Genomic DNA, 72,089 nt, shown 5'->3' on the forward strand with positions numbered 1-72,089 from the left:
GTCCTTCCGCCTAACTCCGTCCGCTTTTTGCCGTTAAATGAGGGGCGTTTTCGTCATTTCAATACGAGGGACCATTTATGAGGTTGTCTCTATTAAAAAAAAGAAAAATATATATTATTTAATAAAAGGGCCCCACCCACCCACCCACCCTCTCTCTCTATCTCTCTCTCTCTCTCTCTCTCTCTCTCTCTCTTAACATCCAATTGTTCAACCATCTCGGTAAACCCGTTTGAATCAACGAGTCAAGCGAGCTTCTCATATAATGAAAGTCAATCGACTCAGCCCTATAATGCGATTCCAACCCTATCCCTACTTTGATCTCGCTATTCCTCTGAAACAACTGAATCTTCTTCATCCCTCTCAAGTATTTCACAGGAGGAGCGGAAAAGATGCGAACGGAAGAAATTGACGGGAACGGAAAAGATGCGCATGGAAGAAATTGACGGGACCTCCAGCGATGGTTGAGCCAATCACAAAGGGAGGGAGAGACACCAATTTGTGGCGACAGGAAAACGGAAGGGCCCAAGTGGCAACGGTTTCCGATCAAGGGGGTGTACCACCGATGCTTGATCGGAATGAAGAGTGAAGAAGAATGGAAGTGACAGCTATCGTTGATTTCTTCATTGACTTGGGCTACTCCGGTAGTGAAACTCGAAGGGAGGGGGCAGCTGCAGTCGCCGATCAAAGTAGGGTGTTTGGGGGTTGAGCTTTGACGGGAAAGGTGGAGAGGGGGTTAGATCGGAGGCGGAAGTCCCCATTCTTCTGCTTCGTTTTTCCGGTGAACCAAGGTTGGAAGGGGTGATGGCGAACAACATCGATCGATTCTGCTTAAAAGAGTTGTTAATTTCTCTCCCTAACAATTTCTTTTCTTCCTTGTTCGAAGATTATTGGAGAGACCTGCTCTCGCCAGACCGTCGCCACCACCACCGAAGGAGCTGCCTCTCTATCATAAATTTGTAATGCTATCCTCCCTTGGAATCAGCTAAATTCGATTATGCTAGTATCATACAATAAACCATTTCCTATGAATAGAAAAGGGAATGGATGATTCTAGTGTCATGGGGTTTTTCAGTACAGATTGTAAATGGAAAATGGAATCCTCTGAACGATTTGATACTATTGTGGTGTTAAAGAAGGAAGATAGTATTAACCTGATAAATCCTTGTGAACCCATCAAAGTTTTTGATTAAGATGATGAAATATGAAACAGATTGAATAAGGATTTGAAAGAATGGTAATCAGATTATGTTTTTTTTACTTGATACCCAATTGGAGATTATGTCACACCCCCAAACCAAGGATGGCGGAAACGTCTGGGGGTGGAGGACTTCATGTACAGTATCACAACAACGTGTATAATAGTGCTCAAAGTAAAAACAACCACCATAAATATAATTGCAAAAGTTACACCAAAGTATATGTTTACATGTTTCAAAAGCAATTACATTATGATGACAAAATAATTTGTTGACGGTTTAGCGTCCCATCCTCAAAGCGATGAAGTTTTCCTGTTTCACTGATTTCCTGAGAATACAAGTAGTTTTAAAAGAGTGTCAACACAAAGGTTGGTGAGTTCATAAGAGTTTTGTTTGAAGTAGAAACCGTTTTTCCTTGTAAAATCGATTTAGTTTGATTTCCAGAAAATCCAATATTTTCTTAGTTAAGTATGAATAGAAATAATCCTACATGATGCTGTAATGAACCCTAGAGTAATCCGTAGAGTTCCTCTATAATCGTCCAACATATAAAGTTATATAAGGCTTAACTTAGATAAAACGTTGAATATAGTGGGTCTGCCCTAGGTCCACAACCCAACGAGGAACAGGAGATGAGGCGGGCACCACCAATTCTAGGCCAATCAAGACTAAATTCTTATATGACTCAACATATACGCTCAGCGACTATAGTTGAAGTCTAACAATTTTAGAGGATGTGTAGTTTTAATATCATAATAGCTTTGTATAGAGACCCGGCACTTTGTATTTGTACCCCTTTTTGTATAGAGACCCGGTACTTTGTATTTGTACCCCTTTTTGTATAGAGACCCGGTACTTTGTATTTGTACCCCTTTTTGTATAGAGACCCGGTACTTTGTATTTGTACCCCTTTCTGTATAGAGACCCGGTACTTTGTATTTGTACCCCTTTTTGTATAGAGACCCGGTACTTTGTATTTGTACCCCTTTTTGTATAGAGACCCGGTACTTTGTATTTGTACCCCTTTTTGTATAGAGACCCGGTACTTTGTATTTGTACCCCTTTATGTATAGAGACCCGGTACTTTGTATTTGTACCCCTTTTTGTATAGAGACCCGGTACTTTGTATTTGTACCCCTTTTTGTATAGAGACCCGGTACTTTGTATTTGTACCCCTTTTTGTACGAGTGCGTTGAGTGATGTATCATAAACTATACCTATTATAGTTTATCTAAAATGTATGTAATATGTATGAATTCTTTTATGGAAATGTATTAGTATTGTGAATTTATCAAACTATACATTTTATAGTCTAATAATACGTGTTCCAAAATGAATGAATAATATTTAATATTTAATATGAATGTCTTAATTCCAGTTCATAATGATAAACTAACACGGAAACACATTCAAATATTAGAACTTATGATTATACACTTTGCTCAACATAATACAAAGTGTTACGATATTTACATGCTGTTGGCTAACTTTAGCCATTCTGCCCTGTATTTGGAAAAATCATAGAAAAATCATACGAAGTCGAAAACTAGATCCGTAAAGTCTGAGAGTTCACAAAATGTGTCTAGTTTGCTCATAAATTTTATCTCAATTTATAATGACCTCTAACTTGGGTGAAAAAGTCCAAGATCACAGACTGGTCCGGATTGTTGTTTGAAATGATAGGCAGTTTTGTAAAAATCGCCATAAATTGTAGAAAAATCGTATGGAGATGTGCAAGTAGCCATTTTAAAGCTAAAAACTTGAACTATTTGCACCTTGTACAGTTTTGAAAACAAAAATGTGTAAGATGCCCAAAACAGTCCGTGAATGGAGTTGAACTTTTCTGATGAAGGCTGTTAGAAAACTTTTGATAGGTTCTTAGTGTTTTAACTTGTATTCACCCCCTGAAAACTTGAGAAATCATGAAAATGTAGGGGTATGAACTCACCTTGAGTGATTTCAGTAGATGATTGTTGAAGAATGGAAGTGTTTAATTCAAGAACACTTGGAGATGCCTTGAAGGTTTTCGAGAATCTAACATCATAGTTAGGGAGTTTGTGTAAGCAACCAAAGATTTGAGTAGAATGAAGTGAAATAATAATAGGGAGGATGAATTTTTACTTACTAAGTGTGGAAGAACACTTGAATCCAGCCTTGGATCTCGAAAATTTGTGTAGAAGAGTTTGAGAGAAAAAGTGATGTTTGTTACTTAGTGGAATGAGAGAAATGAGAGAAAATGAGGAGTGTGGTTGATTGTTCCAGCTCAAAAACGTGGGGGTGAGTGAAATTTGAGTGTAAGGGAACATTGAAGTGACATAAGTAAGGTGGGGAGGTATGGCTGGTCATAGAGTGGGTGTGGGGTGGTTGATTGTGACTTTGATTTTTTTATTTTTATTTTTTTATTTTTTTAACTTGCAGGGCACAATGGAATATATTACTCCTATAAAGGAAATTGACTCAATCAAGGACGATTTCACAATTAAAGTTCGGATCATACGTCTTTGGACTCAAAAGTCAAGAACGATGTCTTATAATTGTCTATATCCCATTTTTTAGTTTAATTTTCTAAATATATGTGTGGTTGTCTATGTATGTGTATCTCTTTAAAATTCTGCAATTTCATCATTTTATGACCCCCATTTGCGAAGTTGAGTATTTATTTCCAAAAATGCGAAACTCCAGGGACAATATTTGAAATCTTCTGTTTTCTTCCCCAATTCGCATTCTACTGTGAAATACTTCGCATCTTCATTCTTACACCCTTCGCATCCCTTCGCATTAATCACCTTCGCATTTTCATTCTTACACCCTTCGCATCCTTTCGCATTAATCACCTTCGCATTTTCATTCTTACACCCTTCGCATCCCTTCGCATTAATCACCTTCGCATTTTCATTCTTACACCCTTCGCATCCCTTCGCATTAATCACCTTCGCATTTTCATTCTTACACCCTTCGCATCCCTTCGCATCCCTTCGCATTTTAACCTAATTAATCAAATGCGATTCACAAAATTTTTCATTCCAGATGCGAACACAGTTTAGTTCTTGAACTCTAACTTGCGAAATCAAAATTTTCATATGTTGAACCCATATGCGAATATTAACCCAATTGACTTCAATTTGATTCATAGATGCGAACACTCGATTGTTTTACTTTCGCAAAATGAGCATCAACAACTCCACAATCGAGTTTTTAAATTCTTGCAACCAACAATTTCATAGTCCTTGACTTCGCGTTTTTCTTCACGAATCATCCCTCAATCATCAATCCAAATGCGAATCAAAAACTCATATGTTCTTGCTTTATCGATTCATCGACTACACTCATACAAATGCGAACATAACACTAACCCTAATACACAAGGTTTAATAGAGTTGACCGGCTTGACTTGATGACTTGACTTGACTCAAGATTGACGATTGTCACAAATTGACCCGAAAATGACGGTTGTCACATCATCCCCCCGTTAAAGGGAATTTCGTCCCGAAATTTGCACTTCGAATGGGGATCCAGGAATTTAGAGGAAAGATGGGGATGACTTTTCGTAGTACCAGAATTTGATTATGGCGAGGAATAACTCGCCCGATGTCACATGATTACTACTATGCATGCTTTAATCGATGCTAGATTTATCATATAAAGAAATTCGGGATTTAAATGTCGATGTTAGAAACACGTACTGATATTTGCGGGCAGTTCCGGAGTGGTTTCTCCCTCGGTGATTGCAAACACCCTCCCGCCACCACCAGCATCTCTTGTTCTTGGGCATTCCCTTTTAAAGTGCCCTGTTTCTCCACACTCGTAACAGGTTGGGCTTACTCTAGAGCCGGGTACCTGGTTGATAGGTCGTGCTGGTGCCTTACAGAAACGAGCAGTGTGCCCCTCTCTGTCGCAGTTTTTGCAATGCATCTTTCGGCAAGCCCCAGTGTGATGGAAGTTACACTTGTTGCATTTTGGAAGTGTTCCAGCGTATGGTTTCATGGGAGTTGGTGTGGTGAGGGTTGTGGCAGCATGAACAGCAAGGATCTGTTGCTTCCTAGCGAGGCCTTGGGTTGATTGGTCCTTCTTGTTGTCCCAAAACTTTCTTTCGTTGTTCCCTCCTCTTGCTTGGGTAAGGGTGGTTGTCATAGTGTCATGGTGGGCATGATGGTCAATGAGTTGTTGTGCTAACTCCTTGGCGCTGTCGAAGGTAGTTGGTCTTGAGGCGAGCACGCTATCTTGAATTTCGGGGGACAATCCCCAGAGGTAACGCTCCAACTTTTTGTCTTCCGGGGTGACCATAGCGGGACAAAGGAGTGCTAGATCACAAAATCGGTTGGTGTAAGTTGTAAGGTCGGAGCCTGCCATTCGGAGATTCCATAGTTCTTGCTCCAGCTTTTGCACTTCACCTCTTGGGCAATATTCCTTCAACATCATCTTCTTTAAGTCCTCCCAACTTAACGAGTTAGCCACTGCAAGCGTAAGCGACTTAACTTTGCCGTTCCACCAAGTGAGAGCTCTTCCGATGAAGGTGAATGTCGCGTACTTGACTTTGCTCGCTTCGGGGCAAGCACAAATCTCAAAGATTGCTTCGGTCCTTTCGAACCATTGAATTAGTGCGAGGACACCCCCTCTTCCATCAAAGGAATCGGGTTTGCCATTTGTGAAGTCCTTGTAAGTGCATTCCCTTGTGCGTCCTGCACTATCCCCGTGGTTAGGGTTTGTGGCTCCAGATCCAGCACCACCATTGCTATTTGTGCCAATTTGTGACATTGCAGCTACCACGGCTGCTGTCACTGCAGCTTGGAACATTTCAGGATCAAACTGGGGAGGTGGCGTCGGAGGTGGTGGCGTTGTGCTGCCCGAAGGTCTGGGTCTTTTCCTTGGTGGCATCGTTCTGTCATGAGTTTGCAAAAAGGAAAACTGATCAGATGGTAAGTTCCTACTAGTAAAGACAAGTCAGTTGTTATAGAATTTGATTTTTCCTGCGTTATTCTTCGATTTAAGAATTCCTTATATATAATTCATAAAGGAAGTCCATATTAATGAACTTCACGAGTTAGTGGGTTTTGTGGTCTCTCTTAGATTTTTCGCGAGTGTGCTCAAGGCGATTGGTGCGGATCGTATGTATTCTCGTTATTTGCATCAACCTCTGCGATACTATGGAGAGTTGTTCTACCCTGAATCTCGTTTCGGGCAACTCTATAGACTAGGATTGGAAAAATTTTATCTGCTGAGTTTCCTTCGTTTATGTTGTAGAAGCTTCGTTCTCTATTAAACGACATATGTTGGTCTTGTTCTTTGCTCCAGGTTTCCAAGCACTCTACCCAAGGAGGCATCGGGCCTTGAAAGCCGGTCAAGGGTTGGGATTCGGAACAAGAGTCATCGGGGTTAAGTTCTCCACTTCAGGGTCGGAGTCAGAACCATCAGCATAGCCTTCAGCTTGGTGACCATCTACAGGGGTTGGGTAATCATTCTCTGGCTCCTCTCCGAGCCATTTGGTATTGTAGTGGTTAGGGTAGTACGGGTCGTCGTGTGGGTGGAATCCAGCCATGATATCTTCGCGAGAAATGGGGATATAAGAAATGATTAAGCAAACGTACTAATTTGCTAATTATACGATGATCTTTATCAGGTACTTCAACAAATTGTTTAGTGCATACTAATTATACGTATTCGGGACAGGATAGACCTTCGAATAAGCGACCCTAACTCTAAATCCCCAATCCAACGAGAACAGGAAGTAGAGCAAAGATCCACAGATTCTAAGTCTATGACGTCCTGGATACATAAAATTTTAATGTATCCACTAAGCAACTATTGACCTATTGATAAAGATCTACTTAGTTCTTGCAGATGTAATTTTTTTAATAATGCCAAAATACCCCTATGGTATTTCATTGTGGTAGTGTTGGTAAGTTTTTAGACTTGTTGCCACATCACAACCATTCTTGGGCATATGCTAATCACTCCTCGGACCAGCATAGTTGATCAGGCTATGCTATTCCCAAGACTGATCATACATCCCCAGGCTTAACTGTGATATCCAACAATCATTACTTTTGTTTTGTCCTAAAATGATGCTGACCTTAGTATGTATGCGTGCATGTATACTTTTAACAAAAGTTATTTATTCTTAAAGGTATAGTGGTTTTGAAATCTTAAAATCAGAGACCTTAGTCCCAATGCATTTATAGTTTGTATATCTTATGTGGTTCGATATACTTAGTTCACTATAAACAATGCTCTGATACCAATCTGTCACACCCCCAAACCAAGGATGGCGGAAACGTCTGGGGGTGGAGGACTTCATGTACAGTATCACAACAACGTGTATAATAGTGCTCAAAGTAAAAACAACCACCATAAATATAATTGCAAAAGTTACACCAAAGTATATGTTTACATGTTTCAAAAGCAATTACATTATGATGACAAAATAATTTGTTGACGGTTTAGCGTCCCATCCTCAAAGCGATGAAGTTTTCCTGTTTCACTGATTTCCTGAGAATACAAGTAGTTTTAAAAGAGTGTCAACACAAAGGTTGGTGAGTTCATAAGAGTTTTGTTTGAAGTAGAAACCGTTTTTCCTTGTAAAATCGATTTAGTTTGATTTCCAGAAAATCCAATATTTTCTTAGTTAAGTATGAATAGAAATAATCCTACATGATGCTGTAATGAACCCTAGAGTAATCCGTAGAGTTCCTCTATAATCTTCCAACATATAAAGTTATACAAGGCTTAACTTAGATAAAACGTTGAATATAGTGGGTCTGCCCTAGGTCCACAACCCAACGAGGAACAGGAGATGAGGCGGGCACCACCAATTCTAGGCCAATCAAGACTAAATTCTTATATGACTCAACATATACGCTCAGCGACTATAGTTGAAGTCTAACAATTTTAGAGGATGTGTAGTTTTAATATCATAATAGCTTTGTATAGAGACCCGGCACTTTGTATTTGTACCCCTTTTTGTATAGAGACCCGGTACTTTGTATTTGTACCCCTTTTTGTATAGAGACCCGGTACTTTGTATTTGTACCCCTTTTTGTATAGAGACCCGGTACTTTGTATTTGTACCCCTTTCTGTATAGAGACCCGGTACTTTGTATTTGTACCCCTTTTTGTATAGAGACCCGGTACTTTGTATTTGTACCCCTTTTTGTATAGAGACCCGGTACTTTGTATTTGTACCCCTTTTTGTATAGAGACCCGGTACTTTGTATTTGTACCCCTTTATGTATAGAGACCCGGTACTTTGTATTTGTACCCATTTTTGTATAGAGACCCGGTACTTTGTATTTGTACCCCTTTTTGTATAAAGACCCGGTACTTTGTATTTGTACCCCTTTTTGTATAGAGACCCGGTACTTTGTATTTGTACCCCTTTTTGTACGAGTGCGTTGAGTGATGTATCATAAACTATACCTATTATAGTTTATCTAAAATGTATGTAATATGTATGAATTCTTTTATGGAAATGTATTAGTATTGTGAATTTATCAAACTATACATTTTATAGTCTAATAATACGTGTTCCAAAATGAATGAATAATATTTAATATTTAATATGAATGTCTTAATTCCAGTTCATAATGATAAACTAACACGGAAACACATTCAAATATTAGAACTTATGATTATACACTTTGCTCAACATAATACAAAGTGTTACGATATTTACATGCTGTTGGCTAACTTTAGCCATTCTGCCCTGTATTTGGAAAAATCATAGAAAAATCATACGAAGACGAAAACTAGATCCGTAAATTCTGAGAGTTCACAAAATGTGTCTAGTTAGCTCATAAATTTTATCTCAGTTTATAATGACCTCTAACTTGGGTGAAAAAGTCCAAGATCACAGACTGGTCCGGATTGTTGTTTGAAATGATAGGCAGTTTTGTAAAAATCGCCATAAATTGTAGAAAAATCGTATGGAGATGTGCAAGTAGCCATTTTAAAGCTAAAAACTTGAACTATTTGCACCTTGTACAGTTTTGAAAACAAAAATGTGTAAGATGCCCAAAACAGTCCGTGAATGGAGTTGAACTTTTCTGATGAAGGCTGTTAGAAAACTTTTGATAGGTTCTTAGTGTTTTAACTTGTATTCACCCCCTGAAAACTTGAGAAATCATGAAAATGTAGGGGTATGAACTCACCTTGAGTGATTTCAGTAGATGATTGTTGAAGAATGGAAGTGTTTAATTCAAGAACACTTGGAGATGCCTTGAAGGTTTTCGAGAATCTAACATCATAGTTAGGGAGTTTGTGTAAGCAACCAAAAATTTGAGTAGAATGAAGTGAAATAATAATAGGGAGGATGAATTTTTACTTATTAAGTGTGGAAGAACACTTGAATCCAGCCTTGGATCTCGAAAATTTGTGTAGAAGAGTTTGAGAGAAAAAGTGATGTTTGTTACTTAGTGGAATGAGAGAAATGAGAGAAAATGAGGAGTGTGGTTGATTGTTCCAGCTCAAAAACGTGGGGGTGAGTGAAATTTGAGTGTAAGGGAACATTGAAGTGACATAGGTAAGGTGGGGAGGTATGACTGGTCATAGAGTGGGTGTGGGGTGGTTGATTGTGACTTTGATTTTTTTATTTTTTTTTTTTATTTTTTTAACTTGCAGGGCACAATGGAATATATTACTCCTATAAAGGAAATTGACTCAATCAAGGACGATTTCACAATTAAAGTTCGGATCATACGTCTTTGGACTCAAAAGTCAAGAACGATGTCTTATAATTGTCTATATCCCATTTTTAGTTTAATTTTCTAAATATATGTGTGGTTGTCTATGTGTGTGTATCTCTTTAAAATTCTGCAATTTCATCATTTTATGACCCCCATTTGCGAAGTTGAGTATTTATTTCCAAAAATGCGAAACTCCAGGGACAATATTTGAAATCTTCTGTTTTCTTCCCCAATTCGCATTCTACTGTGAAATACTTCGCATCTTCATTCTTACACCCTTCGCATCCCTTCGCATTAATCACCTTCGCATTTTCATTCTTACACCCTTCGCATCCTTTCGCATTAATCACCTTCGCATTTTCATTCTTACACCCTTCGCATCCCTTCGCATTAATCACCTTCGCATTTTCATTCTTACACCCTTCGCATCCCTTCGCATCCCTTCGCATTTTAACCTAATTAATCAAATGCGATTCACAAAATTTTTCATTCCAGATGCGAACACAGTTTAGTTCTTGAACTCTAACTTGCGAAATCAAAATTTTCATATGTTGAACCCATATGCGAATATTAACCCAATTGACTTCAATTTGATTCATAGATGCGAACACTCGATTGTTTTACTTTCGCAAAATGAGCATCAACAACTCCACAATCGAGTTTTTAAATTCTTGCAACCAACAATTTCATAGTCCTTGACTTCGCGTTTTTCTTCACGAATCATCCCTCAATCATCAATCCAAATGCGAATCAAAAACTCATATGTTCTTGCTTTATCGATTCATGGACTACACTCATACAAATACGAACATAACACTAACCCTAATACACAAGGTTTAATAGAGTTGACCGGCTTGACTTGATGACTTGACTTGACTCAAGATTGACGATTGTCACAAATTGACCCGAAAATGACGGTTGTCACAGATTAAGCATCTCGATCTAATTCTATGGCATCCTTGTACAACATTTATCGAGATTCCAATTTTGTTCAAAGTGTGTTTGTTGGTGTGAAATGTATCTGAGTTTTTTTTACAAAGAAGATGATCGTGTGTATGAGAGAGAGGGTGGGTGGGGCCCTTTTATTAAATAATATATATATATATATATATATATATATATATATATATATATATATATATATATATATATATTTAATAGAGATAACCTCATAAATGGTCCCTCGTATTGAAATGACGAAAATGCCCCTCACTTAACGGCAGAAAGCTGACGGAGTTAGGCGGATGGACTAAACATTAAAAGTTTTGAAACCACATGGACGATTCGTGAGGTTTTTTAAGCTTAGGAACTAAACTTGATATTTTTAAAAACCACATGGATAGTTTTTGAAGTTTTATCTTATTATTATTACCATCTCAATCATCTCCAAGATAATCTCATTAATTAATAGAAGGTGAAATTTGGTCGGAGATATGGTAAGATGGTGAGATATTGTCGAAACACCTAGTTTTGGAGTTCCACTTAACTTGGGAAAAAAAAAAAGAAAAATAGATAGAAACGAAAAGAAACTAAAAAAAAATGGTGTGCATAGATTTCATCAAATGAATAAAATAGAAAAAAAATTGATGGATCGTTTTTCCTTATAATTTTTCTTCCAAATTAGAAGGATTTGAAAGGAAATAAATAAAATGTTAAATTTTTTTTTCACTTCTCTCTAACTTAATAACAAAAAATACAAATTTATTTTTATTTTCTTTCTTTTTTTTTCGCTCCTTACTTTCATTACCCATTTCCTTTCATTGCAAAAACTTAGGAACTAGGTGTAAGGACATCCACACTAAGAGTTTAATAGGAGTTGAATAAATGTTTATTAGGATTGAATAGAATGTGGATGATGATATTAAGGATGATTGAATAGAAGAGTTATATGTGATTGAGTGGTTGAAAGAAATAAATTTTTTATTTTTAATTAAATTTGAAACCAAATATATATGTAATCATATTCTTTTATCAATCTATGTTTGATTTTTATATTTTTTTTAATTAAACCGTAAATAAAATTAACAATATTTTTAGGTATTATATTATTTACTGTATCAATTATTAGGTCTTATTTTTTTCAAATAAATAATACAAATGAAGTATTAAAAAATAAAAACTCACTTAAAAAGAAATATACCCATTACAAATCTAATACAAACTAATTTCGATAAAATATCATATTAATCGAACTATTATACATTAATTTCGACTGTCATGGATCTGAGTAGCATGTTGGAGGAGGGACAACAAATTTGAATTAGTCGTTGTGAAGAGGTCAAGATAAAATATAATTTGTAGGTGTCAGTTTTTTTTATTAATGTATTTTTAGGTTCGGTTTTTTAAATTAATGTATTTTTAGGTATTAAATGCTTTAGGTTTCGTAATTTTTAATTAATGTATTTTAAAGTAGTGTACTCTTTTTTATTTATTATATCTTTTTGTAATATCTATAAAAATTGAGCCAATTAATAAAAATTATTTAAAACCATTCAATTATTACAATTTGTTTTCAAAATAGTTTAAACATCAGAGTTCCTAGAAATCATAATCATCAATCGAGGAAGTGTACGGTCACGCCTTCGCCTTCCCGTGGTCATCCGCTGAACCTGAAACAATAAACTGAAACAGTAAGCTCGAAGGCTTAGTGAGTTACCCCAAAAATAACAACGTCATACCGATATAGTCATAACATATAACATATAAGTAAACAGAACAACTATGCATCTCGAGTCTATAGTGTGACTGGTCCGCCCGCACCAGGTCTTCAGTCCACCTGGTCTACTCTTTGAGTCTACAGTATGCATAATGAGCATTCAGTCTGATTGGACCACCTTGCAGGCCTTCAGTCTATCTAGATCGCTTTACGAGCCTTCGGTACGTATGGACCGCCTCGCAATGCCTTTAGCCTATATGGAACGCTCGTTGGGCCTTCGGCCTGACTTGTGCCCTTCTAGGCGTGCAGTCTATCCGGTCCGCGCTAGGTATGTTGGCCTTCAGCACAAAGCGGGATCGCCTCAACCCAACCCCCAATCAAAAAACCATGTGCACATATAACAGATAATCACATAACAGTCTATAGATAACAAACCGATCTAACAAATCATATAGTAAAGTAACATCCTATAATTAGGATACCGACCTAACCGGTCATGAACATAACATCATCCTATATAACAGGATACCGACCTAAACCAGGTCACTAAACATAATACCATCCTAACTACTAGGATGTAGATCTCACAGATCAATAAACATATCAAGCAAATACTCGGATACAAATCAGATAAAGGGTCGGCCTTGGTGCCTTAGACCCTATTGATATAGTGAGGATAACTTACCTCGCACTGCCGATCTAAACTGAAGAATCGAACTCCTGAATCACTGTCTCACCAAAAACCCTGATCTGTTGATCTCTCGACTCCTAAAGCTATCAATACCAAAATATCACTTAGTCAAGAACAATAATCCTCCTTAGGGTAAAATGACCATTTTAACCCTAGTCCAACTTGGCCCATATCTAAGGCTCAAAATCATAATATAAAAAGCCCAACACTAGATGGGCTTCCCAAACCCACTAGTGGCCGACTAATGGCCTAATTTGCTAAATTAGGCCCAGTCCCTCTTATGGGCCTTAACCTAATCCCAAACATCTTCTTAGCCCACATTATCTAACTCTTGATGGCCCACTAAGGCCCAAAGGACCAAAATCCCCCTGCATGGCCCAAACCGAGGCCCAAAATCCATAAGGCCCATAACTGATGAGTACGCTGGGCGTAGTCCTATGTATGCTAAGCGTACTAGCCAAATGGTGCGTACATTGGGAGCACCTGCTTGTACGCTTAACGTACTCCCCTGTTAAGTCATTTTCCCATTAAGTGCTTAATACTTAGATTCAGAAGCTACAATCTCAGATCCATTTCCTTTCCAACGTCTTAATCCATAAATTCACTAACTTAATGACTTTGCATTCCCCAAACAAGTCCAAACTCCAAAAAATGATATTCTACTTCCATGAAAGTGGTCTTAACTCTTGCATGAACCAATTAAGACCACCAAGATGAAAACTTTCTGTCCTAGGGAGTCATTTAGCACTAAGGGTGGCAACCCTTAGCCTAGAAGCTGGATTTGGACTAAAAAGCTTCAACCTTTGGACCAAAATGACTTCAAAACTAAACCACACTAGATCTAAGCACTCTTAGATAAAGTTTATAGCTTTATACCTCAAAGTGATCTGAAATGGAACCCCAAATTCGGATCTACTGCTTCCCTTTTGATCCACCACCTTGTTATACTCTTCACTTGCTTGGAAATGGCTTCACAATCACAAAAATGCTCTCTGATGACCTCCAAAGCTCCAAGAACACTCAAGGGAGGGTTAGGGTTTTGTGGTGGCTGTATGAAGATGGGAGGGAGGCTGATAATTGGGGTGTTATGTTTTTTATATAGCGACATGCTCTAAAAATTAGGGTTTAGGGTCTCTGAGAGTACACTGGGCGTACCTCTTGTATGTTGGGCGTACTCCTCCCCATACTCGCGATCATTTACTCCACTACGTTGGGCGTACACCAGCTTACGTTGGGCGTACCCAGCCGGACACCCGCATGCTTCCCTTGCATGCATGGGACTTGCTTGCCAAACATTTCCATTAGGGACCATTTATGCCAAATGTTTTAAAGTGCTATAACTTCTTCATTCTAAGTCTGTTTCCGACGAACTTTATATCCACGAAAAGGTGGCGAGAAGCACTACGCTCCTGACTACACACCCAAGCCTTAAACCTTCCGAATAAATCCTGGGACCTTAAAAGACCGAATTGCTCATACCCTGGGCCCCCGAGACCGCTACAAAGTTCTTTTCAAAACGGGGTGTTACACTTTTATTTTTAAATTTATAATTATGTTAAAAAAATATAATGATAATGATGTGAAATTTCATTAAACTGTATAAGGTTTAGCGGAATATGGATGTTAATGAGTAAAGCGAATAAAAAGTAATATACTGATGTGGGAATCATTGAACTTCTTAAAGTTCAATGGACTTTGAATGCCCTAAGTAGTTGCCGGCATAAGTCGAGGTTTCAACTAAGAGTTAATCTTATACAGGAACCATAGTAAATGATAAATAATAGGATAAAGATAGAAGGATGGGGGTGTGGTTGGGTAGGATGGGGGTGGAAAGAGTATGGAAGATAAAATTAATTATAAAAGTATAAGATAGTCGTTGGAACCAAAACAAAAAGATATGGAAACCATATGAATGAGATCTATCAACTTTTTAAAAAATGTTGTATTGAAACGGCCAAGTTGACCAAAATATAAAATTTTACAATTTACTCTTACATAAGATAAGCAATCACAAACAACTCTAATCGATGATTAGATAGTTTTAAAATATATACATTTTTTTTAAGTAATTTCTACTCGTAACTAAATTTGATGGTGGTGTATGTATATATTATTATTATTATTATTATTATCTGACTAATAAAATTTTAAATAAATATTCGAAAGCATTATTATAATTGATTGGTTTAATGAAAAGCCGAGTTTTGACGTTCCAACTTACAAAAATAACTTGATATTTTTACATGGATTATAATTGATGGGTTTTATGAAAAATCGAGTTTTGGGGTTCCAACTTTCAAATAACATCATATTTTTATATGGATTATAGACGTGTTCGGTACAAGAGTGTTTAAGAACTTCTACTTCCGGATATTTGACAAAACGTTCTGTTGTTTTTTAACAGAAAACCTCATTTGACACTACAAGTTTCTAGCGTTTAGTTTAATCAAATTGTGCCAAATCCAAATGCTACTTCATATAACATTTAATTGCCATGTTTTTTTCCAACTATTAATAAACTTGTAAGGATATATATATATATATATATATATATATATATATATATATATATATATATATATATATATATATATTAAAGAAATAATTATGGTAAAATTTTCATAAATTTTTATAACTGTTTGTTGTTTATTCTTAATTTCTTGATTATTTTAAACATAAATTAAAAATAAATGTTATATAAGTAATCAAAAATTAAAGATTTTTTAGTTTCCAACTATTAATAAACTTGTAAGGATAATCAAACTTTTTTCAATTGTATGCATTAAGCTATTTCTTGCACACATTAACAAATAAACTCATGGAAATTTTTCAAAAAACCATGATCTATTTAAATATCTCTAAACTTCAATTCACCAATGTTATTATATCAATAGGGAACCATCCACTACAAGAAATAATAGTATTATACATTTAGTTACGACAAGTTGTTTCCGCGTTACTTGTCGCCACTAAATGCGTTGCCGCTAATACATTTGTATTGTGATCTGCGTCAAAGGCCATCTACAAACACTGTTCGTTCGATCTACATTTAATCCAACGGTTTTCGTCGCCGAAAAAAAACCGCAGTGATTTTTCCCTCCAGGGGTGTCGCCGCTATAGCCTTCTTGTTGCCGCTAAAACGTTGTTGTCACCGCTATTACTTGTCGCTACTAAAACCATATTGCAGATAAGCCCCCCACTTCACCTCTTTCATGTTCTTCCTCATTTTCTCTTTTGATTTTTTGGCGATTTCCTTCCGACCAACTACGTTTTGAACGATATAAGTGTATTTTAATATATTAATTTATATATATATATATATATATATATATATATATATATGTATTATGTACAAGTCTATACATATATGTATGTATGTATAAGTGTATGTATATGTATGATCACCTAACTTGTGTATTTGTATGTAGTTTCGAAAATATAATGCTATAAAGGAAAGTTTATTTGTATGTATATGTAATATGTGTATTTATATGTATGTAGTGTATGCAATTTGGAAACTACAATCTAAAATGAAAAAAAAAGTAAGATGCTATAATGGAAAGTATTATTTTTTATATGTGTATTTGTACGTATAGTAAATTATATACATAGTTTGTGTATTTGTATGCCATTTAGAAACTATAATGTTATAGATGAAAAAAAAAAAAAAAAAAAACAAAGTAGGATGCTATAATATAAAGTGTATTATTTTTGTATATGCAATTGTGGAACTTTTATTCATATTGTAATTTTACAGGTTATATATAGGGTTTAGATTGATGATACTCTTCTATGTGACGACAGATGTTATGGGCTCGGACATGGAGGTGATGGAGTCGGGGATCCACCGCCTTCAGTAGGCTTTGGTCGTGGACAACACGAACAAGATGGTAAGTCTTATTATGATATATTTATTAGCTAGTTTTATCCATTTATTATAATTGATCGTGACTAATATTTTTAATTATATTTTTCAACTGAGCTTCCCAAAAAAGAAGAGGCATAGCAAAAAACATCAAACTATAAAAGCTGATACGGGTAAACAAGGGAAAGCCCGTGGATTTGGATTTCGACAGAGATCTCACATATACCCATGTCGATGAACATCCTTTGAACCTATATGGTTGGTGTGACAACCGTCAAATTCTGGTCAATTCAAAGTCAAATAAAGTCAACGAGTCAAACCGGTCAGCTCAACTAACCTTATGTATTAGGGTAAGTGTTATGTTCGTATTGTATAACTTGTTATGATAATGGGAAAACATCACAGGAGAAAAGTTTGTGTTAAAAAAATTTCCTAAGCCTTCGCATTTTAACCAAATAAATCAAATGCGATTCACAAAATTTTCATTCCAAAAATGCGAAACTCCAGGGACAATAATTGAAATCTTCTGTTTTCTTCCCCAATTCGCATTCTACTGAGAAATACTTCGCATTTTCATTTTTACACCTTTCGCATCCCTTCGCATTAATCACCTTCGCATTTTAACCAAATAAATCAAATGCGATTCACAAAATTTTCATTCCAAAAATGCGAAACTCCAGGGACAATAATTGAAATCTTCTGTTTTCTTCCCCAATTCGCATTCTACTGAGAAATACTTCGCATTTTCATTTTTACACCTTTCGCATCCCTTCGCATTAATCACCTTCGCATTTTAACCAAATAAATCAAATGCGATTCACAAAATTTTCATTCCAAAAATGCGAAACTCCAGGGACAATAATTGAAATCTTCTGTTTTCTTCCCCAATTCGCATTCTACTGTGAAATACTTCGCATTTTCATTTTTACACCTTTCGCATCCCTTCGCATTAATCACCTTCGCATTTTAACCAAATAAATCAAATGCGATTCACAAAATTTTCATTCCAAAAAAAAAAAAAATGCGAACACAGTTTAGTTCATGAACTCTAAACTTGCGAAATCAAAAATTCATATGTCGAACCCATATGCGAATATTAACCCAATTGACTTCAAATTGATTCATAGATGCGAACACTCGATTGTTTTACTTTCGCAAAATGAGCATCAACAACTTCACAATCGAGTTTTTAAATTCTTGCAAACAACAGTTTCATAGTCCTTGACTTCGCGTTTTTTCTTCACGAATCATCCCTCAATCATCAATCCAATTGCGAATCAAAACTCATATGTTCTTGCTTTATCGATTCATCGACTACACTCATACAAATGCGAACAATACTCAATTTCAAAATCGATTGAAACTTATAGCAAAGCTAAATCCAACTTCGCATTCAAAGCAGTGTCATTGATCCGCAGTCACAAGCAACCACCCCACACCCACTCTATGACCAGCCATACCTCCCCACCTTACCTATGTCACTTCAATGTTCCCTTACACTCAAATTTCACTCACTCCCACGTTTTTGAGCTAGAACAATCAACCACACTCCTCATTTTCTCTCATTTCTCTCATCCCACTAGGTAACAAACATCACTCTTTCTCTCAAACTCTTCTACACAAATTTTCGAGATCCAAGGCTGGATTCAAGTGTTCTTCCACACTTAGTAAGTAAAAATTCATCCTCCCTATTATTATTTCGCTTCATTCTACTCAAATCTTTGGTTGCTTACACAAACTCCCTAACTATGATGTTAGATTCTCGAAAACCTTCAAGGCATCTCCAAGTGTTCTTGAATTAAACACTTCCATTCTTCAACAATCATCTACTGAAATCACTCAAGGTGAGTTCATACCCCTACATTTTCATGATTTCTCAAGTTTTCAGGGGGTGAATACAAGTTAAAACACTAAGAACCTATCAAAAGTTTTCTAACAGCCTTCATCAGAAAAGTTCAACTCCATTCACGGACTGTTTTGGGCATCTTACACATTTTTGTTTTCAAAACTGTACAAGGTGCAAATAGTTCAAGTTTTTAGCTTTAAAATGGCTACTTGCACATCTCCATACGATTTTTCTACAATTTATGGCGATTTTTACAAAACTGCCTATCACTTCAAACAACAATCCGGACCAGTCTGTGATTATGGACTTTTTCACCCAAGTTAGATGTCATTATAAATTGTGATAAAAATTATGAGCAAACTAGACACATTTTGTGAACTCTCAGAATTTACGGATCTAGTTTTCGACTTCGTATGACTTTTCTATGATTTTTCCAAAACAGGGCAGAATTGCTAAATTTTACCAACAACATGTAAATATCATAACACTTTGTATTATGTTGAGCAAAGTGTATAATCATAAGTTTTAATGTTTGAATGTGTTTCCTAGTTAGTTTATCATTATGAACTGAAACTAAGACATTCATATTAAATATTATCCATTCATTTTGGAACACGTATTATTTAACTATAAAAAGTATAGTTTGAATATATTTATAACACTAATACATTTCCATAAAAGGGTTCATACATATTATACACATTTTAGATAAACTGTAATAGGTATAGTTTATGATACATCACTCTACGCACTCGTACCAGAAGTGTACATTCATATAAGAAAGATTTCTATTCGCACACATTTCACGTAAGTTAATCTATGGTTTGATAAATTCACAACACTAATACATTTCCATAAAAGGATTCATACATATTACATACATTTTAGATAAACTATAATAGGTATAGTTTATGATACATCACTCTGCGCAGTCGTACAAGAAGGGTACATTCATACAAGAAATATTTATATTCACACACATTTAACGTAAACTTGTTATCCTATATTGTGAGTTTCTCTATTTCTCTCTCTCTCTCTCTCTCTCTCTCTCTCTCTCTCTCTCCCCGTACGTCCGAGTGCGGGAATATAATTCCTGGTAGTTATAATCAGAATCTCCTTGAGGGAGAACGTGATACTTGTATATAGATCTATATTGGGATTGACACCCCACACCTTGCTGCTAGCTACAGTTGGACCTGCAGGTCTACGGGTGACAAATGTCATTTTATTTTTCGCGACACTGAGAACGTCGTGGCAGGTTCACATAGTCATAGTATGATTATAACGGCTCACATAGGGAACAATCCATAAGTTTACGGGATTTTATTTTTAAAACCTAAATGAGTTTTATGTCGATTCAAAATCACCTTTTTATCTCTATGAGTACAGATATTACTGTACACTTTTGGTTTTGGTAGTTACGACTACACATCATTCGAAACCACATTTACACTTTTAAGTATGGTCAATACTTGTTATTACTCGGTCCTCTAATTTAGGACTACGTATATATAATGTATTAACAAACCTGAGAACATATAGAAATTTCATTTAGTTCAAACATGTCCATGTCCATTTAAATACATAACATTTTCTATTAATAAGAAAGATTACTTATACATTTTGGTCTTCAGTCATAAGACTACCTTACACAGATTTTACAGAAAATATAGGATTTTCTGGATACATATTCTGACGCTTTTACAAGGAAAACGATTTACTTTTCTAACGAAATCTCTTATGAACTCACCAACCTTTGTGTTGACACTTTTCAAAACTACTTGTATTCTCAGGAATTCAGTGAAAACAGGAAATCAACAACGTTTTGAGGATGGGACGATAAATCGTCAAACAGTTCATTTTGTATTATAATGTAATTGATGTGAATCATGTAAACATGTGCTTTGATGTAACGTTTTCAATTATATTTGTGTTGGTTGTATTTACTTTGAGCACTATTATACTCATTGTTGTGATACTCTACATGAAGTCCTCCACCCCCGGACGTTTCCGCCATCCTTGGTTTGGGGGTGTGACAGATTGGTATCAGAGCATTGTTTATAGTGAACTCAGTATATCAAACCACATAAGATATACAAACTATAAATGCATTGGGACTAAGTCTCTGATTTAAAGTTTCAAAACAACTATACTTTTAGAAACAAAAAGTTTCTTATTAAAGGTATACATGCATACATACATACTAAGGTCAGCACCACTCTAGAACAAAACAAAAGTAATGATTGTCGAATATCACAGGTAAGCTCGGGGATGTATGGTCAGTCTTGGGAGTGGCATAGCCTGATCAACTATGCTGGTCCGAGGAGTGATTAGCACATGCCCAAGAATAGTTGTGATATGTCGACAAGTCTAAAAACTTACCAACACTACCACAATAAGAACAGTAGAACAGAACATGAGTTTAAAATACTATAGGAGTATTTTGTAATATCATAACTTATATGAAAACTAAATAGATCCTTAATAATAGGTCTATAGTCCCTAAGTGGATACTTTAAGGTTATATAACTTAGAAATTATAGACATAGAATTTGTGGTCATTACTTTACTTCCTTTTCCTTGTTTGGATGTGGACTTAGAGTGGGATCACTTATTCAAAGGTCTATCGTATCTTGTTATATGTAATTAGTATGCACTACGTCATTATAGAAGTAACTAATAAGGATCACCCCTCTAAGTAATTGATAATAGAGTTAGACGCATAGTACTTATCTCCTCCCCTCCTATTCTCGCAAATACGGCATAGCAAAATCCTACTTACCGGACGACCCTTACTTTTCTAATCCGAACTCGAGGAATGGTGAACGATTATGAGAAGAATCATAAGCGGGACCGGAGGTAATCAATCCTCCATGCATAGCAAGGGTTCCGTGAACCGTTTCGACTATAATGAACCTGTGACCCGTTGGGAAATCGTGATCGAGAGTTGAATGTCGACAACAATGACAACAACCACCATGTGGAGACCAACGAGGGTGCTATGACCTCAACCACGGGGGACTGACGGACAGAGCCCTCCCGGCAAAGACCCGGCAGATCACGATCATCGGGGATCAAAACAGGAAGACTACAATCTGAGTTCAGAAAACTGCGCGCCACTATAAACCCCATCATCTCATGTACCGGTGACTCAGAATTATACTACTATTCCCGAGACCAACTCTCTTTCCAGAACCTTATCACCACTCGTGAAGAGGAAAGAGAGAAAAAGGGTAGGACACACAGCATTCAAAGAAAGGATGATTGTAGCCAAGCGCTGATTGGCAAAGCTACAAAACTACATCGACCTTGCCTCAGGCATCACAAGGGATGGATCATCGTAAGTAGAGTTCGTACCGCTCACCAGACCTGGTAAATTAACTTCATAAGTATGTGTTGGTGCTACTCTATTGTAAGTGAAATCGCGACACAACAAATTAAGTGGTCATTCTAATCGAGAAATCTATCCTCTATCAAAACCCGCCCATGCACGAATGTGAAGTAGACCTGCATTGAGGTCAAAAATTTTCACTGAAACCATGATTTCTAGAGTCATATTAACAAGATGGGCTTAGGATGTACCTATCAGACTCGAAGGACTAACTAGCCTTAATTATATAACTAAGCACACATCAATAGGTCGTGATAAGGACTTAGCTTGGGTCAAGTATAAGGTTTCACTTGAATACCGAACTACTAAAATACATGAGTTTATTATACAAAGAATCTCATTATAATTGTTTTCAGAACACCCTAAACAACCGAACTTTGATACAAATCGATATGAGATAAACTTAGTTAGAAAACTCGCGACATATAGCCATTCTATAAACTCATTATCGTCTCACCCTTTTAACATTAGTTGAGAAGTTTCTTCTTCATAGACCTATGGGTGCTATCATACCAGCACTAATGCACCGGAATCCCATCGAAATTCCTCAGCCAAGGTGTTCGGACGAACATGATTCTAAGAGGAGTAAAGCTTAACGTCCGTATGAAACCTACTCCTACCTACTGCCATAACTCTATCTCGGGAGCGTTAGCAGAGACACTAAGGATAGTACAGTAATGTGCAAAAATTTATATGCGTAAATATAAATTGTAAAGATGCACTTAAGACAATCATTTCCACTAACGAAGTCGTTTTTCGTCATGAAACAGAGCTATGTCTCCACCAAGAGGCAACAAACCAACTAGCAAGACACCAACACTTCAGATAGACGTTGCTACATTTCAAGCTGCAGTCACGGCAGCCGTGGCAGCCGTCATGGTGCATTTCAATACTAACAACATCAACAAGGGTGGAAGCGATACTTGCAATACAAATTGTGGTAACAATCAGGGACACCAATGGGTACCTACCATCAAAAATTCATCAGGCCACGAACCTTCGAACAAGAAGAGAAAGTTTTGGGACATGAAAAAGCGCCACCAATCAAAGGGATACACTAAAAGACAACAGCCTAAGGCCGCCTCTACCATTACAACAACAGTCATGACAAATGCCTCGACACTAGCCTCGGGGTCTGCCACCCAAATGCCTGCCAGACCATATAAGGGATCACTCCCAAAGTGCAACAAATGTGGTTTTCATCACCATGGGGCTTGCCGGGAGATGCACTGTAAAAACTGCAACAGGAAAGGGCATACCGTTCGTTTCTGTAGGGCCTCGGCCCATCACCTCCCTTCAATCAACTGCACCAAGGTAGGCCCAGTATGCTACCTATGCGGTGAAACGGGACACTTCAAGAGAGAATGTCCAACTGAGAAGAACGACGAAGGAACAGTAGGAATGTGATGGACACACCAACAGGAGCAGCAAGGGAACCATGTTAGGACTTTTGTAATGTTCCCAACGATAAAACGTTTAAGTACTATATGTTTGTAATGAATTTGGTACACTTACTAAAGTAACCTTCTTTCTAAAAAGTAGCTAAAATATTTTCTCTCTCATACAAATCAAACCAAAGACATTTATATGTGACCTTAGGAGCATTACCTGTAAGTTGTAATGACTTTGTCCATACATCGGGGATAATTTAAAATCAAAATACTTAAGTCTTGAAATAGATAATTCCATCCTGACTCCGATTCCATGTCTAGTATTAGGGGTTGAGTGGGGTCACCCACTCGACAAATTTCACGATGTCAATTTACATACGACAATCATATACCGCTCGATCGTAAGGAGACCTTTCAGGAGTCATGATATCAAGTATCATTACTGGCTATCGAAAACACACCCACTACCAGTGCTAGACACTGTAGTAGGAATCATCTACGATAATCATAACATCAAACAAAACGGAACACACAGAAAAGAAATACAGGACACTCTATCACTCTATTGATCTCTTCCTTTGTATACAACTTATCTCATGTTATCTAAAAAGATAGTGTTGTCGTTATTCAATTTTGATTTATATAGCCCTCGTCTTCCCGATTTAACGACTACAAAAGGGCCTTTCGCCTAACCCCCTGAATATCGAAACCATCGTCTCTCATAAATATCCAGCACGGACCCTTGGGTCATCTCTCGCTGTGGAACTCCAAAACACGCACCAGAGGAGTGTTATACTTCATAAAGCCCTATCACAAGTATTTACAGGAGACCTTTCGGGAAGGTCATGCATACAACAGACAAAGTTCAAGCAAGGAAGCTTGGGATGGATACAACCAGGTACGAATCTTGCCATGAACTTCAGGCCAAGGTTGCCCAGAAGGACGAGTAAATGTCCTACCATTCAAAAAGGCCTAGTCGTGTAAACCAAACCCACATACTTCCTACCGAGCTACAAGAGCTGTCAGGTCAAACCTGTCGAACTACTCAACAGTGAAATTGAAGAACCAAGTTTCTCACCATGAAAAGCTCTCGTCTTATTCTACAATTAGAAAGACAAATTGCTCACAATCCCATCGATTTCAGAGGCCCCGACAACATCTCTAATAGAAACCTTTACTATCTGCCTCGCATTGACGAATAGGCCGACCAACCTCAAGAAACGAGGTACCCTTCAGGAATTGGGCCTGAGATCTGAATATCACCAGTCACGAGTATGGAAGAAGGATATCCAAGAATAATCCTCCAATTTCGATAAAGATGTCGAAGGTTCGTTGTGATAACCCTCGGATAGGACCAGACCCACTCGTTGGATTCATGAACGTAATAAATAGGATATACCCTTCTTGCTAGGATCAGTTCATCATCGTCATTACAAATGACTTACTTATCTACCCTCGTAGTAAGAAGGAAACCAAGGAGAGCAGCTACAACAAACCACGGAAGAAATACGATAAGAGAAGTATTACCCGAAGTTCTCCAGATACGAGTTTAGGAATTGAGGAGTTCAATTCTCAAGACACATCGTTACCCAGGGTGGAAATTCATAAGGAACCTTTCAATTGATCAAAACCATTGAGAAACAGTCAGCACCGAAGGTGTTAGCAGAAATACGCCAAGATTTTGGGTCTTGCTGACCTACTGTCTTAGTTCCTTTGGAACTTCTCGAAAAATACGAAACCCCTCCCAACTTTGACCCAAAAGGAAGCAACCCTTGACAGGAAGAGAAGCAAGAGGAAGAAACCTTTAGAACGCCGGTATAACTGATCAAATTCCTCTAGAGACACTCACTCTGGGAAGGCTTAGTACGCTTCGGAAAGCATGGAAAGCCAACACCCCGAATAATTGTGTCTTTCGAGATTCTTGTCAGAATCAGCCCTGTAACTCGCTCCTTCAATCTACTCCCGCGAGTTTGGTAAAGTACACTCTACCCAACACGTCCCAAATTTACAAGAAGTACCTATCCGACGAGACTCTTGCAATTCCCCTCGACGAGATCGAGTTCCACAAGAGCCTCACCTTCTTAGAAGAACCATGGTGACCATGGATCGAGTTCAAGCGGATGAAACAACGCCACTTCCCATTAGTGAAAGTTCGCTGGAATATTAACCACGGACCTAGAGTCACATGGGAGCGCATGAGTCAGTCGATTAGGAAGTATCCTCACTTCTCGGCTTGATTATTCATGCCTACCCCCTTGCCTAACTTCAAATTTCGGGACGAAATTCCCTTTAACGGGGGGATGATGTGACAACCATCAAATTCTGGTCAATTCAAAGTCAAATAAAGTCAACGAGTCAAACCGGTCAGCTCAACTAACCTTATGTATTAGGGTAAGTGTTATGTTCGTATTGTATAACTTGTTATGATAATGGGAAAACATCACAGGAGAAAAGTTTGTGTTAAAAAAATTTCCTAAGCCTTCGCATTTTAACCAAATAAATCAAATGCGATTCACAAAATTTTCATTCCAAAAATGCGAAACTCCAGGGACAATAATTGAAATCTTCTGTTTTCTTCCCCAATTCGCATTCTACTGAGAAATACTTCGCATTTTCATTTTTACACCTTTCGCATCCCTTCGCATTAATCACCTTCGCATTTTAACCAAATAAATCAAATGCGATTCACAAAATTTTCATTCCAAAAATGCGAAACTCCAGGGACAATAATTGAAATCTTCTGTTTTCTTCCCCAATTCGCATTCTACTGAGAAATACTTCGCATTTTCATTTTTACACCTTTCGCATCCCTTCGCATTAATCACCTTCGCATTTTAACCAAATAAATCAAATGCGATTCACAAAATTTTCATTCCAAAAATGCGAAACTCCAGGGACAATAATTGAAATCTTCTGTTTTCTTCCCCAATTCGCATTCTACTGTGAAATACTTCGCATTTTCATTTTTACACCTTTCGCATCCCTTCGCATTAATCACCTTCGCATTTTAACCAAATAAATCAAATGCGATTCACAAAATTTTCATTCCAAAAAAAAAAAAAATGCGAACACAGTTTAGTTCATGAACTCTAAACTTGCGAAATCAAAAATTCATATGTCGAACCCATATGCGAATATTAACCCAATTGACTTCAAATTGATTCATAGATGCGAACACTCGATTGTTTTACTTTCGCAAAATGAGCATCAACAACTCCACAATCGAGTTTTTAAATTCTTGCAAACAACAGTTTCATAGTCCTTGACTTCGTGTTTTTTCTTCACGAATCATCCCTCAATCATCAATCCAATTGCGAATCAAAACTCATATGTTCTTGCTTTATCGATTCATCGACTACACTCATACAAATGCGAACAATACTCAATTTCAAAATCGATTGAAACTTATAGCAAAGCTAAATCCAACTTCGCATTCAAAGCAGTGTCATTGATCCGCAGTCACAAGCAACCACCCCACACCCACTCTATGACCAGCCATACCTCCCCACCTTACCTATGTCACTTCAATGTTCCCTTACACTCAAATTTCACTCACTCCCACGTTTTTGAGCTGGAACAATCAACCACACTCCTCATTTTCTCTCATTTCTCTCATCCCACTAGGTAACAAACATCACTCTTTCTCTCAAACTCTTCTACACAAATTTTCGAGATCCAAGGCTGGATTCAAGTGTTCTTCCACACTTAGTAAGTAAAAATTCATCCTCCCTATTATTATTTCGCTTCATTTTACTCAAATCTTTGGTTGCTTACACAAACTCCCTAACTATGATGTTAGATTCTCGAAAACCTTCAAGGCATCTCCAAGTGTTCTTGAATTAAACACTTCCATTCTTCAACAATCATCTACTGAAATCACTCAAGGTGAGTTCATACCCCTACATTTTCATGATTTCTCAAGTTTTCAGGGGGTGAATACAAGTTAAAACACTAAGAACCTATCAAAAGTTTTCTAACAGCCTTCATCAGAAAAGTTCAACTCCATTCACGGACTGTTTTGGGCATCTTACACATTTTTGTTTTCAAAACTGTACAAGGTGCAAATAGTTCAAGTTTTTAGCTTTAAAATGGCTACTTGCACATCTCCATACGATTTTTCTACAATTTATGGCGATTTTTACAAAACTGCCTATCACTTCAAACAACAATCCGGACCAGTCTGTGATTATGGACTTTTTCACCTAAGTTAGAGGTCATTATAAATTGTGATAAAAATTATGAGCAAACTAGACACATTTTGTGAACTCTCAGAATTTACGGATCTAGTTTTCGACTTCGTATGATTTTTCTATGATTTTTCCAAAACAGGGCAGAATTGCTAAATTTTACCAACAACATGTAAATATCATAACACTTTGTATTATGTTGAGCAAAGTGTATAATCATAAGTTTTAATGTTTGAATGTGTTTCCTAGTTAGTTTATCATTATGAACTTAAACTAAGACATTCATATTAAATATTATCCATTCATTTTGGAACACGTATTATTTAACTATAAAAAGTATAGTTTGAATATATTTATAACACTAATACATTTCCATAAAAGGGTTCATACATATTATACACATTTTAGATAAACTGTAATAGGTATAGTTTATGATACATCACTCTACGCACTCGTACCAGAAGTGTACATTCATATAAGAAAGATTTCTATTCGCACACATTTCACGTAAGTTAATCTATGGTTTGATAAATTCACAACACTAATACATTTCCATAAAAGGATTCATACATATTACATACATTTTAGATAAACTATAATAGGTATAGTTTATGATACATCACTCTGCGCACTCGTACAAGAAGGGTACATTCATACAAGAAATATTTATATTCACACACATTTAACGTAAACTTGTTATCCTATATTGTGAGTTTCTCTATTTCTCTCTCTCTCTCTCTCTCTCTCTCTCTCCCCGTACGTCCGAGTGCGGGAATATAATTCCTGGTAGTTATAATCAGAATCTCCTTGAGGGAGAACGTGATACTTGTATATAGATCTATATTGGGATTGACACCCCACACCTTGCTGCTAGCTACAGTTGGACCTGCAGGTCTACGGGTGACAAATGTCATTTTATTTTTCGCGACACTGAGAACGTCGTGGCAGGTTCACATAGTCATAGTATGATTATAACGGCTCACATAGGGAACAATCCATAAGTTTACGGGATTTTATTTTTAAAACCTAAATGAGTTTTATGTCGATTCAAAATCACCTTTTTATCTCTATGAGTACAGATATTACTGTACACTTTTGGTTTTGGTAGTTACGACTACACATCATTCGAAACCACATTTACACTTTTAAGTATGGTCAATACTTGTTATTACTCGGTCCTCTAATTTAGGACTACGTATATATAATGTATTAACAAACCTGAGAACATATAGAAATTTCATTTAGTTCAAACATGTCCATGTCCATTTAAATACATAACATTTTCTATTAATAAGAAAGATTACTTATACATTTTGGTCTTCAGTCATAAGACTACCTTACACAGATTTTACAGAAAATATAGGATTTTCTGGATACATATTCTGACGCTTTTACAAGGAAAACGATTTACTTTTCTAACGAAATCTCTTATGAACTCACCAACCTTTGTGTTGACACTTTTCAAAACTACTTGTATTCTCAGGAATTCAGTGAAAACAGGAAATCAACAACGTTTTGAGGATGGGACGATAAATCGTCAAACAGTTCATTTTGTATTATAATGTAATTGATGTGAATCATGTAAACATGTGCTTTGATGTAACGTTTTCAATTATATTTGTGTTGGTTGTATTTACTTTGAGCACTATTATACTCATTGTTGTGATACTCTACATGAAGTCCTCCACCCCCGGACGTTTCCGCCATCCTTGGTTTGGGGGTGTGACAGTTGGGGGAATGTTTCTCCCGGTTTAAGGAATGTCATAGTCATGCATCTAAAGGTAACTTAGATAATATTTTAAGTTTAGTTGTGATTGATATTTAATTAACTAATTTTTTTATATTTGCAGAATAAGTTTGATTTGGATAAGGTTAACTTGGATCCCAAACGTGCTCAGTTGTTGCAGAGCACTGATGCGACTTTACAAAGAGTTTAGAGAGGCCGAAAAAATAAAGTGCGTACTTATTTTCTAAATGCCGGGGGGCTTACAGATATCCCAAGGGCATTAGCACCCCCCCCCCCCCCGATGGTATGTCACGTGAAATTAGGCGCAAGCAATCGAACATTTTCAAACGTCCAAATTTTTAATGTGTTCGGCGTAAAACAAAGGAGTTCGTGCCCAACAACAAATTGTAAACAAAGGGGGATCGTACTTGTATAGCAATGCATGTTTCAAAGAAATAAGCTATGATATATTTAACTATTTAATTAAATTATAATTAATCTAATTTTTAATGTTATATAGGACATCACTCGAATCGAAGCATTTTGCAAGGCTAATACTAATCGTCAAGGGGTATTTAGTAGTCATGCAGTTGAGCAACAATATGTAATTGGTTGATTTGTATTTTCATATAAGTTTTTATATTGTCAAGGATTATTTAGTAATCTAATTTTTATGATAATTATCATTTTTTGAAAATACAGAATGCTTGACTCCTTGAGATCTGTCAACAAACTCAAGCTTCTTCTGAAGTCAGCGGTCTAACATCAAAGAATACACAAAATTGTTTTGAAAGAATATTGGGTGTTCGACGAGGCCATATCAGAGGCATCGGACGTAAACCTTCTACGGTGGTGTCGATGTACGATCAGGAACAACCACTTACACAGCCACCACCACAATCACAGGTGAAACAACTATTTAATTTTGGTAATTGTTCCAAATGTTGGTAATTGTTGGTTTAGTAATAGTTTCAAATGTCGGTAATTGTTAGATTGATAATAGTTTATATGTTTGGTAATTGTTAATTTATGAAAATACAATGCTATAATTGAAAAAAAAAAAAGTACAGTGTATAATGTGTTATATGCAATATGTGTAGTTTGGTAATTGTAAGTTTATGAAAGTACAATGCTATAATGGTATTTTGTAGTTTGGTAATTGTTAGTTATAGTACAATGTTATAATGTGTTATATGCAATATGTGTAATTTGGTAATTGTTGGTTTATGAAAATACAATGCTATAATGATATTTTGTAATTTGGTAATTGTTAGCTATTGCACAATGCAATATTTTATACTTAGCATGTATGTTTTGTATATAGAATGTTATAATGTTGGTTTAACTTATAATGTTATGTTGTTTTATTTGTAGTTGTAAATGTTTTAAACAATATTAAAAGATTTGGCATGTCGTGCCGCACTTGAAGATTGGTTTCGTTCGTTGCCATAACGAACTGAAACCGAAGGAAACAATGAGAGTGATGATGACGAGTAGCTAGTTGTAGGATTTTTGTATGTTTTGTTTGTGTAAGTATTTTATACTAGTATTTTTGATATTTTGTATTATATTAAATTGGATGAGTATTTTAAACGGATGTTGGATTTATATTTTGGAATGGAAGGATGTAAGATTAATTTATTTAATATCATGGCTGTTTTTATACTTTATATACAGTTATTTCTAAGGTGAAATAAAAAAAATACCAATACCGGCGACGCCTTTAATGGCAACAAATGGGTATTAGCGACGACAACACTTTAGTAGCAACGTGAAGCATTAGCGGCGACAATTCTTTAGTGGCGACATGAAGCATTAGCGGCGACAGACTAATTATTAGCGACAAAGAATCTGTGGCGACCTTTTAGCTAGTGGCGGAGCCAGAGTCAAAGTAAAGGGGAATCCCAATTTTTTTTTCCGAGGTACTTGGGTTTCCCCGGTTTGGTTTTAAACCTAAACCTTAATCGAATCCTTAGGTAATCTCAAGTCTTGTTATATAAACATAAAATTGAAGTATCTTTTAATACTTGAATCGATGTGGGAATCAAAGCAGATATCAGATGAAGAATGAGGATATCAGGTTAATATAATGGATGAAAATGACTGAATTTACATGTATTTAACGATTTGGGATATAATAGTTGGGAAAATAAAAATAAAATGTAAACAAAGAACACATGAGGGAGATTTGATCATAATTTGGGATATAATAGTTGGGAAAATAAAAATAAAAGGTAAACAAAGAACACATGAGGGAGATTTGATCATAAGACCTCTGCTTCTAGATACTAGAAGCCATCCAGCATACCACATGTTGGATAAAGCTTCTAGATACTCTAAGACTTCTAGATACTAGATGCCTTATCCAGCATGCCACATGTTTATTTGTGTTTATAAATGAAAGGAAACGTATATATACACGATATAAAACGAAATTTTCCTAGAAAAATTACACTACCGAAATTTTTTTGAGGGGTATCCTGGGCTACTACAGGCTCTACGTAGGATCCACTCATGCTTTTAGCGACGACACGTCGGCGCTAATAGTATTAGCGATGACACATGCTACTTTTAGTGGCGACGCATGTTGCCGGTAATACATTAATTTTTTGTAGTGATCCATGAAAATTTATCCTAAAATTGATTATTGTGAAATGCTATAACCATTTTTTTATAATTCTAGACACATTTCGATATGTTTTACGAATTTGGCCGGAACATATTTTATAAATTTGCTTCAATTTTTTACATTTTTATTTATACAAGTTCATTTTTTAAAGAAAAACTACGGTGTAGAAAAAAATGGTGCAAATAGTTGTAAAAGTTATAAAATTAGTAACTTTCTAAAAAAATGTAAAAACAGTTTTTGTAAAAAGTTGTAAACAAGAAAATTTATAGGAAAAAAAAAAAAAAAAAAAAAAAAAAAAAAACAGTTTTTAAAAACATGTGAGTTGAAAGTTATAAAAAATTGAAGAAATTTGCAACATAGCTTAAAATTTTAGTCAAAATTATACAAAAAAGAAAGTTGTTAGCATGTTGTACTTTCTATTACATGTCATCTGGACAAATTTGGGACAATTTTCATGGTTTATTTAATAAAGTGTAAAGTGATGTTTTCTAAACATTTAAAATAATTCATTGGTCATTAATGATTTTTTAACATTTTATTTTTTTATTGGTCAAATGTTAAAAAATAATTAAATGTATAAAATTACAAAATTTTGTTATATTGACATTTCGTTGTTATTATCTTTTCTAAATCATAAGAATTTACGAGTAGGGTATTTTTGGAAGGAATTATTAAAATTGTATCATGCATGCACTTGAGGGCAAAAACGAAAGACAAATCACAAATGTGACATGCCATCTTCCCTATCTCTACAAATACCCCACTCTCATTAACCTCGGCTTTCTTAAACTCTTTTCTCGGCGTTCACTCGCCGGCAGATCAACGTACCTCTTCAAATCACCATGGACGCCGATCATCCGCCAGATCCATCAACATCTAGCCGGAGATCAACCACAGCATCGCCCAAGGCTAAACTCCCAGCACCGTTTTTGTCAAAGACTTACGATTTATTGGAGGAAGAAGAGGAGAGAGAAGAGAATTGCAGCGGTGGAGGGCGGATTGTGTCATGGAACACGGAGGGGAATGGTTTTGTGGTGTGGTCTCCGGCGGAGTTCTCCGAGCATATGTTGCCACGTTACTTCAAACACAATAACTTCTCAAGCTTCATTCGTCAGCTCAATACCTATGTATGTTTTCACTTGTCTCTCTCTCTCTCTCTCTCTCTCTCTCTCTCTCTCTCTCTCTCTCTCTCTTTTTCAAATATAGCAGGCGAGAATTATTTGTTTGATTTGTTTTTGTTTAAAATATGATGATTAAATTGGTTCGTTTAAATAAATCGTATTAATAATAAACTGAGCCAATTTTTGCAGATTTTTTTCACGAACAAATCCAAGATACTCTATCGAAAATCCAAAATAAAATTAAAAATTAACTACCTTGAGATATAAATTTTACTTCATCTTGTTTTATTAAAATGCACTTACAGCATTGTTCATAACAAAAGAAAATAGCAATCAAGTATTATTTCTAACAAATTTATCTGAAAAATCAAAGGTTACTTAGTCAGTTAGCTAGTCTTATGAAACAATGGAAATTCTTTTTCCTAAACCTTACCTACCGAAAAAATTAAGAAGTATGATTTTCAAAGTCAATATTTATCATATTTTGTTTTATATCTAGAGTGTGATGTATGAACTATATGCTAATGAATGTGTATCACACATACACGTACGTACGTTTTCATTAAAACTCTTTGTTTATTCATATACATTTGAACAATTGATCGATCATTCTTTACATTAATCTCAAGTTAGCATATGCTATATATATTATATAGTTATATAAATTCCACCCGTGTTTCTCATTACTTAAATGCGCTAGCTAAACATGTAAGATTCTTTTTGGCTAAGAGACTAGCTACCTAATTTGACCATCTTTATTTATGTAAGTACATATGCATGTGCGTGTTTATATATTGTTAAGATAAAGTCATCTTTAATTATGTAAGTACATATGCATGTATATGTTTATATATTGTTAAGATTAAGTTATAACCCTAAGTGCAAAACGTATGGAAATGTAGCTAACCGTTATAAAAAGTTAACTTGGACCATCTTTAGTTGGTAAATGGGTTTGTTCTTTAGGGAAAAGCGGAGCTTCATGATTTGTGAAAGTGAGCATAAAGCCATTGGAGGAGTTATTTACATCGATGTGTATTATATATATATATATATATATATATATATATATATATATATATATATATATATATATATATATATATATATATATATATATATATATATATCTTAATTATTTGCAATTAAACTACTACCGTATTTTTAAGAGTATTTAATTGAAAATCTTTACATTGCAAGAACATGCATATATGATTATCAATGAATTTAGATTTTTGCATGCTATTAGTTTTTTGGTATTTAATTGGATCGGTCTTTGACGAATCTTGTTGGAAAATAAAGATGAGGGCTTCTGTAACTCATGTTATACAGTTCTTTTGATTTATACATCTACAAAAGTACGTACCCCATAAACTTATATTTGTATCATCGTGAAATTTCACACAGAAGAGAAGATCAAGATCTGAGATGTAAATACTTACACACCCAAAATATTACTATTATAGGATTTTGTGATTACCTCCTACATGGCCATAGAACGGAGTGAAGTAGCTATAGGCGGCTTAAATGATGAGGTTTATTATTATTATTATTATTATTATTATTATTATCTTTCTGTAATGCTCTCTAAAATAATATTTTTAAAAGTTAATAACTTTCGGTGTACAAAAAAGTGCAGTGATATATCTTTAATTGTTGATTGTTGCTACTTAACGGATTAAATTGGTGGTAGCCGCCATATTTGCTCTTTTAGAGGCAATTTTTAATAAGTTTTGAGAAATTTTAATATAACTAATAATATTTTTCAATTTCAATAAAAATATACCATAAAAACTATTTGAAATTAAACACAACGTTTAGCTTGACATACAATTTAATAATAAGTTAACAGTTTATTTTAGAGGCAATTTTTAATAAGTTAACAATTAGTTTTATATCTGAATTGTCCTTTAGCATAGACCAAAAGGAACAATCATGCATCCGAAGCACTTTCGTGATTCTCCCGATACATTTAAGTCTTTGAACTAAAGACAGAGATAAAGTTTGTAGTCTTTTTTTTTTCTCTAACACTTTGCTAGTCTTTTTAAAATAGATTTTTCTCCATTTCAAAAAAAATTGTATTTGAAATTGGTATATGTTAATATTTCTCTATGATTAGTAATAGAAAACAATAAAAATGGATAAAATATTATATTTATTCAACAACAAAATTTTGCTTAATTACATTTGTGTTAATACTGTTTGTTTTGTTGTGGCATGGAAGTCTTGGCTGTTGAAAGCCAAAGATTCTTACCCACGTGCCTTTAGAATATATGGTGGAATTTAGGGGCTTTTAGAAGAATAGAACACATTGGTTGATTGATTGACTTCAATCTTTTGGTTCTCTTTGAATGTTCTGTAATTCAAAATTTTGATAATTTAATATTAATATATAGTGTTTGTAAAATTTGACTATAATTTGTGATTATTGACGATGTTATATTTCTTGAAGAATGTGTGGATAATTGCTACAACAAAGCTATTTTAAGAATAAAATATAAAAGTTACCTAATTTTATGAGAGCAAAAATCTGATTCTACACACACAAATACATATGAGAAAGTTTGATAGAAAATGGTTTACAGGGATTTAAGAAAACAGCTTCAAAGAGGTGGGAATTTCAACATGAGAAGTTTCAAAAGGGTTGCAGACACCTTCTTATGGAGATGAGTAGAAAGAAATGTGAGCCCAGTGTGTTTCCCACATACCTGAAGCCTTCATCAGGAGAAACCGATCATCATCATAATCAAACACCATCATCATCATCCATTGAAGAAGAGAACATGGTTTTACTCATGGAAGAAAACAAGAACCTCAAAAAGGAGAAAATGGAATTGGAAATGCAAATACAACACTTTAAATCCATGGAAACGAAGCTCTTGGATTGTGTTTCTCATTACATGGGTAATAATAACCAATTCCAACACAATGATAGTAATAAATTCTTACGTTGATAATAGTGGTTTCTTAGTTCATTACTATGTCTGAGTCATGAAGTTTTACTTTAAAACTTTCTTTTTTAATCCTTTCGTAGCCTTGAAATCAACCAAAAATATATGGTTTTGAGGGGATGAATGTGTGTGTGTATATACACAAAAAAATTAAGCACAAGTATTAACAACTTAATTGGGTTTAATAAAAACCTTTTCTTTGTATTGCTTATTGCATAAATACATACAAAAACTCTAACCTTAAAGGCCCAACAGTACAATACAGCCGCCAACCCAACTCTATGTTAGCTAGGTTTTGATAATCAATGATTTCCTTGTAATCAACATTGCATTACTCAAAGGTATAAATACAAGGAGGCCATGGGCCGATACAAACAATACATACACTTCTAATGGGCTAAATACCAACTGATACATAATACAAAACATGAATATGAGTCCGCTAACATCCCCCACAGTTTGATCACGATGAGAGTTTCGAATATTCAAAATGTCTTGAACTCATTGAAAAGAGTAGTCAGAAGTCATTTGGTAAAAATATTGGCATACTGAGCTGAGGACGGAACATGAAAAACACGAACAAGACCACGGGCAACTAGGTCGCGCACAAAGTGAATATCAATTTAGATGTGTTTTGCTCATTGATGTCACAATAAACAATAGTGGTTTTGCCATGGTCTAGAGTCCTTCAAAGATAGCACAGAATGTGCTTAAGGGCATGCATGTGAGGTTCGCAAGGATCATGCATGAACAGAAAAGTTTGTTGAACAGCGAAGGCAATGTGAGATACTAAAGTTCCCCGGCTAAGCTGTGGTAAAGCGATGGATCAACGACAGGGGTCCAGTAGCATCCAGGTTATGGGTGGCCTCAGCAGGTGTGCAAGCTGGATTGCACTAGAGTATATGTGCGCACTCGAGAATCTCAAAGGCATACTTACGTTGAGAGAGGAAAAGACCCTGCAGGGAACGGGTTGTAGAGATCCCAAGAACGTAGTTGAGAGCCCCAAGATCAGTCATGGCAAACTCTCTGCTAACCTGAGTTATAATTAACTGTAGAACCGTGGGGGATGAAGCAGTCAAGACGATGCCATCAATGTATAGGAGTAGATATGTTGTATCGGTACCCTGATGATAAATGAAGAGAAAGGAATCAGTAAGACTGTGTTTGAATCCCATGTGAAAAGCATGTTGTGAGAACCGCTAGTACCAGGCTCTAGGAGCCTGTTTTAGGTCGTATAAGGATCGTTGAAGGTGAAATACATTATTCGGATGTTGTAGATCTCGAAAGTCCGGGGGCCGATGCATGTACTTAGTCTCTTGAAGATGATCGTGAAGAAAAACATTCTTCACATCAAGCTAGTGAATCGGCCGGTGTCTGCAAATAGCCAGACCAAGAACAATACGAATAGTAGTTGATTTGACAATCGGGAAAAAGGTATCATCACAATCAATCCCCTATTGTTGACCTTGATTGTTTGCCACAAGACTTGCTTTATAGCGTGATAATGAACCGTCAGCATTGAACTTCTATTTAAATAACCACATGTAACGCACCACGTTAACGCCTGAAAGACGTGGTACAAGAACCCAAGTACCATTAGTAATAAGAGCATTATATTCCTCAATCATGGATTTATGCCAATTTGGATCTTTCAAAGCCTATATGTGTGGCCTCGAGAGAAATGATATAGAGGTAGAATGGAGGTTTAGACTGTCAATGGGTTTTACAGTTTCACTTCGAGATCGAGTGTGCATGTAATGAGTGAGAGGAGGATGAGGAGACGGGGATGATCCTCGTTAAGAGAAGTTGGTTCGGACTCTATAGTATTTCGAGGTGTGGGTGGTTCGGTTGTAGGTATGGAAGGATGAAGAATTTGATAAAGGTTAGGAGATGTATCCGAGTCAGATAAGAAATCATAAAAAGGAGGATCGGTAGGGGTGATCGAGCTATACGGAAAGAAAGACTCATTAAATGTAACATGTCGAGATATAATGATCTTTTGAGTGGAGATATCAAAACAGCGGAATCCCCGATAGTGAGTAGGGTGGTCAAGAGAAATGCATGGGGTGGAACGAAGTTGGAATTTATGAGTGGTGTGAAGATGAGGGAAGCAAAGGCAGCCAAAAACACGTAGGTGAACATAAGTGGGATGATGCCAGAAGAGATGATAGTGAGGAGTGTCATTAAAGATAGAGACAAATAGAAGGAGGTTGAGTAAGTGGCCTGCCATGTGAAGAGCCTTAAGCTAAAAGGTAGGAGGAAAGTGAGAGTGAAAAAGAAAAGTTTGCATCATGTTATTGATAGTACGAATCATGCGTTTAGATCTTCCATTTTATTGAGAGGTGTGCGGACACGAGAAACAAAAGGTAGAGCCACATGAGGCAAGGTGGTCATGGAAGAGTTTATTGTTATATCCCCCCCCCCCCCCCTTTTTCTCCCCATTGTCACATTAAAGATGTTTGATAATACCACCATATTGAGTTTTTTTATTATATTTGAGAGGTGTAAGAATTTTTGAAAAACTTCATATATATGTTTGATGGGATATACCTAAAGATAGTGAGTTTAATGATCAAGAATATGTTTGATGGGATATACCTAAAGATAGTGAGTTTAATGATCAAGAAACAAAACATAATATTGTAAACCACCATTACTAGAAATAAGAAATGTACACACATCATAATTAATAATCTCAAATGGTTCAGAAACAATAGAATCAGTCAAATAAAATAAATGTTTAGTGTGTTTGCCAAGTTGACAACCCTAACAAATAACATTATTTTTTGGTAAGCGACAAGAAATAGAACTACTAGAAAATAAATGTTTCAAGACTTGATCGTCGGGATGACCAAGTCGTTGGTGCTAGGTGGTTGAAAAGGTGGAGGTGAATGCATGGCTTGTGGAGTTGGTGATAGGATAAAGAGGCTCGGAGCTATCACGCGGATGAGAGGACCACATGTCTGATAATAAAGAATGGTAAAACCATAAGGATCAAAATCAAAGAGCAATTGTTATGAGTAGTAAATTTGCAAACATATATGAGATTTTTGATAATATTAGGTATAATGAGGACATTTTGTAAAGGAAGAGTGTGATAATTTGGAACAGGAAAAATGGAATGTCCCGATGTCACAACAGGCAGAACCATTACCAACATAAATAGAACGAGGATAATAATGATTATCAAAAATGGATTTAAGTAATACTTGCATTGGTGTGAATATGGTCCGTTGCTCCAATATCCATGACCCATCCACCATTTCCCGGTTCTTTTAAAGACATAGTGTCGAGTAAATTTGGTAATGAAGTGGATTGATCACTACAAGCCATGCCAAAGGAGGTTGATTTGATCTAGAATATTGCACATGGGGTTGTAGAATAGTTGACGATGGTGATGATGGCTTGCTTCCAAGGAGACCTGAACTGCTCGATGTGGGCCTACCCCAAAATGGGTTGTTATTAGAAGCCTATTGAGGGAACAAATGATAATTAGCCCATGGTTATAGGTTTGACCAGATACATTCCACAAGTGATGATCAGAGGCAGGCGGCAGAATGTATACCCACCCATATTGGGCGTTGCGAGATGAGTAAGCATCGTTGAACGGAGCAGCCTGTTGTCGGGGGTGAGAACTGCTTCAGCCTCCTCCTCGACGACGACTAGAGTTCCCTCGGTAAGAGTTGTGGTTAGATAATTACATATTTTTGTATTTATCTCATTGTGTTTATCAGGATATATTATGTTTCCTTAAATAGTTATCTTATGTACTTTATTTAAACATAAAAGATATAGATTTAAGGCATGTTCGGCCAAGCTAGCTGGTAGGTTTTAGCAGGTAGCGGGTAGCTGATAGCGGATAATGAACTATATACTAAAGAATTTAGAGATGTGTTTAAGAATCAGAACAGTTTGATATTTTCATTCAACGCCAACAAAGAGATATAAATACAAATATAAGAATCTTGCTAAAATCATCAAAAGAAACTTATTCTAAAAGAAAAGGATAATCACACAAACTAGATAAGATAAATATAATGTGAATTCTTCACCCCCCTTAAATTGGAACGTTGGAGATTCCAAACATCCAACTTGTATAGCAAATAATGGAAGTGCTCAACCTCGAGCAATTTGGTGAAAATATCAGCAACGATGATATATTGGGGTTCTTTGTCTTGAGACTAAACTCTTTCGTGGAAAAAATAATAATCTTTTTTCACATGTTTAGTTCGCTCATGAAAAAAACGGACTATTTGTCATATTATGTGTTGCTTCATTATCACACTAAGGTGGTGTAACACCCTTATACGCAATAGAGGTTATTTTAACATCATTTTTTGGATTAATTTAATTAAATTATAATAGACACGACAATATAAAAAATTAAAAGGTGTTTGGGCTAAGCAAAGTTCACATGAATAACTCAGTACAAACATCTATTAATTTTGTTAAGCCGATATACACAATAGAGGTTGCTTGAAGTTTTTTTGGATGAATTTAACTAAATTATAATCGACACGTAAAATATAAAAAAAAAAATAAAATAATAGACGTCTGGGCCGGGCAAAGGTCATATGAATAATTATATACGAACATTTATTAATTTTGTTAAACCATATACACAATAGAAGTTATTTTTAACCACACTTTTATAGGATAATTTAGTTAAATTATAATAGACGTGACATTATAGAAAATATGTATTACCGTACATGCGCAAAAAAATATCAATTTCAGTAAGTTCCCTTAGTAGAACAATTTGTTCAAATTATTCCATATGTGTCTAAAATCTAAATGAACTTATCCATCATTGAGAACAAAAGAATGAATCTAATCATATTTTTTCATTGCTATTTAAGCCCTTCAGCATAACAAGCGAAAGCGACAGTAAAAGTAATATTTATATATGAATATGAAATGCCACCACCTCCCTTTTCTCTACCACCTCCACAACCACCATTGCCACCGTCACACAGCCACCACCTCCTCCCTTATATCCCATAAACAATAGTTACCCATAAAATCTCATAAAGTATATAAATAATGCAAATAATCACCATGCAAGCTACGTCGAAAAATGCTTTATCGTCCGACCAACCGAATTTAAAGGTTGGTAATGGGATTTGACAATGTCTGCAAAATTAAATTTGATATCTCTTGATTGATAGAATTCATGGATTTCACTTGATTTAGAATTAGAATTGAATAGAGATGAAATGTAAAATGTAACAAAATTGAGGGAAATTCGAAAATTGGTGATAAAAATGAAGAGATTGGCTCCATCGGTTGATGCAAACCATCCATGTCAATTTTTCATGAGCTCCAGCCATTTGAGAGCTTTCGGTGCATATAAGATGAACATCGCAACTTCCAACGGATCAAAAGTTGTGTATGTTTTAAGTTGGAGATCTTGGCACACCTTTTGTCGGACTCTCGCTTATCCATAAGGGAAAATGACTTAAAAGCCCAACGAAGTTCCAAACCATTCAAAAACCTTCAATCATGTTTTATCTGTTCAAAAAAACTCAACGAACTTAACCTTTTGTCTAAAAAATCCAACAAAGTTTCAAACCGTTCAGAAAATTCCAATTTTGTTTTGTTTAAGTTCGTTGGGTTTTTTTTTTTTAACAGTCAAAACATGATTGGAGTTTTTTAAACGTTTTGGAAACTTTGTTGGTCTAACAAGTCATTTTTCCGATACGGTAATAAGCCACGTCATCTGTTTCTCTTATTTAACTTTCAAGAAAGTGTAACTTAGTTGGGCGTTTTAGATAAAGTGTTAAGTTTGTTGGGTTTTTTTGAACAGACAAAACATTATTGGGGTTTTTTAAACGGTTTGGAAACTTCGTTGGGCTTTTAAGTCATTTTCCCTATCCATAAAGGATAATGTTTTTTATTGTTTAAGGTCTCAATATGTTCTACATCATAATGACCTAATCTCATATACATGTACAATTACAACATTGAAGATCATTTTTGGAAGTTTAATAGAAATTCCAAGTTAATTACAACTATAACTTATAACAAATCTAAATTTTCCTAATCCAAAGTATAAGGTTTCATATATTGTTTATCAGAAACACGAACTCTTGCTTCATCCACAATGGACAAAACCGGTTCCAATAGTAACTTGGTATGAACGATTTTTCATGTTGTAGATATAAGTTGTCGTAGAGTTTTGAAAAAGGAGTAATGATTACATGACGATTATGCCCCTTGAAAGGTGTCACGTCTCAACCGTTTCTCAATAGATACAATACTAATGACTACGTTAGTATGAAGGTAAAGTGTAAGCCAATCCATAGTTTGTGAAAGTTCGAAACGGGAGTCAAGGGACTGAAACTGTAGATTTAGCGTACGTATAGGGATGGTTTCTGTAGTTTAAGGTGAAGTTTATAAATGCATTATTTACATGAAATCCCATATGGTTTTCATGCACCAAACATCAAGGAGAGAAACGAAATACTCATGTGATTTGTTTTGTTACTTGCACCACCTTCAACTATTATAAACCTTTATTTGCTCACACAAAACAACACAAACAAAAAGCCCATATCTTCACCACATAAAACCCCAATATTAATAACTTCCCACGCCCAAAGGACTCAGTGATCGAGTCATAATAACAATGGCAACATCTACATCTACTAGACAATGGGTCTGCTTAGCCATCTTAGCCCTCCTCGGCTCAACCCTAGCTATGGCTCACATGGTCAAGCCTACTAAAGTAGCTGATTTGGATCATGAAGAAAAGCCACCTAAACCTGCCAGATTACGTAAGCTCCAGATGGACGGTAGCGGTGAAGATGAAAGCTTACGGATGGATGATGGAAATGGTGCCCAGGCTAGCGGCTGCGACGGCCGCCAGGCTCAAGCGACCACCCCTGGTTGGGAGGAAGGTGGAGGAGGAATCTATGGAGGAGGCCACGGTAGTGGCGGTGCCACCTTTGGGTTTCATAAGATTAACCCGTTTCCGGCATTCCCGTTTGGGGCTTTTGTGCCGGAGGTGTCCTCATGGGGGGAAGGAGGTGGCTATGGTGGTGGATCAAATGCCAAATCAGGTGATGCTTACTTATGCTACTCTATCTATCTATATAAATTCTACAATCAAATAACTAAAATCCACGTTAACTCTATTTATGTACAAAATTATATATAAACAGACTAAGACATGTACTAAATAACTGATTGTTGATCCACGTGGCATTCAGTCTCACAGCTTATTAAATGATTATTTTACAGGTACAGGTAGAGGTGTACAGTGTCATTGTTCAAATGGATATGCGATGCAGTACACTATGAGCCCCATCAACTTTCCACCCATGGCCATGGATCCCACCATGAGAAGGACCGATCCCGAAGACATGGCTCCAACCTCATCACCCTAAAAACCTTTTCTTTTTTATGATATCACTGACTATTGTATTTTCTGTCTTTACTCAATTTATCATCTTCCTATAAATAAAAAGTATTAGGTATGTCGCATTTATTTTGCTTCTTTTGTCTACTTTCGGAGACCAAATCAAGTCACAAAAGTATGACTATGATGTAAATTTTTTAAGCACACTTACACTAATTTTCAATTTAGTCAACCATTATAAATTTTTGGTCATTTACAAAGTATCCTTTTTCCTACGATTTAAATACAAAAATAATTAGATGGCCAAATCAATACGATTCTGTATTTTTCCTAAATAAAAAAGCAAATTCTTAAATGACATTATATTCACATCACCCAAAGAAATGTTATCCATACCGCATATATATTCATTTGATGTAAGCAACTGTACAGCCATAATTAGTCGGACCATCCTGTTCAAACTTGACAACCCGCGGATGTTTTTTTAATATTTGGAGCGCGCATTCCTTCACAACACCCGTACCCATCCCATGGATTACAAACAAAACCGAGTTAGACCCGGTTATATTAATCGCCAAATTAAGATTGTGTGACGCTTCCTCCACTCGCATACCACGTAAATCAACCGTGTTTTTTGATGTCTGCAACACTGGTCCATACGACACCGTTTCGCTATTGCTTCCCTCTGATAAATTCTTAAGGCTTTTAATCCTCCGTGTCCCTCCCTACACACACACACACATATATACTTCTCGATCAAATTAGTTATTTAATTAAAAAAATGCAATTCCCCTTGTTACCTGTTTTTTTACGTTTGATTTTGAATTTGCAATCTGAATGATATCGGCGTTAGGAAGAGGTGTTATGGTGTTTAGATTCACACGAACCCTAATTTTTCCATATTGAACAAGGGCAGTGCCATCGGTTGTGCCAGGTGGCTCGACTATGGTTGCCTGTTTGTTTCCTAATCCGGTCACAATTACTTGATCTCCAAGCTTTACTTTAAGAGTAGACCTATCGGTTTTTATGACAGATGACTCTTCAGCATTCTTGTGACATTCAACAATTGATGAAATGGCAGATTCGGATTCCTTAAGAAGCGTATTAAGTTGATCAATACTTGCACTTCTAATTCGAGCTTCAAAATCCTCCACTATTTTCTCCAACTGAGATTTCACTGTTGCTATTTCCTTTTGGATTTTTTGAGTTTCCTTCGCCTTAAGAGCAGCCTCACGTCCCACAAGATCATCTGCCTCATCCCTTATCTTTACAATGAAAAAACAGAGTGTAAAGTACAGAAAAGAGTTCACTATATCAAACAAAGAAAGCGTACCTCATTATACAGAGTCATGGTATTAGAATATATATCTGCAGCTTTGTTAGCCTGAATTTCTAATCTATTTTTTTCTTCCATTAACGACTGATAAAGCAAACCTTTTCGCTTCTCAGCTTTATCAGGCATCAATCTTTTCACCCATGTTTGTGCTCGTTCAACTATTTTTTCATCAAACCCTATTGATTTAGCAATGGTCAACGCGTTTGACTCGCCTGTGCTTCCCCAAAGTATTTTGTACGTGGGTTGTAAAGTCTCTAAAGAAAACTCCATTGCTGCATTCTCATATTGGGAATTGTTTTCCTTTAAAAGAGATAAATCTGCATAATGTGTAGTTGTTACTGCTAAGTTGACTCTATCTTTAACATACTCTAACATGCTGGTGGAAAGTGCCACCCCTTCTGATGGATCAGTTCCACTTCCAATTTCATCGATAAGAATGAGTGATTGTTTTGAGGTCACTTCCAACATCTTGCAAATTCGTGACAGGTGGCCACTGAAAGTTGAGAGGCTTTGTTCCAGAGACTATAATTATAAGAATGAGAATGTCAGAATGTTGCTTCTTTTTAACTACAAGTGTAGAGTATTAGTGTATTTATCACCTGGTGATCTCCAATATCTGCTAAAATAAGATCAAACCATGGAAGGGTTGGTTGATTTGTAGCAGGTAAATACATGCCAGCCTTTAGCATAATAGATGCCAATCCTAATGTTTTCATGGAAGCAGTTTTTCCTCCAGTGTTAGGCCCTGAGATCACAACCACTCTTGTTTCATCTCTGATTTTGATGTCAATAGGAACAGGAAATGGGAATGAATCAAAAGATTGATGACTCATCGCTCCTTGTTTCAGAGAGGCTTCAAGAAGCAAAGGATGGCGTATACCTTCAATGTCTACAGAACCAGAACCACATATGAGTGGACATACTCCATTGATCCATCGAGCATGAGCAGCTCTTGCAATTGCAAAATCGACCTCTAGAACTCTATCTAACAAGTAGTTAATCTCAGACTCTGATTGTGAAATTTCAGATGTGAGCAACCCTAATATGGCTTGTTCTTCAACCCGCTCAGCATTTGAAAGCCTTACTTCCATGTTGTTCAAGTCTACAGCCTCTTTGGGTTCCATGAAATATGTTGCTCCAGAGCTGCTAACATCCAAAACGACACCATTTGGAAGTAATGATTTATGAGAAGCTCTGATGCCAACACACATTCTTGACCTACGTTTGGTTACCAATGGTTTGTCAATACCTCCGGCTAGAAAAATCTTAGTTGATATGTCTTTCAACAGAGAGTCCAGATCTTCCATGTTGCTTTTTCTTTCTGACCTAATGATCTCTAGATCTTCACTGGCTCTGTCGAGTATGGTTGAGAATTTGGAGTCTATACAGTACTCTATTTTCTGCTCCAGATCCGTTAAAAAATTGCAATTCTGAAGAATTTCAAGCAGAGGATAGTACCTGGTTAATGCAATGAAGATGATATCCAATGAAACTAGTTCTATCTGAAATAGAATGTGAGAAGGCACCACACTCAACGATTTGTATTTTACGATTCTCTTTGTAATTTAGGGCTAATGCAAACAACGACTTGGATCGGGAATCAAATGCGCTAGAAGAATTGAACGGAGATGCTAGTTTAAATCTTATATTGAATTCGGTTAAAAGTATAAGGATTTCAAAGAGGTGACAGAATTGAAAGCAAAAACCGACCTACTGTTATGAGTTGCAAACGTTATAAAATCAAAATAGAATCAAGTTTTAATGGTGTATAGTATACCTTTCCGATTTGAGAGAAATCTTCTTCAACTGTTCAAACAGATCCCTAGCCGATCGCAAAGTCCGTTTTACCGCAGAAATCTCTCTTATGGAAAGCAACTGACGAGCGACAGAAGACTCAATGATATCCGAAACATCTTCAATTCCAGAGAAATCCAGCGGAAAAGGAAGCGCAAATGCAGCGGACGTCTGATTCAGGAGCCTCCTGCTCTCCTCTGGACTCCTTCCTATAGGAACTAGACCATCTCGGGCAGCCGAAGTTCCCATGGAGGTGGCAGTGAAGGAGGAAACCTGGTTACACACCGACGGCCATTCGAGAATCCTGAACGTCTCGTACTGGAGTGACTCCGCGAGCTTGAGTCGTCGATTCGTATCCGCCAAGCATTTAACTGAATGGGCTTGGGTTTTGAGATTGGGATACGAGTGTTTTAGTTTCATGGGAGAGGTGATAAAGAATAAATTGCAGAGCTCCATGGACGAATGGAGGTTGGATTGCTATTCTCCGTTAGAAGTAGTTGGTCATAATCTTATCCATGCCCGTGGAGGGAAAACGGCGCGGAGTTTACTGAATTTTGAGTCAACAACATTAACGGTTTTAGGTTTTCTAACTTCGGAATAGGTTTTCTAATTTCGAAATTATTAAAAGTGTAAGTTAACGAATGATCCCGTAATATTTGGTTCCTAACTTATTTTATTAATTTGAAATGCATCTATAATTTATTTTTGTTGCGCGTCTGCTCTTTGTCTTACCTTAAATATTTTTGTCTTTAATTTTTTTAATTTATTTAAATAAACATATCCCAACCTCACTTTCATCTCACCTCACCTTACCTTACCTTACCAACCTCATCTTATTTAAATAAATTAAAGAATCAAGGGCAAAATAGTAATTTTAGGTAACAGGAACTAATCGTGTAACAAAAACAAACTATAAAGACCTTCCGAGTTAAAAAAAATAAGTTAATAACCAAATATGTAGATTACCCCAAACCATAGGGACTATTCGTGTAATTTACTCTTATTAAAACCGTAAAAATGCATTGTTTTTTTCAGATTTTGGTATTTTTTTTTTTAGGTCATTTTGAATTAGTTTCATTGCGATTTGATCATTGAAATGATTGTAATATCCTTAGAGTATTTATTTTAGTAATTTTTGTTTCATATCTCTCTCTCTCTCTCTCTCTCTCTCTCTCTCTCTCTCTCTCTCTCTCTCTCTCTCATGGCTATGGTTTCCAGAGTTCAATTCCTATACATCACTACTCCCATGATCGAAAATAACACCAATGTAAACCCTTTTTAAAACCTACAATCACAAAAAACTCAAAAAAAAAAAAAAATACTCAAACCCTAAATCTAATTTCATTGTGAATTTGTGATCAGTGCTCAAATAGAAAAGGGCATGTCTAGGGCGATTGATAATTAACGACGAGTAATTCCAGTCCTGTTACAACTAGCATTTTTGGCTAGGAAATTATGTCTACATGTAATCAACTCTTGAATAATTTGTAATCTAAGTTGATATTATGTAATATGCTCATTCAAAATCAATCATTTGAATCAAAACTCACTAGTGAAGTTCAAAACCAAATTCAATACATCTCATATACTCAACTGTGGGTTTGAAACCCTAAGTTCCTAGTTCAAACCCTTATCGGACAAGAAATCAGTTATTGGGCCTAATGGGCCAATAAACTCACAACTTAGTTATTTGGGGTCTAATTGGACCCACTTTCATGAAACTATAACCTTTTGGGCCATGTTGGGCCTAAAATGTATCGTTTCACTTTTATGGGCCTTATTTGACCTCAAATGACCCACTTCATTCTCATGCGCCTTTATGGGCCGTGAACAACTCTCTTGAACATTAATGGGGCCGTAAACCCCTTTCCTTACCAATTTTAGGCCGTAAACTCTTATATAGGCCCAATGGGCCGAAAACTTCCATATTTGGGCCTTATAATTTCATGTATATTTAATACTAGCCCAAATGTTTTATTCTCTCTTATTTTTTTCTCACATTATCGGTTTTAACAGAGGAAAAAAAAAAAGATAATATGGGATTAATTAGGGTGTGGCACCTTATTATTATTTAATGGAAATCCATGCATATTGTCCACCATATATCTAGGAAATTAAGGCTTAACCACCATGAAAATACCACGCTAACCCCTCTCTTCTCTCTTCCTTCAAATTCTCGGCCAAGAAGCATTATCCCCACCTCACTTCATCCACATTTCAAACACTAAAATCTCTTTAAAACTCTCAAGAAGTCTCTCATTTTTACCTTTTTAAAAATCATGACTTTGTGTGTGTCTTAAGAAGATCACTCCAAGCTTCATATTTAGGTAAGATCATGTAAATTCAAGTTGATTTATTTCATTTTATACTAGATTAATTGTCACGAGCACTCCATTTCGTGATTCATGCTTCTTAGAACTCTTAAAGCCGAAAATCTCATCAAAGGAACACTCCAAGGCCGAAAACACCTCCCTCTCTCCTCCAAAATTGAATCCATCAACCCAATGTGAGTTCATACTCCCTATTTCGGTTTTTACTATGTTTTGGGGAAGAATACAAGTTGTTTTGTATAGATCTATGTGTGTATGCATGATTATGTGTATTTTTCATGTTATATGTTTTGATTATGTGTTATAGGCTACATAAACCCTAAATTATACTAAAATATGATGATTTTTGTAGAACATAACATTTGAGACAACTTATTATGCAAATGAAAGGCTTAAAACATTTCAAGGTTGTTTAAACTAAGAAAATCGTATAAGAGGGCTAAAAATAACAAAATAACAAAATAGCTGAAAATTGAAGTTATTATGCATAACTTACGGTTTTGAAAATATTTATTTGAATAACTATGGATCTTTATGGTATTTATGATTTTAGAAGGGCTAAAAGTGTAAACTTTCACAAATGGGCCTTATATTGGGCTTTCACGGTTTTTGGGCTAAATTTGTAAATTTTTGGACTTTCGTGGGCTTAAGTGTCATTTTAAACAAGTTTGAGCCAAAAATGTTATTTTACTCGAGTCAAGCCCTTAAATGTAAACTTTTGGTTTTAAAGGCCCCGAAGTCTCATTTTTACTAAAAAGGGTGCCTTAATTGTAAATTTTCGGTTTTAAGTGCCAAAAATGACTTTCTACAAAAAGTGGGCCTTTGTTAGGCGTATCAAACCCAAAAAATAATAGGGGTACAACAGACTCCAAATACATTGCTTTAATGCACTAAAAAGTAGTACAAGGCAAGTAGGGTCGAACCACAGAGACACAAGACAAAAGTCTATACCTCTTTGCGCAAGGTACTTTGATCACAAGAAGGGGGATTTGTTTGCAAAAGTGAAATAATAAAATAACAATCTACTTTAAAAACATGCACAAAATGAAATAGATTTTTAAACAAGTTGTAAAAGTGTTTCCAATTCTAGTTCTCAATGTTGTTGTTCAACTTGATTATGATTTGATGTAATTCAAGATTGCTATTCTATGTTGGTACTGAAAGATATTAACACGCTCTAACACCTCTCGCTTGCCAAATTATCTAACCAAAACACGCTCTTTGACTAGACCTAGTTTTACTAATTCAACCTAAACACGCTCTTAGATTGTATTGAAAAACTGCATTAAGTTTTGTACAAGCTTCCCAATAATGTTTATTTCTTCTCAAACGCTCGGAAGTGTGAAAACATGTGATATATGTTTTACAATAAGAAAACTCATTGTTTGGTACCAATTATTAACTTAATAGAACGATTAGGTGCCCTAAAAGTTAATTAAATGCACAAAAATTTAATTCATGAAAGTGGCCAATCAAACATAAAATCAAATTTAAGGGTTCTAGTTTAAACAAAAACATAATCACTAGAATATAATCACAAATCAAACATCAAATCATATGCTTAAAGTCAAGCAATCAACATGTTTTGAATAAGAACTAGAAACTAGGGTTTCTTAGCTACACATGGCTAAGAACAAATCAAACAGGAATAAAGATGGAATTGAAATGTTTAATGCTTGCAAAAATGAAATCAAAGGTGTTTGCCACTACTAGAAAAAAGGCCTTTTACGACGCTCATTGCGCGTCGTAAAACGCTCAGACGACGCGCAAATGCGCGTCAAGGAAGGCCCTGTCATAAAGAGAGACGGCGCGCTTTTGCGCGTCATCTATAGACGACGCGCATTTACGACGCGCATTTATGACGCGCATTTACGACGCGCGGTTATGACACACAATGCGTATCAAGGAAGGCCCTGTCATAAATGAAGACGACACACGTTTGTGTGTCGTAACCTTACGACGCGCGTGTTTATGACACGCAATGTGTATCAAGGAAGCCCCTGTCAAGAAAGGCCATGTCATAAATGAAGATGACACACATTTTTGCGTATCATAATTTTAAATGTTCTAAAAAAATATATTTATTCATTTATTAATTTTTAAATTAAATTTGCATTTAATGTCTCATAACAGAAAATGAAATACCATATACAAAAAATACAATCCATTGCATAAAATTTATTGTCATACAAATAACAAACTGTATTTCATATTCATACATATGATTACATTATTCATTAAAAAAAACATATACCTACATCTTCCCCTAAAATGTTATTACATGATGTTGGCCACTTCATTGATGGATCACCAAGAGGAAAAGCAACAACTACCCTAAATGTTCCATGATGTGCTGATACTCATGTCCTGTAACTTTAAATATTAAAGAAAGTAAAATACCTCCTAAAAATAAAAATGCACAAGAAACAACACATCATAATGAGAAACTACTAACATGAATGGAAGAAGTACACTATAAATTTGTTTTACTAAGAGTGGCATGGACGATCAGGTGCTACAAAGTTTTTCCAAGCTGCCAAACAAAGACTGCATGCAAACCAAAACATACGTACACTATAAATTTAATTATCATACAAATCATATTCATACATACGAGTTCGTTTTACCTTTTTTTCCTCATATCTTTATCTTTTTTATTCTTATTATCCATTGAGTGTTGGTGTTTTCTTTTCTCTCGTTCAATCAACCCTTTGTTTTACTTTGAAAAATTAACAATTTCCCTACCAGTTGACTCTGCATCAAACAGAAAAAAGTAAGTCAATCAATAGTCAATGGTGAATACCAACTACAAGTTTTTACTGAAGTAACCTGACACCATAAATACTTTGGTTTAATAAACAGGAACATGTATGTATAAAAATCGCAATCAAAGTAGTTTGGTCTAATACCTCCATTTCTAGTAAGTGTCCAATCATTGTTTGTGAAGGTTGAAGACCTTCAAACAAAAAACTCCCAGCAATGTCATTAATGTGCATCTTAAGAACAGGAAACCATTGTAGTTCATGCACTAGACAACTATGGGTGATCTGAAATATTTCCCAAATATTTATTTATTCTGAATTATAAAAAAATAAAAAGAAAAAGAAAAAAAGATAATACCTTTACTAATTCATTGTATACAAGTCTAGCACATTGAAGACAATGATCCAACAACCGAGCTATTTGTCTTCGAACAAAAACTTGAAGTGGAACCTATATAATTGTATTAAAGGGTTAAGTTTACCAAGCTGAATAACCAACTCAAAAACAAGGATGATGCATGATTACAAGCATCGTAAGGATTTACTGTTGTATCAAAAAATGGAATTAAATTTTTATTTTTATTTATTTCAATGTTCATATAATGAGGAATTAAAAAATGTTATTTATAAAAACAAATATTTTGTTTATTGTGAATATATATATATATATATATATATATATATATATATATATATCATAAATTTTGTTTTTATTTATTTTAATATTATATAACAAGGGTATTTTAGTCTTTTTAACAAAAAATAAATAAAAAACGGAATTGAATTCCTTCCATCCTCCTAATGAAATCCAGCAAACATAGTAATTGTAGGACTCCAGCGGAATTAAATTGCCTCTATTTAGCAACCAAACATGCCATGGAATGGAATCTCATATACCAATTCCATCAATGCCCTTGGTTCTTAATTAAAGAGCAATCTATTACCTTGGCAATGTCAAGTTTACCAAGCTGAATAACCAACTCAAATCTATAATCAGGGTCTGTAGTAACTTCCAAGGCCTCTTCAACCTTGCCCCATGACTCCAGAAAATGAGCAACACTATTGAAGAAAACAACCAGAGTTCGTTCGTAAAAAAATATAATATATATTTAAGATAAAAATTTTGGTAATAACAATATAATATTTGAAACTCTACCTATTATAATGCTCCTTTGGGATTGAGGGTAAAACTCCATTAGCTCATTCTATGTCTCCACGCATCACAAGTGTCTTGTACTGGATTAACGTAAGGAGCAAAGTGTAACCAATGAGACTAAAACATAAAAATTAAAGAAAAAAAATTAGCATAAATGTTGATGATAATTGTTTATTTAAAGATTATTATACCCACTCACTTGAATTCTTTGTTAATGAGATAAACCCTGCTCTGGTTAGCAAGAAACCCAAGAAGATACATAGGTTGATCCAAATGGAACATTGTGTTAACCTGAAACAAATGTCACATTAAATATTATCAAAAATCATCTCACCCTTCACACCAATCAAAATATGAAACCCAAATAAAAAACAAAACCAATTAGTCATCCAGATCAGGATAATTAATATTTATATTTATATAGTTTGATATAAAGGCATCAAAAAGTTACAGGGGTGGAATATTATTAAAACCAGAAGACATACCAGTAGAATTAATGTATCCTGAAGTGGACATACATGGTGATCACTAACTATTTTCATACCATGAAACAAAGCCTTAATCAACGACTCCAAAAACATGTTCGCTCATAGAACCCAGATGCTGACAAACGGATGAGTGATAGACATCATCCTCAGACGCTGAACTTTCAACACACTTGTATAAAATTGATTTCTTTCACAGATAAAGTCATTCATTTTCAAAAGACCCTCTCTCTATATTCAAGACCTTATTAAAAAAGCAAGGTTTTAACCAATGCTGGATTATATAGCTCTACTTGGGTGACCTATGTTGGAATAATCCAGAAGTTTAGAAGAATTTATCTAGTTTATTTTTTGAACTTTTAGTCATTATCCTTTCTTCCTGCATTTTAGAGATAAACCCATCTAGTTAGTTTGCTTTGTTTCTTTCAAGTATAAGTAGGAACGTTATTTATGATGTTACAGGAGTTTTTTCAGTTCAATAAAAATCTCAGCGGAAAGTTGGACAAAAATACTCCTCAATTGCTTCTTCTTGTTCTCTGTTCCCTGTTCTTACTTCTTGCTGTTAGATTTAAGCAGCCACCTTCCCTCTACCATCTTCAGATGCAACCACATCACTCAATGGAGGCCATGAATCAAACTTTGATCTGAAAGAAACTGTCTCAAAATTCTCAATCATTCGAATGATATTGGATTTTGGTCTTTCATGAACACGTAAATGTTCCTGTAAATCTATACGTTATTTATTATAATAAGAACCTTGGAAATTTATATTTATATTTATATAGTTTGATATAATGTTTACTTCTGCAGCTCCATTTGCAGCTTTTCTTTCTTCAAGATTAGTACTTCTTCCAACCCACACATAAATTTCTGTTCCACAATCTAGAAGATAACAATGGTGTGTGTCTAGTAACTTCTTTGTCAATGAATCATCAGCTACAGGTATTGCTTTCCCTTTATGATACATAAAACAAGAAAAAAAATTAGAATTTTGTTAATTGTTGAATAAAGAGATAGAATAGTAATAGAATAATATAAGAAAATATTACCAAAGTAGCTGAGTAGGATAAGCATGAGTACTTTGAGCATCATTTGTAGTTGTTTTCTTTGGAACTGGAGAAAATCCACCAAAGAAACCCCATAATTCTCCAGCTTCAACATCATCCATTAATCTCCCATCATCTATTCAAATCAAACATATACAAGTAGAAATGAGATTGCAAGGGCTTTTCTGTAATTTTCCGTTTTTATAACATAATGCGCACAAAATCACATGCCAATGGTAGCTATGTCCCACTTGTTACTATGGTAGGTGGTTTTGATATAAGTAGCGTTTTTTTATGAACGCAACTGGTGGAGCAATCTCCAATTGCAAAATTGTTTCAATCGCTAGCGATCTTGAATTGCGTTTTTGGGAACTAATCTGGAAATAATGTTTTAAGTGATGCACCCTGCAATTAGTGAGTAGCGTTTCATCTTCCTTGGCAAGCCATGGTGGCTTGTAGAATTGACAAACTACAAAACCAATAATTAGGAAACATAAAAAAGTTACTGAACGAGAAAATTACAGAACCAGAAATTGACAAAACCCTAACCCTTTGATTTCAATTTATTGGCCCTATGAGCGGACGACAATCATCGATTGACTATCAAGCGATCCTCGTAGGCGCCATGGAGCTCTCGAAAGACAACGTTGATGTCATCCTTGTTAATCAGCTTCTGCATCGCGATTGACTTGCAAGCGAACTGTTGGTGCGTGGTTTTATGAGTGACAAGATGCGTCACACCAAATTGACTTACGGGGACATCATCCATTGGTCACCCAAGGATGGGGTTGGAGAGCTGCAAACAGTGATGGTGGATGAAGTGTTGGTGATGACCTGGGTCTCTAACGCAGAAGTTTCAAAGGTGATGACGAGATGCAATCGGGAAGCTAATGGAGCAAAGTTACGGTTCTTCATCTGTGTGTTTTTCGATTTATCTGTGGGGAATCTGAAACAAACAAGAATCAAGATTCACATTCCTAATATTGAGACTTGAGAGTATAATTAGGGTTTTTTCTAACAATTTCAACATCGCGTGGGAGATATGGTGGTTCTAGTGGGTAGAAGTAAGTGGGGGAAGGAAGGAGCGTTCATAATTTGGGCAAGAGGGAAAGGAGAAAAAAAGGAAGGCGGGGTTTTTAATTTTTTCAGAATTTCATTTCCCCCTTTCCCCCACTATTAAAGGATGGAACGCGCGTTCCATTAAAAAATATAAAGCGACATCCTTAGACGACGCGCATTTTATTATAGGTGTCCTCCGTGTTTTTTTTAGACACTAATTTAAGGGCGCGCAATAATGCGCGTCTTCTATCCTTAAATTTTTTGAAGAAATGACATTTTTCTAATGTCACTCTCCTTTACGTAACATAGATCAATGAGCGTCGTATTTTGCGCGTCGTAAAAGGCCTTTTTTCTTGTAGTGTGCAATGATTAGGTCTTCTCAAAAGCTCCAAAAATTCTCCTAGAATCGCCCAAGATTACCCTCAACTGCTCCAAAAACTATCTCCTCCTTCAAAATTACGACATCTCCTGTTTTAATTAATGTTCACGTGCATGCCATGAGGCCATGCGCTTTTGGCATGTCCATTTGTCTTTACCATGTGTTTTTGGCATGGCCCATCTTTTTTGCTAAAACACAAATAAGTCTTCACTGTTGGCTCCATCTTCGGTCAAACTTCACCACGAGTCATGTTGCTCAACTATGTTATGATAAAGGACAAACACGACCCATGTTGGTGCGACAAGAACCGCGTTTCAAATATAGTCTTTTACTATGATGACAATGCAACAATGACTCGGATTATGTCTTCATGTTTTCTGCCATGCAATGACCGGTTCATCTCCTTTTCATGCTCCAAAGCTCCATGCCTCCAAGTTCCATCTGTAACACCCAAAGTTTCAAAGGCCAAGAAGGGAAAGAAAAGCCCTAATTTAAGGGCCGACTCGGCGAGTCCAAGGAGGGACTCGGCGAGTCCGAGCGGGATCCGGGTCGAGGTGTAAGCAACCGACTCGCCATGACTCGGCGAGTCTGGTCTGTGCGTGGAAAACCCTAAATTCGGGACTTGGGGCCTATATAAATGTCTTAATCTTCTTCCTAGGGTTCCTTACTGCCTCTTTAGCCCTGGATATCAAACCCTAGCCGTCATATCTCCTAGTTGAGCCTTGGAAGGTGCATTAAAGCTTGGAAAAGGAAGAAGGAACTTGGAGGAGCAAGAAGGAGCTATAGATCTGGGATTGCGAGTTCATTCTGAGCACTTGGAGGTAATAAACTAGTTCCTGGACCCTTTTTGCACCTAGATCTATGTGTGGTTGTTGGGGCTCTTTTGCCATAATGCTATTATTTTGGGTTAGAAGCCGGATCTGGAGTTGCTACTTCAGATTCAAGTGTTTTAGGGCCTGGAGAAGCATAAAGTATCAGCCATTGAGTCGATTTTGAAGTCCCTTGGCCTTACACCCTAGTTAATGGCGTATCTTGCCTAGATCTCCTTTTCTACACGTAAAGTTTGCAACTTTACGTGTGGAATAGGCTTGGGAAGGGTGGATCTATAGTTTGGAGTCCATGCATGACTCAAAAATCCTCTGCATGTAAGGAGATCTGAAGGGACTCGATGAGTCCTTTGAGTGGACTCGGCGAGTAGCATGAAGTTTTGGAGAAACTCGACGAGTGGGATGAATAACTCGTCGAGTCGTATGAAGATTGCCTTGGACTCTGCGAGTCTGTTCTTGGACTCGGCGAGTCAGGTCGCGAAACCCCAAACCCTTCGAGTTGTGACTCGAATCAGTGAGTCGGGTGGAGACTCAGTGAGTTGAACAGGTCTGGACTCAGAAATCGGTAGACTCGGCGAGTCGAGTCGCGAATGAAAGGAATCTGATCATTTTGAACTCGGCGAGTCAGTAGGGTGACTCGACAAGTAGGGTTGACCTGGAAGGTTGACTTTGACCAGGACTTTGACTTTGGACCAGGGTGGACTTGATTGTCTTTCGAGGGTCAGTTAGACTCAGTGTTGCATTGATATTGGTAGTTCGGGGAGCAAGGGGAGCAGGAGTTCCGTGAGTTGTCGGGAAGCAGTTAGTGAGATCATCAGCAAGTTCAGCCAGTTCAGGTGAGTTTCCCTTTTGAGTGAATGGGTCTAAGGCCACAATGCCGGCCCATGTAGTTATGAGTAGAAGACCCGGGGGTTAGCCCTAGGCACAGTATGCTAGTGTTATTCTCAGGGCGAGGTCCTGTAATAGCGGGCGGGTACCCAAGGAATTGTTTATATGATAGTTTATACTTGTTGTCTATGTGATACATGTATGTGCCTGGTAGGGAGGTGAGTGTGGGCGAGGTCCCGTATCTCACCAGTAGCAGAGTGTGGATGGGGTTCCATATCTCATTAGTAGCAGAATAGGGGCGAGGCCCGAACTAGAACAGGTGTGGGAGTGGGCTAGGCCCGTACCTCACTACCATTAGTAGCGTGGACGGGGTTCCATGACTCACCAGTAGCAGGATATGGGCGAGGCCCAGGATAGGCGAGGCCTTAGGACAGAACCAGTTGTATGTATTAGTTATGAAATGTTTATGTGTTATTAATTGTTGGCGGGCGAGGCCCTATGACAGGCGAGGCCTAAGTAAAACAGATTTGTATCCGAGCGGGGCTCGAAGCCAGGCGGGGCCTGGAGCGGCGGGGCCGTTGTAGAGGGCGAGGCCCGAGGTAGGAGGCGAGGCCCAAGATAGGGGGCGTAGCCCAGTATGTGCAGTATGTGATTATGCATGGTATGTGGTAGGGTGGGGAACTCACTAAGCTTCGTGCTTACGTTTTTCAGTTTTGGTTTCAGGTACTTCCGGTAGTGGAGGAAAGAGCTCGGGGTGATCGCATGGCACACACCATAGATTAGACAGCCTGGGAATGTTTACTCTGATAACGAACATATGTTTTGAAAACTTATACTCATATTATGTTTTGGAATGATGATGTTACTTTAAGTAATGATTTATTAAAGAAATTTTTGGTCTTAAATTTTGGGTCGTTACAAGTTGGTATCAGAGCCTTGGTTTGAGGGATTCGGGCATACTCTCGGGTGTGCCTGAACTCAAATTGAGGGGTCGGATAAAAAGTTTTCAAAAGCGAAAAGATAGTTTTGTAAAGAGAGTTTTGAGAAAGAAAACGGCTTTATAAAAGTAAAAAGAATTCAGAAAGAAAAGAACTTGAAAAGAGAAAAGAGGTGTGGTGCATGCAATCAACCGAGCTCACGTAAGTACCCCAAAATACCCATACAAGTTTATGTTTTGATTGTCAGTTAATAGAGCAGCATGCTAGATTAGGACTAAGGATCTAGGGAGGATGCCTTATGTGCCTGTTATATGTGCTTTTGATCTGCATGATAGTGCTGAATAGTCAGTAGTAGGATAGCCTGATTAGGTTATGCCTGAGTTATGAGTTGTGTTGCATGCTAGTTCAGATTCTTGCTATGTGGATATGATTGCTTGAGTATGTTATGGTTAGATTTTCCCTTGTCTGAATGTTGCTTGCTCTGTGCATTGTGGGATTCTAAGTGATGGGAGTTAGCCATTAGGTGGATACGTCACGTCACATGTGATCAGGGTTGAATAATCTCAGAGTGTTGGATTTGGTCCTATTGCGCAGCTCTTGTTTGAGTCCAACTGTTGTAGGAACGAGTCTTTCACTTGAAGGATTATCTGAGCCTCGTTACATGTGATGGTATCCAGGTGATGGCTAATTGGCATTGCGAGGAGGCCTTCAGCAGCTGAGGACTGGTTGAGTTGAGTCAAAGGTTTCCCTAGGGTAAGCCTAGGATGAGGTAGTGCTGGGAGCAGTAGAAGTAGAAAAAGGGACCTGGTGGAGTCAAAGCAGTTCCTGAGGAAAGTACGGATAGATGTGGAAGGTAGTATGGGCCCGTACTACTGAAAGCAGAGGATCCGTACTCGATTCAGGGAAGGCCGAGACAAGACCGGGAACCTGGTAGTGAGTATGTTTGGTCTCGCAGCAGTGAGGAGTATTCTGATAGTGGTTATGTTGTATGTTTCAGTATGGTGACATTGCAAGAGGGACCAGTGGGCGGATCAGGCGCTGGAGAGGGATTAGGCTCGGGTTTAGGGGCCGAGCAGCTCGAGGAGCGGATGAGGGAGTTGATATCAGCGGAGGTTACGCGCAGTATTCTAGCTTAGACTCCTGTGATCTTTGGCACGGTCAAGGAGGGTATATTGGAGATTTTGGATGAGAGGCTGGGAGCCTTCCGTACTGAGATGATGGCTTTGTTGGGAGCGCGTACCTTGACATTTCGGGAGTTCAGGGCTTGCGGGGCACCAGATTATCATGGGGCTAGGGACCCCATCGCTAGCAGCAGATGGTTGGCTGATGTTGCCAACGCATTCCGTACGAGCCGGTGTCCTGAGGAGGACAAGGTCAGACTCGCTTCCTGTCTTCTGAAGGACAGAGCGAGGGATTGGTGGGAGGAGATTGGTCACGCTTTGGGGGATGATGCCGCGTTGGACGCGATGACTTGGAGTGATTTCTCAGCGAGGTTTAGAGCGGAGTTTTCGCCGATTATTGAGGTGCAACAGTTGGCCCGGGAGTTTCAGGATTTGATGCAGACTACTGAGACTGTGGTGGAGATCACCGCCAAGTTCAGAGAGAGAGCCCTTCTTGTTCCGCAGTATGTTGCGGATGAGGAGATGAAGAAGGCACGATGCTGAGGGATGACATCAGGGAGTTGGTGGGCAGGTCCGGATGTAAGACTCTGGAGGATATGATTTCTCGGGCCAGGGAGAGGGAAATTGATTTGGAGCAGATCCGGAAGAGGAAGCCGGATGAGGTTCAGGTAGCCGCGAGTTCGGGAAAAAGGCCCAAGGGAACGAATTCAAGGTCGAGGGATTATCAGGACCGCAGTCGATGCGGAAGGTGTGGCAGGACGCACGGGGGCGCGTGCAAGAGTGGTAGTGGTCGTGAGTCTGGTTGTTTCAGGTGCGGTCGGACGGGTCATTTTAGCAGAGATTGTACTGCTACCATCACCCAGGGATCAAACTTGATATGTTTTCACTGCAATCAGCAGGGCCACAAGAAGGCCCAGTGCCCTAGTTTGTTTTCAGCAGGACGGGTGATGGCACCCGCCCCTGCAACTTTGAGGATCACAGACGGCCGTCAGGGCCGTGCGGAGGCGCCTGCGGTAGGAGGTAGGGCTTTTCAGATGGCTACTTTGGAGATGCGAGCAACACCGGACATTGCAGGTATGCGACTTCCGTTTTCAGTTCTTTTATTTTGTGCATGATTATATTGTTATGGTTCTGCATCATTAGCGGTTGAGAATTTTATTTTCGAGCGGGTTCATTGGGATCGAGTTATATGCCATTTGCATACCTTGGTTATTGGTTAGTAATTAAGGGATGAGTTGTATCGAAGAAGGTTACTTTGAGTGCAGTATCCGTAGCATGCCTTGGAGAGAGACTCGGTATGTCTCGCTAGTTCGGAGCCGTATAAGTTTTAAAATGGACAGGTTGGATCCTTAGCTATGGTAAGCTTGGGATTCCTCAGCGGATTGATTATGGTAGCAAGGATTGGGATTTCTTCTCATCGATCATCGAGGTGTAAGCAGGATCCAAGTGGGGGAGAATCCTTCGAGTGTATAAGGGTAAGGGCACGCGAATCCAGATCGGGTATATGATTTCTGATAAGGAAAAGGGGTAGTTTAGCGTTTAGAAGTTCAGGGTTGGGAGTTTGAGAACTTCCCATCAGTGCGTGCGTGTGAAGGGTAATGGTGGGTGTGTGGTTCGGATTCAGGTTAAAGGGCCACATGTAGAGCTCGTGTGAGTCGAAATGGGGATCTTGAGGTCAAATAGCAGGAGATGTTTTCGTGTCAGCAGTCAGTGGTGGAAAGTGATGTAAGACTACGGGGCAGTCATAGCATTTTGTAGTAGCTCGTTGGCGGAGTCGGGGCAATGCCCTTATCTCCTAACATTCAGATAGGGATCGGGAATGGAAAATGGATGAGAATGGTATGGAGTTGCCTGTATAGCCATGGAGAGATGAGACCTTGGAAGAGGCCTCTCTAGGATACAGTCGGGTGAGACCCGTGGGCGAGGCCCGTATGAGGATAGCAGTATAGGTGAGACCTGAGAGCCAGGTGGCTCAGTAGTACGGTTGGGTGAGACCCGTGGGCGAGGCCCGTGAGTTTTAGCAGTACAGGTAGGACCTGGTAGGATCTTAGCATCTAGGCAAGGGGATCGGGGATCCCAGGAAATTGTAGTGTCAGCATGGTAGAATAGATTGAGCTGTATAGGTGGCGGAAGTATCTTCGAATGTCGCTGGGAGCGACTAGTGGTTGTGCTGGGTCAATAATCGGTGAGGGTTGGTAATCCAGTTGTTGATAGGTTGGTAGGGACCAGGATGGTCTCAGTTCATTCGGAAGCCAGATAAGAATAGCAGGATTCCTAGTCAGTAGCAGTGCGGGGATGCAGAGTATGGTGGAATTCAGTTAGTCGATCGTGGGGTGCTCAACACCAAATGATAGCAGGATGAATGCCCAGAGGGTACTGGCAACGATGACCCATACTGGGAGTGGCGGGAGTAATAGATTTGGTGAGGAAAGGGTCTTCACAGCGGCAGAAGGGATAGATGGTTATGGAGCGTTGCCTTGGGAAGACAGGGAAATCGCGCAAGGAAAGAAGGGGTGGACCCTTATGTTGCACTACTCGGAGATTACCAAAAAGATTGTCGGTGGAGTAAGTTGTGTTTCCAGGATGTTCAGGGTCAGGATGCATCCGAAGTTATTATCTGTAAGGATTGGCGTTGGTCTGAATGATTAAACGGAAGGCCAGCAAAGTTAGGCAGCTGGTGCTAGAATGGATGGTGGGGCTTTGGAGGTTGATCGCCGAAAGTAGAGTATAGTAAACTTCGAGGACGAAGTTTAGTTTAAGTGGGGGAGAGTTGTAACACCCAAAGTTTCAAAGGCCAAGAAGGGAAAGAAAAGCCCTAATTTAAGGGTCGACTCGGCGAGTCCAAGGAGGGACTCGGCGAGTCCGAGCGGGATCCGGGTCGAGGTGTAAGCAACCGACTCGGCGAGTCGGTTAAGGTGACTCGGCGAGTCTGGTCTGTGCGTGGAAAACCCTAAATTCAGGACTTGGGGCCTATATAAATGTCTTAATCTTCTTCCTAGGGTTCCTTACTGCCTCTTTAGCCCTGGATATCAAACCCTAGCCGTCATATCTCCTAGTTGAGCCTTGGAAGGTGCATTAAAGCTTGGAAAAGGAAGAAGGAACTTGAAGGAGCAAGAAGGAGCTATAGATCTGGGATTGCGAGTTCATTCTGAGCACTTGGAGGTAATAAACTAGTTCCTGGACCCTTTTTGCACCTAGATCTATGTGTGGTTGTTGGGGCTCTTTTGCCATAATGTTATTATTTTGGGTTAGAAGTCGGATCTGGAGTTGCTACTTCAAATTCAAGTGTTTTAGGGCCTGGAAAAGCATAAAGTATCAGCCATTGAGTCGATTTTGAAGTCCCTTGGCCTTACACCCTAGTTAATGGCGTATCTTGCCTAGATCTCCTTCTCTACACGTAAAGTTTGCAACTTTACGTGTGGAATAGGCTTGGGAAGGGTGGATCTATAGTTTGGAGTCCATGCATGACTCAAAAATCCTCTGCATGTAAGGAGATCTGAAGGGACTCGACGAGTCCTTTGAGTGGACTCGGCGAGTAGCATGAAGTTTTGGAGAAACTCGACGAGTGGGATGAACAACTCGTCGAGTCGTATGAAGATTGCCTTGGACACGGCGAGTCTGTTCTTGGACTCGGCGAGTCAGGTCGCGAAACCCCAAACCCTTCGAGTTGTGACTCGAATCAGTGAGTCGGGTGGAGACTCAGTGAGTTGAACAGGTCTGGACTCAGAAATCGGTAGACTCGGCGAGTCGAGTCGCGAATGAAAGGAATCTGATCATTTTGAACTCGGCGAGTCAGTAGGGTGACTCGGCAAGTAGGGTTGACCTGGAAGGTTGACTTTGACCAGGAATTTGACTTTGGACCAGGGTGGACTTGATTGTCTTTCGAGGGTCAGTTAGACTCAGTGTTGCATTGATATTGGTAGTTCGGGGAGCAAGGGGAGCAGGAGTTCCGTGAGTTGTCGGGAAGCAGCTAGTGAGATCATCAGCAAGTTCAGCCAGTTCAGGTGAGTTTCCCTTTTGAGTGAATGGGTCTAAGGCCACAATGCCGGCCCATGTAGTTATGAGTAGAAGACCCGGGGGTTAGCCCTAGGCACAGTATGCTAGTGTTATTCTCAGGGCGAGGTCCTGTAATAGCGGGCGGGTGCCCAAGGAATTGTTTATATGATAGTTTATACTTGCTGTCTGTGTGATACATGTATGTGCTTGGTAGGGAGGTGAGTGTGGGCGAGGTCCCGTATCTCACCAGTAGCAGAGTGTGGATGGGGTTCCATATCTCATTAGTAGCAGAATATGGGCGAGGCCCGAACTAGAACAGGCGTGGGAGTGGGCTAGGCTCGTACCTCACTACCATTAGTAGCGTGGACGGGGTTCCATGACTCACCAGTAGCAGGATATGGGCGAGGCCCAGGATAGGCGAGGCCTTAGGACAGAACCAGTTGTATGTGTTAGTTATGAAATGTTTATGTGTTATTAATTGTTGGCGGGCGAGGCCCTGTGACAGGCGAGGCCTAAGTAAAACAGATCTGTATCCGAGCGGGGCTCGAAGCCAGGCGGGGCCGTTGTAGCGGGCGAGGCCCGAGGTAGGGGGCGAGGCCCAAGATAGGGGGCGTGGCCCAGTATGTGCAGTATGTGGTTATGCATGGTATGTGGTAGGGTGGGGAACTCACTAAGCTTCGTGCTTACGGTTTTCAATTTTGGTTTCAGGTACTTCCGGTAGCGGAGGAAAGAGCTCGGGGTGATCGCATGGCACACACCATAGATTAGACAGCCTGGGAATGTTTACTCTGATAACAAACATATGTTTTGAAAACTTATACTCATATTATGTTTTGGAATGATGATGTTACTTTAAGTAATGATTTATTAAAGAAATTTTTGGTCTTAAATTTTGGGTCATTACACCATCCTTCATGCTCCAAGCTCCACGCTCCATAATGCCTGCAAAATAAATCAAAAATGGTGAAGTACCAGGCATTTTTAATGAAATATGCAATTGCCCAAATAATTAACTAAATGCAAGAATTATGAAGAAGAATGCTATGAAATGACATAAATAACATGCAAAATAGGTGCATACAATGCACCTATCAGCCTTTTATGTCATTTTTCTAAACAAATAAACATAACAACCAGCGTAACAACAAACGGATCAATTAAGTCATTTACACTTCTTATTGGGCTTGAAATATAATCTACATGTTTAATGGGCCTTAGTTATCCTCTTACATGTTTATTGGGCCTGGTATATACCTTATATGTTTTTTAGGCCTTGGTGGTCCATCTACATGATTGTTGACTTCACACATTCATATACATACTCGTTTGGCTTTGTAAACTTAAAACTTACACGGAAACAATATACACTGTGCAATTCAATGTTCGTGTAAATACCGTTCAGGATCTTGTGAGACATTGCGTTTGACACCTATTGAGTGTACATTCGTAGCCTGTAGTTATAACCAGAGTCTCCTGGAGAAAGAACGGGAGTTTGTGTATAGATTTATACAGGGATGACACTCCACACCTGAGTTGTTCGTTACAGTTAGACTAGGTCAGTCTAGAGTGACAAACCTTACCTTAAACAAGTTGGCGTCTTAAAGACGTCATGACAAGCGAATTTTTCATTATCAAGCATGGTTATAACGACTCACTTAGAGGAGTTAACGTCGTTATAAATTTTACAGGAAACAATCTTTTGTGGATAATACGGTAACCTACACGCACTGGTACTCAACCTCGGGTGTTGAGATCACAATGTTTTCATAATCAGGCAACATTAGGTTGTCTGGGATCATTATCTTTATATTTTTACAAACATTAACACACATGCATTAATACGAGATCGGACACAAACATTTCAAACCGTTTTGCAGAAAATATCGGATTTTTTGGTAGTTAAAAAGTAATACAAAACATTTTACTCAACCATGTTTATGAACTCACCAACGTTATATATGTTGACCTTTTTAAATTAACTTGTATTCTCAGGAAATCGTTGAGCAGGTTGGTCAACAAAAATACCTAGATATTTTGTTGTGTTTTGCTTTCATCATACTTCAGATATTTTGGCATGTAATATTGAAATATAATACTTGATGTAAACAATGAAAGTTGTAATATTACGTGTGTGATGATGATGATGTCTTGTTTCAATTATATACATTGTGAAGGTACTATAAGAATGAAGTCACCCAAGCCCCCAAACGTTTCCATCGTCTGGTTCAGGGGGTGATAAATCCCTTAACATAGATGTGAGTATCAGGAATGTCGATCCTCCCAAAAGAGATTTCTATCTAATGGATATTTGAAATAATCCTCATTGTAGGAAAAATAGCTAAAATTGCAAATCTTGATTCGAAGAAAATGGAGCAGACATCTAGAGAAAATTGAGCGACCTCGTTCTTCAAAAGAACATAAATTATGCTTGTGGAAATGGTGTTGATGCCTAATTGTACTCTAATCCTTCAAGGTGCTACTTTTTTTAACTCCAACACAGTTAAAGATCACTGTAATTATATTGTAATTGTACTCTTGTCCTTCTAGAACCACCACCAACAAGTCTACAACCTTCATTCCCAGATCTACAACATCCATTACAACCACCCCTTCCCCACCTCTCTTACTAGCCTTCATCTACCATATATTGACTCTACAATCGTCATAAAAAAACCACCACTTTATCCCCCATCACAAAACCGTCAATCTACACCATAAACCACACAGCTCTTTTCACAACCTTGACCAAACACCACCCAAAACCCATTCTTATACATTCTTTTTACCACCAACGTCAGCCACTGATTACAACTAAAACAACAATTGAAAACTTTCACCATCCACCTTCTAAATCAGCCACTAATCACCACCATAAACACTCATTCACCTCTTCCTTGAACCATAACATCAACCACCCATTACCACCATTGTTAATCATCATCATCCTAGCCACAACTTTCACTGCTCTTAATGATATTAGTCCTGCCAAATCATTAGAAGAAACACACCCATGTGCTCATATTATTACTAACCTGGGATCTATATTCAAAACAAAGAAGAAGAAAATGGAGGGAGACTTGTAATCGATTATGAAGGAGACATCATGTAGGCGTCGCTTAATTGTGAAAAAAATTGGAGATTGTCGATCGATTTTAAGAAGAAGAGAGGTTGTGATTCTTAGTGTCGATCGATCATGGGGTGAGCCACAATAGTAAAGGGTAAGAAAAAAACCCAATTTCTCTAATCGCCTTCTTCGTCTTTATATTTTAAGATAATCTCTAAACTATCTTACCCATTTCCTTTCTCTTATTCAAAACCTCAACCCTTACTCCCCATCTCCTTTTTCTTTATAATTAAGAATTGCTGAGAGTTAGGGTTCCTTTTAAACAGAATCATACGAAGAGATAGAGAGAGAGAGAGAGAGAGAGAGAGAGAGAGATAGAGAGATGTCTATATAGTGTAATAAAAGTTTAAATTAAATATAAAAAAAATATAAAAACAATATCACAAGGGCATTTTAGCCTTTTCAGTTTTCCGATGGACCAAAACCACATATAAACATGGTTAAAAGGATCATCAATCCAAAAAATTTGAGGTTTGGACCAAAACTTAGAAAAATGCATATCATAGGGACCATGTTAACAGTGTTGTCTTATTATTAACTAAAATTGTTGTGGGGAACCAGATCACAAGTCTACTTGTGTCCGTTTTATTTGGGTGTAATCTATAAATTTTCTATTAAACAATGACCATTTTTCTATTTTGTTAAACACATTTACGATTTGTTGTAAAAATTTTGCACGTAGGCCTTAACTGAAACTCCATTAAATGAATTAGTGTAAAATTTATTCATACACGCTTACGCTTTCGAGCTTGTGAGGGGAATTGAGTGTTGTTAGGTAATGGTGTACCTGGATCGGCTCAAAAAATTAATGTCGCCCCGAATAAAAATTAATGTCGACCCAAGTAAGGGGAAACTCTAAAGACGGATAACAAACAGAACTGTCTAAAAAGTCATGCATGAGTCAAAACCAATACACAACGAGCAATGACCTTAGAAAATGGCTATATCCAAGGAAATACGCAAAGGTACAAATTGTGACAACAAACAAATAAAAAGAAGTATTGAGCAGATAGCAGATAATTGTCTTTACCCAGACTATGTAAGAAACCGGGTAGAACCTTGCACCAACACACATTTAGATGCCTATAAATATAAAATCCAACATTCCCAGAAGGATACCTGTAGAGTTTGTAGAACCCAAGCAATTTTACTACCCTTCTAATCGACGTCTAACTTAGGCATTGAATAGCAATATCGAGGTCCATCACTCAACATAACTTTCTAACCTAGTGTTGTCCATCTTTTACAGCGTGTCTTATAGATTATACATTAGAAGAGGATCACTTCATCCAATTATTAAGCATCCAGGAAGCTACGTAGCCACATTGGGAACATTCACATCAAACTTAATGCAATCTTTCGATTTCTATCTAAGTGCTTGTTTAGACTTAAATTAAAAGGTTAGGTTACTTTCAAAGAGCTTGTTTTGAATTTGACAACTTTATGAATGGGAAGTCTTAAAACTTTTAACACTTTTAACTACCAACTTAGATAAAAGTGAGTAAATACCATGTCATTTTTTAATCACATTACTAAATTGTCATACATAGAGTTGGAGTCCTTATAAATTTTGAGTCTACTTTAACTAGTTAATCATTTATTGTTTTCTATAATCATTATCGTATAGTATTAAATAAAAAATCCCTCATTTTTTTTTGACCAAACTACCTTACGCAAATAGGTATAGACGTCAACCTTGTGTCTCTATAGATTAACTCTGTTTGCCATGTACTCTCTTTTAGTGCAATATAACAGTGTTCTTTTAGAGTATATTATACATGTAACACTCCAAAATCACAGTAAATTTAAAATTTTTCAAAATCAACCATTGATTAACATTGTTTACAAAAATATTCACTGTTGCAAAAGCATTATTACAAATCAGAGTTTTCCCAAGACCCGAAGACATAAAATTAGGAAGTTGTGTATGATCATGTATTCGCCTTCTCACGATCCTCGAAAGTACCTGAAACCATAAACTAAAATTGTAAGCTAAATCTTAGTGAGTTTCCCCAAAGTACCAGCACACCACAACAAAAAAGCATACAATATGAACAGCCAGACTTACTGGACCGCCTCGCAGGGCCTACAACCTATATGGACAGCTCTACGAGCCTTCGGCATGACTGGACCACCTCACATGGCCTACAACCTATCCGGACCTCTCCACAGACCGCCGGCCTAATTGGATCTCCTCGAAGGGCCTACAGCCTATCCACTCGTCCATAGGTGTCTTGGCCTATAGCATAAAGCAGGACCGCCTCAACCAAACACAACATGTTGACATATGTAACAAAAAAACATAAACACAATGCCTAAAAATACAGATAAACATACAAATCTATTAACAGCTACAACTATTATATCACTATCCTGACCAGGATGAATAATCTAGTGGGTTGGCATTGGTGTCTTCGATCGATGGGTATAGTGAGGAAAACTCACCTCACATTCTGACAATAGTTGAACAATACACTGCTCCGAATACCGAATCTACAGATTGTAACATCCCGAATCTAGGTATAATTATATTTCCTTAACCTTTCTTTATTATGTCAAAATTAGTCCTTATTTTGTAAAAGATGGCAAGGAAGCATGATCGCGGAGGCTGTAACACATAAGTCTCGATAAGTTCTTTTAACCCTTACATATTTATATTGTCTCATTTAGACCCTTGAGTTGTACGTGGGGCATACAACGATATACGCTTAGCAAAAAAGTGACAAGGCGAGTACGCAGGGCGTACTTGGTGGTACGCTTTGCATACTCATGCGAGGGTGATCGAGTGTTCCGGACGCGTACGCGGACGTACGCGATGATTAATGAAAACCCTAATTTTAGGGGATGACTACTATATAAGTATCCTTATAGACTTGAAACCTTCATTTCACCAACCTCCTTGTTCCCTTTTACCCTACTTTCGAGCCCTAATCTTTCCTTGTGTGTTCTTGGAGCTTAGAAGGTCATTAGAAGAGTATTTTGGTGTTGTTGAATAAGGTGTTCACTCTTGAAGATTCGTTGGAGAAGTTAAATCTTTTAGATCCAGAACCTCATCAGCTTTTGGCTCTCATTTGAGGTATAAAGTCTTAAACTTGGTGTTTATTTGCTTATATCTCTTTTAGGTTCGGTTTATGGACTCTTTTGGTCCCATTGATGAAGTCCCATGAGTCCATGTCGTTTTTTGGAACTTAGAGTTACCACTCTTAGTGTTATTTGGGACCTAGAATCATAAAGTTGTCATTTTTGGGGTTGAAATCTACCCATGCATGAGTTAAGGCCATTTTCATGGAAGTAGAATGTTATTTTTGGAGTTTGGGCTTATTTGGGGCATGCAAAGTCACTAAGTCAATGACTTTATGGGTCTAGACATTAAGCAGGACTCAGATATATGATCTGGACCATTGGTTTAAAGCATTAAGTGCTTAATATCGAAAAGGACTTAATAGAGGATTACTGTAACATCCCACTATTTCAGACCAAAAATTTCATTTTTTATATCACGTTTTAGAAAAACATTTATAAGAAAGCATCATTAAGTCATATCATTTCATAAAACCAAAATCACATGTCTCAAAACCATATCATAAAAATAGTAATGATGTAAGAGTACAATCCCAAGAATCACATAATGCGGAAATCGTGTGTGTGTGTGATGCGCTGCTATCGTGTCAACTCCTTCCCTTTCGATGAAAAGGCACCTATAAACAAAACTAAAAACTTTAAGGATGAAGCTTAGTGAGTTCTCCCATCATACTACATACCATACATAACACATACTACCATGCATATCTGGGTGCTTGAACTACCATTCTGAGCATATCCTGGTGCTTAACCTACCCCTGCTAGGCATACCGAGGTGCCCAACCTACCCCTGTGAGACACATTGGGGTGTCCGACCTACCCCTCCGGTTTATCTCAACCGGTTATGGGGACTATTTCACCCATACTACTACCACATAAAAACGTAACATAATCATATTGCCAGGCATACCGGGGTGCCCTGACCTACCCTTTGGCTCTATCGACCGGATATGGGGAGTTGGGGACTATTCCCCATACTACCACGATCACCTAACATCATATCAGGCTAGCACATAATCATAACAGATAATAACATACCAAACAATTATCTTTACTATAACTATTATTAGTGGGCCGACATTGGTGCCTTCGACCCACTTTTACTGGAAGGTAACTCACCTTAATGTCGTGAAGTGTCTGAACTATCCTCGATGCCCATATCAACTCCTACACATAACAACCTTCCTTAATTATCATTTCATACTCTTAACCCTTTCAAGGGTCAACTCATGTCAAAGTCAAAGTCAAGGTCAACACCCTAGTCAAAGTCAACTTTTGGTCAAATTCAACATGTGGTTGACTCAACTTGTCGAGTTGCTCCACCAACTCGTCGAGCTTCATAACTCACAACATTCAGGCTCTTCGATCTTATTTGTCGAGTCTTTCAAGAACCCGTCAAGTTCTCCTTCGTACATAATCGAGACCTTTTGCTCATGACTCGCTGAGCTCATCCCTGAACTCATCGAGTCCTGCTTATACAAGTTGAAGTGTTTAGTCATTAACACGTCGAGTTCATCCTTGAACTCGTCGAGTCCTTCTTCATACAGTTGGGACATTACCTTGAACTCGTCGAGTTTATCCTTCAACTCATCGAGTTCTTCGATCTTTAGGTCCATGTTCACGTCCATCTTGTTAAGTCCTCTTCTAGACTCAAACAAATCGAGCAGAAAGTGAAAAGGTTGGGGAACCATAACCCGACTCGTCGAGTCCCATGAACGACTCGTCGATTCCCCCAAAGTCCATGTCCATACAGTTGATTTCAGTCGGGCTTAATGTATCCAACACATAGATCTGACCTCCTAGGGTCCATATCACAGTCAAAGTCAACGGTCAAGGACAATGGGTCAAATCGGTCCACTCTGTTGAGTACGCAGGGCGTACTCAGCTCCTACGCTGGGCGTACACACTCTTTGATTGGATTTGGGCGGTTGACCCCGTACGTGCTGTGTACTTTAGGTTATGCACGATGTACACTCAAACTTCTTTTGTCTTCAATAAGAGCTTAATGTATTAAGCTCTCACGTCCCAACGCCAAAATACCACTAAGAGTCATAAAGTTTCCAACTTTATGAGTTTGCATGCCCATTAAGAGCTTAATACAAAAAATCCTAACTTCTTAACACTTTAAGACCTTTTAGAGCA

At 37.4% G+C, this 72,089-nt stretch overlaps 3 protein-coding genes across 3 annotated transcripts; 2 read left to right on the forward strand and 1 right to left on the reverse strand.

Moving 5' to 3' along the window:
- Positions 1–32,969: 32,969 nt before the first annotated feature.
- On the forward strand, positions 32,970–36,529 carry LOC145038589 (putative heat stress transcription factor B-4a). Its single transcript, XM_078986900.1, has 2 exons — positions 32,970–33,383; positions 35,960–36,529. Exons 1-2 carry the CDS (start codon positions 33,099–33,101, stop codon positions 36,326–36,328), a joined length of 654 nt encoding a protein of 217 aa, XP_078843026.1. The 5' UTR covers positions 32,970–33,098; the 3' UTR covers positions 36,329–36,529.
- Positions 36,530–42,767: 6,238 nt separating this feature from the next.
- On the forward strand, positions 42,768–43,894 carry LOC145042065 (uncharacterized). Its single transcript, XM_078990424.1, has 2 exons — positions 42,768–43,386; positions 43,568–43,894. Exons 1-2 carry the CDS (start codon positions 42,954–42,956, stop codon positions 43,711–43,713), a joined length of 579 nt encoding a protein of 192 aa, XP_078846550.1. The 5' UTR covers positions 42,768–42,953; the 3' UTR covers positions 43,714–43,894.
- An 86-nt stretch (positions 43,895–43,980) lies between these two features.
- On the reverse strand, positions 43,981–47,377 carry LOC145042064 (DNA mismatch repair protein MutS, type 2). The gene is made up of 5 exons (XM_078990423.1): positions 46,799–47,377; positions 45,621–46,479; positions 45,019–45,543; positions 44,486–44,950; positions 43,981–44,410 (listed from the first exon to the last, which is right to left on the reverse strand). The coding sequence occupies exons 1-5, from the start codon at positions 47,269–47,271 to the stop codon at positions 44,093–44,095; spliced, it is 2,640 nt and encodes an 879-aa protein (XP_078846549.1). The 5' UTR covers positions 47,272–47,377; the 3' UTR covers positions 43,981–44,092.
- Positions 47,378–72,089: the final 24,712 nt, after the last annotated feature.

The sequence above is a fragment of the Lactuca saligna genome, chromosome 4 (genome assembly GCF_052625555.1).
Source record: "Lactuca saligna cultivar CGN05327 chromosome 4, ASM5262555v1, whole genome shotgun sequence".
In the NCBI taxonomy this organism is placed as follows: Eukaryota; Viridiplantae; Streptophyta; class Magnoliopsida; order Asterales; family Asteraceae; genus Lactuca; species Lactuca saligna.

What these genes read in the sequence shown, in the direction of transcription:
- LOC145042065 (XM_078990424.1), top strand. Translation starts at nt 42,954, where the DNA reads ATGGCAACATCTACATCTACTAGACAATGGGTCTGCTTAGCCATCTTA. An exon ending in TGGATCAAATGCCAAATCAG is followed by an intron (nt 43,387 to 43,567) that starts GTGATGCTTACT and finishes ATTATTTTACAG; the next exon opens with GTACAGGTAGAGGTGTACAG.
- LOC145042064 (XM_078990423.1), bottom strand. Translation starts at nt 47,271, where the DNA reads ATGGAGCTCTGCAATTTATTCTTTATCACCTCTCCCATGAAACTAAAA. An exon ending in CAGATATTGGAGATCACCAG is followed by an intron (nt 45,544 to 45,620) that starts GTGATAAATACA and finishes TTATAATTATAG; the next exon opens with TCTCTGGAACAAAGCCTCTC. An exon ending in AATCAAACGTAAAAAAACAG is followed by an intron (nt 44,411 to 44,485) that starts GTAACAAGGGGA and finishes GTGTGTGTGTAG; the next exon opens with GGAGGGACACGGAGGATTAA.
- LOC145038589 (XM_078986900.1), top strand. Translation starts at nt 33,099, where the DNA reads ATGGACGCCGATCATCCGCCAGATCCATCAACATCTAGCCGGAGATCA. An exon ending in TTCGTCAGCTCAATACCTAT is followed by an intron (nt 33,384 to 35,959) that starts GTATGTTTTCAC and finishes AATGGTTTACAG; the next exon opens with GGATTTAAGAAAACAGCTTC.